The 72,089-nt window shown below is 40.3% G+C and overlaps 1 protein-coding gene across 1 annotated transcript; it reads right to left on the bottom strand.

Annotated features, from left to right (window-relative positions):
* Nucleotides 1-20,867: 20,867 nt before the first annotated feature.
* On the bottom strand, nucleotides 20,868-52,411 carry drd2a (dopamine receptor D2a; the record flags this gene model as incomplete). The annotated part of the gene is made up of 7 exons (XM_080510266.1): nucleotides 52,118-52,411; nucleotides 42,493-42,602; nucleotides 26,567-26,703; nucleotides 24,658-24,866; nucleotides 23,613-23,699; nucleotides 21,883-22,267; nucleotides 20,868-21,064 (listed from the first exon to the last, which is right to left on the bottom strand). The coding sequence occupies exons 1-7, from the start codon at nucleotides 52,394-52,396 to the stop codon at nucleotides 20,868-20,870; spliced, it is 1,404 nt and encodes a 467-aa protein (XP_080366392.1). The 5' UTR covers nucleotides 52,397-52,411.
* Between the last annotated feature and the right edge of the window lie 19,678 nt (nucleotides 52,412-72,089).

The raw sequence follows: 72,089 nt of genomic DNA, 5'->3' as shown, positions 1-72,089 counted from the left end.
AAAAAATAGGATCAACGTTTGTTTTATAATTATTTCCGCATATTTACACACCATAGCTCACATATAGAAGAATGCGGGAGTTATATAATAAGTTGAGTGAATTTTGATCTAATCTGATTTGATTTTACACATTATGCCAATATTCTTTTGCAAATTCTGACTTCAGGATATTTATATGCAGCTTCCAGCTTCCGTTAAGAGAATGGTAAACAAAGTGAAACAAAGCCATACAATACTAAACAAAATATGTGGACATATTCTACATATATTAAAAAAAATCTCTATAAAATATCAATTACAAATAATATGTAAAAGTACACTGTACAGGATTTATTTTCTCAAAAAAAGTCTGAAATCTCCTCCATGTACGAGTTGTCCACTCTTGAATGGAAATGTCAGGCAGTGCCATGACTGAGGAAGAAACTAATTTCATTGCCAAAAGGTGAAGCCAAAGAACTTAAATCCAAAAGTTCACAACTTCAAGGGAGTATAAAGGTGTTGTCCAAAGGAACACAGATGCAGAGACAGAAACACTGAAGCACTGACATACAGGAGAACAACCACAGAAACACAGATGGGCCAACAAACAGAACAGACAAGAGAAGCCTATTAAATACCAAAGCCACAAGGTGACAACAATCAGGCAGGCACAGGTGAAAGACATCAGCAATCAAACAGACAGAGGGGAAGTTAAGGAGCCAGAGGTCATGTTTACATGTACCTGGGTTTTCACAAAAACTGATATTTCCCCCTCTTCATTAAAAAAAAAAAACAGAAAACAAAAACCTTTACATGGACCTCATAGCTGGTTCAGAGCTGCTATGAAGATGCCAAACCTGTAGGAGGAAGTGTAGTGAGAAGCATGAAGCCATGATAGCCAATGAGAATCGTGGAAAAAAAAGACCATGGGTAAATGCGAAAAGTCCCTCCTAGCTCTTTATCAATGAACTTTTCCTTAACCCTGGAAGTGTTTTGTGAAGCGGCCATGATAAGGTATGTTCGAATTCTGAATAAGCAAAGGAAAGGAGGCTCCTTTAGTTGCTTCCTTTAGAGCGTCCTTTAGCACATGAACCACTGATGCATCCTTTCGCAATGGAGGCACCTCATGCTCCCCCACAATTCCTTGCGGTGACAAAATTTAAAGGGACCCGAGTGTTCCGGGAAACTCATGATGGCGGGAAAGGGATGCAGATCATGTAAGTAACCAAAGCAATAATCTGCATTGAACAACTTTAAATCATCTAAAACCCAAATGCAATTTTTGTCGTCCATTTTCGGAAACTTGTAGTTCTTTCCCCCAACCACGGCAGCCGTCACTAATTTACGCCGCCGTCCACTTATTATGACGTCACCAAGTGAAACTGCCACACTAATATGATCGCCTTTCACTAACTACTTTAGGCAGCTTTCTAACACCTTTCCTTAACCCCATGACGTCATCCATTGGGTTAAGGAAAACTCCATAGATAAGGAGAAAGGAAGTACTTTTCGAACGTACCATAAGTCACGAAATGTGACATAAATATCCACCTCCCCCGCTTTAGATGCAACCAGAGACACAGAGTTTATCTAGAGCTCCACTGTGCGCGAAGGTTTCAGGAATCATCTTTTGTGGTGAGTTGTAGCTGCATTTATGTGTAAATACGCGCCACAAACATAGAGAAATATGACAGCATTTTCAAATACCGGGGTACATGTAAACAGAGTTAGAATCTCTCAACAAACACAAGACAGAACATGAAACTTGACACTTGTTTACTTTCTTCCTTTCAACATCTGCTGTAGTTATTCAACAGAATCAAACATGAACAACTGTGAAAAACACACAGAAATATTATCAAATGGAAATAAACAGCACCATGAGTTTTACACTCTTTTTCAAATGACGTTCAGCTTTGTTCTTTATTTCCATTTTTAAAACTGAATAATTTTCAACTTTACACAATGATTGACATTACGGAGAACCAAAGACAGTTGGTTGATCACACAGGGGGGTGAATCTAATTACATGCCCCCATGAAACTTCAATCATTCTGGATCAGTTCTGCATCTCATGAAAATATCATTGGCAAACCAAACTTTTCTTTTCAGGTAAACATATTTATTATAATATTTACTATAAGGTAGAGCACTTATAGCAAAAACCAGTCTTATAACAAAAAAACAGTCACCATAGGATAAACAAAGTACCTTGTTCCAGCCATTTAGGTTCAAGCTTCACTACAATTCAGTAGGTTTTATAGCTCTGTGACAAAGACCTGATGGATGAACAAAAACAATGTTTATGTCACGTCCGTGCTTGAGAAGACTCACCTATATCATCATAAAGGATACAACAGGCAATCTGAGAGCAGAGTGATTGACCTTGCCTGAGGATTTAAGACTGAAGGGAGCAGCATTTCTACAAATTACATCTCCATAATCCGACACTGACAGGGAAACAGCTTCGCCAATGCAAACTCGACAGAAATAGGTAGGTTCTGTTCCTGTGAGAGAAGGCCAAATATTTTTGGTCAGTTTAAAATACGTTGAGCTCAAATTCTCATTAATCACTCCTTCCAAATGCACATGTATCATTTCTATAGCAGGTTTGGAGCCAGCCTGTCAGTTGGTTGTGTGGCCAGTACCAACTATTGGATGGGTTGCTATAAAGTCTTATTTACACAAACAAGATCCCAGGAGGATTAATTACAATAACTCAGGCTTTTATTTTTTTTCAGCATCTAGCATAGCAGCTATATTCATCTAAAAAAGTCCTTGAAATAGAAGGAGAACTGATTTAAATTATAGGCTGTAAAACGTCGAGCTCCTCCTACTATTAGCAATGCATTCAGCAGGATTTTTAGCAGTTTGGAATTGTGAAGAACTCCTCTGGGTTTAAACATTGCTACTGGCCTGGTGAGGGGGATTTGGCCAAAATTAGCAAACAAACCAAATTAAAAACGTACATATTTGTTCTGTTAAAATGGATTTCTGTTTTCATGGGTCATGTGCAGCACTTTTATGTTCCTTGCGGGAACCGTTGTGGGAGCTGGCGGTGTGTAAAAAGCAGAAAGTGGAACACATTAAACGGGGCTTGAATTGGAGCCGCGGAAAAAGAGAAGGAAGGACTCCTCTCATCAGGATTGTGATTATGACTCGCTGCTCTGCTCCAGGAGAGCTCTCGAATCTCTCACTTTCACTCCCCGCACAATTAACAACACATCCCACTTATCCAATGCCTACCTCAAGCCTCTGATTTGATAGATTGTGTTAAAATTTAGATTGATACTCTGCCTAAGGGGATAAATGATTACAAATGGCACAGGCCTCTACTTTGCAGACCTCCACTAAAGCAGAAAAAAACCAAAAACACAAGTGGAATCAAATGGTTCTGAAGAGCAGACGAGGGGGAAGGAGTGAAGTTTAAAATCTCACTTGACAAAGCTTCACTTTAATAATTTGCCCTTAACATATGACTGCTGTGAATGTCAAGTGAAGTTTGCAGAATTAGTGGGAAGAAGAGACAAGCTGGCATTGGCCAGTCTTACTGTATATATTTTAATTTGAAATATCACAGCCCACCACTAAAGTGACACGTCAAATCACAAATCTAATGTTTCAAGAGAAGACAGCTTCATTGGCCTGAAGTGACGTGCCTTTTATGCATAAATTACAACACATATGAACATGAACGAGGGGGGTTTCCATAAAAAAAAACAACAATGCACAGCTTACAGATTAGAGAAAATATTAACAGGTTACTTAATTAATTTTTTACATGAACATGATTAACAATGATATATAAACAAAAACATGATAACTGTAATTTTGCGTATTGTCTTCTTTTACTATTGTTTCATAGTTGTGTTTGTGGACATAGATCTGTTGATAATCGTATCTTTGTATTCCATTCTAGACCTTTTCCCCACCCCTTCAATGAGCCATGCCTTTTGGCAGGTAATGACTGTAAATAACAATTAGTTCTGAATTACTTACTTCTTTAAATAAAAGGTAATTGGATAATAAACATACTCGCTAAGGCATTATAAAGCTGCAGCGATGGTCAGGAAATTAGCTGGACTGTGTCTGCTCAATACACCGATTAACAAGTAAATCCTCTAAGTATTGCATGTCTAATGTGTCCAAGCTCTCCTCCCAATAATAAACAAATCACAGATAATAAAAATGGGAAATTTTGAGTTAAATTTTTAGTCACACAATAATTGTGGTAGAAGTGATGGATCATGTAAAAAGTGTTGAAGAAGTGTGATGGAGCCAGTGTTTGAGGTTGTTTCTTCATTCACTGTACATAATACAAATACTGGAGTAATTGCAACAACAACAGAAGTTAAAAACAAGAAGTTCTAAAATAGGCCTACATTTTTGCTGCACATGAGTCCATCAGGAAGAGTTGAGCATGAATGTATTATTCTTCTGTTCTCAATAAGTCATTTAACCTGTAAAATTTGTATTTGTAGTGTTATTAAAGGATGGTGACCACATGTGGATTTCCAGAAAAGAGGATACTTGGCTTGATCTTATATTTTCATAATATGCAAAGTATGCATCCTCTTTATGGATAGAAAATTCTGTGATATAACAAAATATTAACTTTCTGTAAAGACAAGATTTAAGAGAGGCCTCTTAGAAATTACTCACACCAAAAGTCATCTCTCTTTGACAATTATTCGTACAAAAATAACTTAATGATGGTGAGCACATCAATGATCTATCTTCGATAGACACAATCTGTCAGGATGTAGGCTGAGGTCCCCTTTAAGAGTGGGCGGGCCATAGGTCTGGGCTGTCCAGCACCACACCTGTGGCCACTTTCTGTGATCACCCTGCCCTGTATATGTCCTGTCTGTGTGTTGGTTTGTTTGTCATTAATGTCTCGTCCGTCCGGTCCAGTATGTCGGAGTTCAAGTCGGCTATGCTCTTCAGGTCGAGGAGCAACCTGCGATTCATCAGTCTGTACAGTCGTCGTTAATAAAAGACTTGTTTTGAACTCAGCCTGCCTCCAGAGTCCTGCACTTGGGTCCTGTCCGTGATCCGTGACACAATCAAATTACAACAATATAATGGCTCTCTTGTCAATTACATATAAGCAGTTCACGCCATCTCCTGTCCTGGGAGTTAATTGTTTTTTTTTTTGTTTTTTTTTTCAGTTCCTATGAAAAGCAGATTTTTGTGGGTAGATCCAAAATATAGATGCTCTCACATCTGCTTCCTGTCTTTGTGAGCGTAATAGAAACGCCACAAGAAAGCCTCCTGGGTATTGCGTCATATGGAACAAAATACTCTAGTATTCTGTGTAAAGTGCCAGTTAGCTTCAATACATGCTCACAATAGCACCAGTGGGAAAAAAGCTGGGCAGAATACTGCATGTTGGGAATAACCTTTGTGAAAATAAGAGAAAAAACAAAAAGTGTGTCAATCAGTTAAAGATCCATTGAAATGTTGTCCTCTTCTTACAGTTTTGTTATTTATTTTTACCAGGGGCACACTTTGACATTAAAGCACCAACATGCTCTGAAAATTCATCGCATTGCTGCTTGTGTGTTGCACTCTTCTCATGCACTTCATTAACTGGTGTCAAGTTGAAGGGAAAGAAAAAAGATTGTCTCCCTCCCGGTGGTATGATGACTGACAGCACTCAGCTCTTCTAAAAATACAAAACATACCAAATGAATATAGATGTACTGGTACATGACAATTCTTCACCTTGATGAACAGCTCGGAGCGTCATGCAATACGTCTTACACCAAGCTGGTAACAGATTGATGACAAACAGTTTTAATTAAAGTGTTTATATTTCGATTAAGATAATTGAGAGCTAATTGTTTGGTTCACTTTACTTTAGTATATCATGTTAATTTATATTTCCTCTCAACAGAGCCTTCTTAACTCTCATAATAAGGACTCTCATAATTTGTATTCATCTTCCCATGCAGAATGAGTAATCTCATGGTGCAACCATTATTGTGGGGGTATGAAGCTGCTTCATTTGGGTTGATTACTCAAAGAGCTAGTAAATCAAACACTCTCATAAGCTGCTGTCAAATCTAAATAAGACAGACTTCAGTTTTGGTCACAGATGGTGAATTGTGGCTACGCAGTATTGAATCCACTGTACTCGGACTCTCATGATGTATTGGTAACACATCTGTCATATCTCATAAAAGCTTGTTGGACTCCAAAACGGTGCAGAATAACAAGGCTTTTTATGGCTTAGTAGTACCAGTAATGATTTCTTGAAGCAGCTAAATCTATAGTGTTGCAGATCTGATAGAAGGGCTGAGAGTTCACACACTAATGAAAGGTGCAAAGGATCGTTTGTTGAATTAATCATACAAGCATTCAGCATACAAGCATGGACATTAGTGTTAGTATTTATGGCGACCCGGCATTCCATTATTCCAAACAACAACAAAGAAAAAAACACAAGATGTGACACAATAAAACAATAAAATGACAATAATAAAAACAAGAGCAGAGTCTCAAGCGAGGTCAAAGGTTGAGGATTAAAAATGGGTTTTAAGATCAGTTTTTAAAGTGGACAGTGAAAGTCACTCTGGCACTCTGATGTAGTGGCTGATTGTTAAGAAGAAGCGACAGAAGACAATTTCAATAGGTAAGATCTGTGCAAACATTTCTTCTTCTCAAGTTTCTTTATTGCTTTCATGCACCCAGTTACCTCAAGCTTTCTTGATTTTCTACTGTATATTGATGTCACACTTTTTGTCTAATTATCTTTCCGTGCACATTTTCCAGAGTCAATCATTTTCCACCCTATGCCCTTTAAAAATCATTATTAAAACATCATTCTCCCTTTCAGAACCTTCCTCCTCTTTACCACACTGGCTCCTTTAGCCCCGTCATTAATAACAGTAGTCTTACAATCATTTTATCTGATCAGCCACATAGAGGCAATTTTAATTTGTGACCATTGAAATAACTCAGCAATAGCAACTCCAAATGTTTGCCCTGACAGAGTCTCATCTAAAACCATTTAAAATCCATATACAGTATATATAACTTTTAAAAATTAATTGCTGTTGTATCACTATGACAATTTGTTTTTTACTGTCCTTCCTGATGTAAAATATAATGAAGAATCAATGGCACTATTTTTTTTAAGTCAAATGTTTTCAGCCCCACAACAAATAATTTGTCATTTATTTGGCCAAATCTGCAAAAAAAGATCTACAAACCCTGTCCAGAACCTGATTCCTGCAGCATTTCGCATTCATATTTACAAAACCCTCACTTTCCAATGCTACCTGTCTAGCAATATGGAAGCAATCTTTCACGACTGTTTTTCTAGTTAGTTCTGGTTTAAGTGTTGCATTCGATCCCTAATATTGCTTAAAGTGCACATGCCAAAGCTGATTATATTAAATATATATCAGATAGTTAAATGCAATATTGTTTTTCAAATGTGTATGCCCTATTTGTGAGATTTAAGTGAAAAAAAGAAAATCTGAATTGCGATATTTGTACTGGGTCCCAGGACAGGACCGGCTGTAACATCAGCGCCGGAACACTCGTATCCGGAGGTCTTGTGTGTTTACACTTACAATCTTTTTTTAATCTTAAAAAGAGATGAGTGGCTAAATCTTGTTCAAACACACGCAAGGATAAAGTTAGTTTGTTCAACTTCCCAAAATAAATCACTATTATGTGCACAATACATGCGACAGTGTTCCCTCTATGCTGTGTTTGCACAATCGCAATGCTCCCGCCTTCTCTGTGCACAGCAAATTTATGCAGGGAATCTATGCAGCAAGAAGCTCTATCAAAATAGATTTTTTACATTTGAAAATCACTTTTAAGAGCTGCTTCGTTTCCTTATTTCTCATCCGCCTGCCACTCTCCACACTCCTCACTGCTGTCTCTCCAACTCTGCGGTCCCGCCCCTACCTGTATAAGTCTCAAGTATGCAGCCACAAGCAACGTAGAGACGTACAAAGACAAAGTAGATGTTTATCTGTTAAGACTATGCCACACAAACGCACACACACACAGCTGGATACATGGCTCAATATATCAATAAATATGGCTCAGAAATGTAAGGAGGGACACCAAAGGCATTTTCTTCTCCGGGATCAACTATATCTGCCTCAAAAATGGCCTCAGCGTCTGGAGAACAAGAATAATGTGTGATTGTTTCTATCTCGGCTGCACTTTCTCAGCAGGATCGTTCCGGCACCAATGCTACATGCTAATGTCAGGGCGAGCTGTGTGGGCACCCAGAAAACATTCAATTATTGCTGCTTCCTCCGCAAAATAAATGGGTTAGTTCGCCGAATTTTGTTAGAGGTGCTAAAAAATATTTTTGTTGTTCATAATAATACTTTAGTTACTTTTTCTGGTGTCAACGGCATTTCTGAACTTCCAGTGTATAAAAAGAAGAAAAAGAAAAAAAAGCAGCTGTAACTCATTTCAGGTCATTTAAGTTTTGATTAAGAATTGTGTCGTGTTTACTGGCATAATATTTGTACCTGCTATAAAATTAATGAAAATGTTGGTTGTTGAGGCGTATGATGAAATATATTCCAAGCCAGGACTGTTGAATCTCTCCTGGTTTATGTCTATATGAATATTCAATGAGCAACAGCAGTGATATGCGATAAAGTAACGTCTATGTTAATCATCAAATGCATTAATACAATAATCACGTATTGACTTGCCCATTTGTTTCACTTTACAAGGTCAGGCTGTAAAAGACCCATGCTTATTCTTGAAGTGATTGTCTGTTCTAATGTTTTAGCTTTCCTTTGAAGGATTTTAATTTACATGTAAACTTTCCAGTATTTTATCATGCACACAGACAAAGATAGATTTTTTTTATTCCATTTTCAGAAATTCCTTTTTTCGAGCAGGAGAATACAAAAAACTCTAAATATGGAGTCTCTGCCTGCACAATATGTACAGCAGTGGAATTTCACAAACTGGGTCCCAAAATAAGAAATAATCAATTGTGCAAACAATGAGGAAATATGTGTAAGACACTGTAATAATTGTCAGATACTCTCAAACACCACTATTAGCCACAATGTTCACCTGAAAGCACAATGAGTAATTGTGTATCTATAATACGCATATGTGCAGTAATTTCTCTCTGAAGTCTCTTCAATATTCCTGTCAGGCTGCTTCAGTACCAGCCTCTATAGTTCAGGGCATCCTGTCTTCTTCAACCTTCACGCGGGTCATTGCTCTGCGAGGTTACTTCTCATTTCAAGAGTGTAACTGCCAAAACATTTATATCGGGCCACCAATAAACATTGCTCTTCCTTTCTTCAAAATGAACATTCTCCCACTGAACCTGAGTGAAACCTTTGTGTGAAATATCCTGGCTGCTCAGACAGAGGAAGAAAACAGTCACTGTAGGGCGCCCTCTCACTTCCTCGGACCCTCCTCAGGTGCAGCCAGCTAAACTTTTCTCACTGAAGGGCTTGCAAGAAACTTACCTGCAAGCAATTAAAGAGGTACGGTAGTTAAGAGACAGACACGTGAGGGAGGAAATAAAGATAGAAAGAGGCACGTCACAGTATCACAGTCGCCACAGCCTCCTCAGCTTCAGCCGCTGCAGACAGTTTGAGCAGCTGCACTCAGCCTGTGGCTGTATACTGTCAGAGTTTGACCTTTTGAAAGAAGTAATGAAAGCCTTATTCCAAAGTGTCGCATCATCTCTCCCTTGAGTATCAAAGTGTTTCCTGAAACTGACAGCTTATTATATAACTGGACTGAGCCATTACAGCAGCTCTCCAAATGAAGCAGCATGAATATGAACTTAAATACAGGGAACCGTTTGGGTTAACTTGTTCATTTACCCTGTGAAATTCAATAACATTGTTACTGAAAATTAGTGCCTGATTTTGGTTACAAGTTACTTCTCCAACAAGTAGTTCACGAAAATGATGTGCACATGGGAGAATCGTTGACAAAGGAACGATCATTAATTGATATGTCATAGCGAGTTTCAGTTTTTAGAACAGCAGAGGGACGTCAGAGATAAAAAGGACATGTATTTTATTAGGGACTTTCACTATATATTTATGCTTTCGGAGCAATATTTTGGCCTGCCAAGAGGAAATCCTGCTTTGAAACGTGCAGCATCTGACGAAAGATTCTCCTGCTCGCTCAACAGTATTTCTTTCTTTTTGGCAATAAATGGGTAGAGGCAGTCGTCATTGTATCCTGTATGTGCATAAGTGGTTACAGAGGATTTGCATTTTTAATTCTTCATGTCTGTATTATATTTTTTATTGAGGTAATACAATAAATGTCTTCATGAAAAATGTATACCATGTGGTCCGTGGTTGAGGGACATGCTCACTAAAATACTTCTGAAGATTGAGATTCTTCATTACTTGTGTTAATGTATTTCTTTCATTTATTTTAAAGCTATAATGTATTTAGTTTATTAATATATTTCTCTTAATTCTTTGTAAAGCACTGTGAACTGCCCTGTGTTTGAATAGCGGTCTATAAATAATTTTGCCCTTCCTTGGCTTGCCATGTAAGCGTAATAAAATAAACCTAGGGAGCTATTTATAAGCATACAAACAGAATCAAATACACGAGTTCATACTCATTAATTGCTGTTAGTCAACAGCAAAGAGCTTCACAAAAAATCTCTTAAGCTCCCCATCACTCATAGTTGTTTGATTTTAATCACCGTTATTATACAGTCATAATACCTGTCATGAATAAGGTGCAATAAATGACTCAGCTCATTGCAACATCTGAAAGGGTAATTATCTCGATCACAAGTTTTAACAACCAGGAGACGACACAGAGGGAACTTCATTTGACACTGAAATGAATGCAATGAATTAATAATTGCGGATGCTCTTGAGGGGAGCTTGAGCTGTTCAGAAGTACAACCAACAAATAATTTAGAAAGTGCTTCTCATTGTCATGGGGGTGTCTTGTTGAAACCTCAATGATAAGAGCAGAGAGGGCTTGTTAAAAACAATTACACATCGGCTCTTTGGCAGTGTGAGGGGACCAGCTCAGCACCTCAGTTTTTTTTATTGTGTTTGCAATTTAACCTTCATTTCATCACTATACAGAGCAGGGACGTCAAACTCAGATCCTAGAGGGCCGCAGCCCTGTATGTTTTCCATGTCTCCCTGTTTCAACACGGCTAATTACAATGAGTGGCTCGTTATTTAGCTTTGTGTTGAATGTGGTGGTGAACCATCAGGACATTCAGGTGTGTTAAAGAAGGGAGACATGGGAAACATGTAGGGCTGCGGCCCTCCAGGATATGAGTTTAACGCCCCTGATACAGAGCCTTTAAAAGGATAAAAAAAATATTGTAGCATCACAAAGAGGCAGACTGTGTTCCGGAACCACAAGAGAGCCAGAACAGAATCAGTAGTGAGTCTGTGAATGGAACACATTTTGTCTTGTGAGCAGAGGTCTGATTATTGAATGGGAAACATTGATTCTTTTGATAACACTAAAATATTGATAATTACAATGTAATTTGTAGAAAACACACACACGCACACACGTACGCACGCACACACACGCACACACACACACACAGACACACACACACACACACACACACACACACGCACACACACACACGCACCCACACACACACACACACACTAAATGTTAATATTATCATGTCAAAGGTTGAGGTGCTTTGAGCTGATGTTTGAACGCAACCTTGGTCATGTTGGGGGCATTTTTCAGCTCAGAAAGCAGCCATAACACAGTGGTGTGCGACGTACATGTGGTTGGGCTGTGGCATTTACTTAGCATTTAAGGTCAGATCACCATAAAGTATGTCAGGAGGTGTGTGACTTGTGAGGTGCAGAAGTGGGGAGAAGAGGTGCCCCTGGGATAAAATAGATGCACTTTCATGAGCCATTTGGTGGTGACAGGCAGCATTCAGGTGTATGGAAAGTATAATGTAACATCAATGATGTTTCTCCATGAATGTGATACTAAACAACTGAAACTGAAATGCTGAGCTATTTTTATTCAAGTTGATTTATAGAGGTGGAATGCACAATACTGGAGAAGAAACTATGAGTCAATTTGTATTTGTGTCAATCTGCAATAAGTGATGGAAAAATCCACGGTGTTACAAACACATAGAAGCATTTCATTAATATGAAAATCTTAATAATCGTGGAATCTTAACTTCTAGAGAATCTAGAGAAAATACCTTGATTTCATTAAAGGTATTTTTGCTACATAAGCTTTAAGTTACCATCCAACATTAGGCTTTTATAGAATTATTAATGCTGTATCTGTGATACCATGATGACGGTGCAGACCAGAACATGAGGATTGTTTTTCCTCTGGACCTCCATAAATCAAAACTGGCTCAACCTGTTGTAGGGTTTCACATTACATCTTTAAATGGCATGCAGTTACATGGGCTGTTCTTGTTCCTACTTGATATCTTGCCATGCACCCTGATTTGTAAGATATAGAGAAATGCTAACGGACTTGCAGCGTGTATCTTCCTTGATGAACGGGACGGGAGATCAGACAAAGCTTTGCATGCTCTGTGGTTGAAAAAACAAGATTTGCACATGTTTAATAGAGAATTAAAAAAAACTCCAAACCCATTAGAGTAAGTAGACTTGCAAAACTACCCATTGTGTTTGTTTAAAAAGCTCTTGCTTTTGTAAATTGAGCACGTTTTGACAAATCAGAGGCCAGAAGGCAGGTCCACAAACTGGATTCTCCAAGAATGAGGGCTTGTTGTTCACCATCTCCCATTGCTATTTTAAGTCAGCAGTGTCCAATCTTGTTAATTCAAGATGTCTCCCAGCGTCAGTACACCTGATTCTGATAGATGAAGCTTCCCAGAAAGCCTGATGAGGAGCTACTCTTTGTAATTTAATATGTTGAATTTGGGAGACATCTAAAACTTAAGGACAGTGGCTCTTCATGTTGTCTTAACACTGTTTTAACTCTTGCTTAAACTCTGAGGCCCCATTACTAAGGGTGAGGTATGACTATCAATGTAGCGTTAGTTTTTATTCATGCATTCTTATTTTTTCCGTTGAAGTGTGATAGTTATTTTATGACTGTAGAATTGTCAGAAAATGAGCCGTTAATGCATCTGCCCCCTTTTTCCAGGATAACAACTCATTTGTAATTTGATGTTATGAATGTGTTACAGGATGGTGATTCCTGTCTGTGACTGGAAAGTAATACTGTTGAGGTCTTTGGGGGCACCTTGATGGAGGTTTGTCCATTTTCTAGAAATTATCAACCACGTATATGTTATGAGAAGTATGTGTGCAAAATCCTGTGATCACTGACAGAAATGTTTCTGTTTTATAACTGTTCAATAATGAACATGAATCACATTCCTGCGATAGTATTTTGAATGACACCTGCTTCAAGTTCACATCATTTATAAACTCAAAGCTTCCCAATTTGAAGATTCAATCGTATAAAAATAATTGCAGCAAGCCTGATGCTGAACAAAAGGACACACACAGCAACACTGTGACTTCTTCACTTTTTCTCACAGCTTCACAGGAGTATTCAGGTGTAAATTTGTAGAACTGGTGGCGGCCACTCTCCCAGCCCAGAGAAAGCGGAGCAGGTCAGGTCCATTACCAAGACAATGCCTCTCATTTTGTTTGCCATTCATGGGGTTGTGCACCATGAATTTGTCCCTCAGGGTCCAACTGTCAATGCAAAGAACTACTATAATGTCCTGAGCCATCTGAGAAACATCATTAGGTGCAAACAACCTGAACAGTGGTGCAATAGAAATGAGGTGCTCCATCATTACGATGTGCCTGAGCACAGTATGCTGGTAAAGGACAAGTTTCTGTGAGTGTACCAACACACTGTTTGCTTCTTCGTAATTTCACTCTCAAGTTGTGGTGTCGTGAGATCCAAGATGCAATTGAAGTTGAAGCATTGCTGTTTCCACACGTTGGACTAGATCCACTTCACATTGTGCAGCATTTTTGACACAGTTAAAAAACAAAACAGAAAAAAAACAAAAAAAACACTTCATTTCAGTCAGTGTTTTAAGTGTGGCAGGTGTGTTTGGAGTGGTGTATTACCTGGAAATGTTGGGGATGATGTGGGATGATGGGGGATGATGGGACTGTCTGAAAAGGGTGTGAGATTTTGCTTCTTTCTGCTGCTGTCACATTCCATCACATCTTGCTGGATCAAAGAAACATTAATAGCTGCTGTAAATGAAGTGAACACATGGAGAAATCCCAGCCGACTTCACATGATGCAGACTTCTCAGACCGAAGGCAATGAATTTGCCTTATTTTATATTTTGTCTTGTGCTTTGTTGCGGAGGAGATGTGAATGAGTTGTCATTTTTGTAAAAGATGTAACATTTTTCTTGCACAAAACATTTTTGTAGACAATAGAAACTTGCCTGTTGATAGTACAGCAGTGATTTCAATTAAAGAACCTTTTAATAGGTTGGCGAATACTTTTATTGATGGAGGGTCACAATCATGATTCATTTAGTTAAGATTCTCCTTTTTGCTTGAACAGACGGTATAATTCTTCTTTCACCTCCGGGAGTTTTTTTGGACTTGCTTGTTGCTAATCTCTGCAGTGGATGGGAATAAAACCTCTCCACAGAGACCCCATGTTTCACGCTGCAGCCATCGCTCTTCATGCTCAGCTGACTGTACGAATTTCTTGGTTTGTTATTGATACGGTCTTTGATAGTCCTTACAGAGGACTCAGTGATATGATGTGTAACATCATAAATCACAGGTGAATGCTACTACTTGGTCAAATGTTATTGCACATGTGGTATTAAGAACAGTGCTTGATTGACGGGGACCAGAGAGAGGATGTGTAGATGTTGTTGTCCAGCCACATGTGTTTATGTTGCTGGAAGCATAAAGCAAAGTGGAGCTTCACTATATCAGTAATCCTTGAACTGGCACCCAAGGGGGCTAAAGTATAACATTTGGAAGGGCAGTATTTCTCCTGATATAATCGCAAATTTAATCAGAAGCATGGTGTTTCCTTCCAGCAACAAGAAAAAAGATGGAATCAAAACACTAGATGTTCACGGGCTGACAAATATGAAAAGATTTTGTTACAGTTTAATGTGTTTTGTGAGGTACTGCATTGCGAGGAATAACCACTGAGGATGCTTATAAATGTAAGTGTATGTGTCTGCAGGTGTGCATGAGTATGAGTACGTACTACTGGCATGCTCCGACTTTAAAAGCACTTCACACATTCAGAGGGGACTCTGGCATTACATATTAAGGTTGTTTAATTATTATTATTATTATTATTATTATTGGGTTTGAATTCAGAGATATACCAGTAAGCAATATGTGTTTATGCCCAAACGGACCACAAAGAACACCAGAGGTTTAGGATCATATAAAAGATATAGGAGACAAAAAGCATAAAAGAGGTGCTTTAAAGTCAAGTAAACATAAGAGCTGGGTAAAGTATCTTCAAAATTTAGAGCCTTGGTCTCTGCAGTATAAATGAATGAATGAGTCGGGCCTCACAGGCAACACTCCTGAGAAACATCCCTCGCAGCACACTTTGTAATGCATTTTCCATTAGCCAGTGTTTCACACCATAGGTGCTGCCAACAAGAATAAAACGGAAATCTCTAGGAGTACAACTTTGACCCCAGAATATTGGTCTATGCCTGTACTGTGTGATTGATTAAGGCTCACTGGCAAGCAAGAGCATTAACAGAATTCATAAATAATCATGGTTAACCACCACATCTGTTAATTAAAAATGATTCAGTGGCTTTTATGAAGACAGAAGCAGTGTCAACACACAGCATGTATCAGACATGATTGGTGCTGGTCCAGTAATTTGGTGTGGGACATTTTCCCAAGAGAATTGTTTTTTTCTTCTTTTTTTTATGGGAATATCATATACATGTGTCAAACACATCTACACAAGATCCATATATAGCTTAGGAAGTATACATAGATCATATATGGATCTGTGCTATTTCCTACAAAAATATATTTTACACATCTTGAGGTTACAGTGAGAGACATTGCGAAAAATGAGACTTAAAAATTTGCATTGAAGGAAATAATTGTACTTTTTTTTGTTAAGAATCAAAATGCAGCCTCTTCTGTAACAGCTTTGTTCCCACAGTATTTGCCTTGGGGCAAATGCAATCCATAAGTCCTCAGAGATGGTACAAATCCAATAAAGCGTATCACCGTGTACATCACATAAGTCAAGACGCAGCCTGAAGGAACTCAGTGAATCTGACAAAGCATGCTTTACCAATTCTGTTGTTGATGAAGAAACACACAAATTAAATGAGATGAGGAGCTTTGAACTGCTGTCTAAAATTTACGAATTAGTTTTTTTCTGACTGGGAATCAGCTTAGAATGTACAGTTCAGGTTGACACAACATATCTTTACATTTATTGGTCTTTTTTCACCAAAGCAGTAAAATGTTGCTCTCTCACTGCATGAGTGCCTGTGCTAAGAAAGCGAATGTTAAATGTTTTGTAGTGCTCTTATTTGGGCAAAAGAATTGCAATTATTTCACTTATTCACCGGTTTTTAAGAGGTGTACCGATCTAGATTTCAATGAATTCTGAACAGGACTCGGGGACAATAAAGCTTATCTCCGTGACAATCTTATTTGACCTTGATTGCATAGTTTCAGTGGTATTTACACAAAGGCAGGTATTTCTGGTGATTCACACCCAGTAAACAGGTTGAGACATTTTCCAATGATTTTCAATGGATTTGGTTCAATGGCTAATAAGATGCCTGACTCACTCTCAGGTGAGTTTATTGAAGACAACCTTGATTGGTTGGTTATGTCTTGGTCTTTGATTGTTGGTGTTTCTGGCAGTTAAACGCCCCTCTATCCTTACTGACTGTGATTCTGATTGCAGGCGGGTGTTTCAGGTTTAACTCTAAATTAAGTCTTTGTGCGTGTGTCCCTCACTCAGACAAATAGCTAATGATAAACACAAACACCTCGCCTCCAGCTTTTGTTGAGAGGCATTCAGCTGCAGCTTGTCTAAGGTTGACCCTTACCCTCTTCTCAACACAACTCATGGACGGAAAGACAATATCAACACCATTATCTTGTGCTTCCAAACATCAACACACACACATACACACTATTTTGTACAAAAGATAATCTAGGCATTCAACTTGCGGTCTCCAACAGTATTATTCCACAGCATATCAAAACAGAAAACCAATTTAAATTGTTTTTTTTTAATCATTGTAATTTTTTTTTATTGACATTGCTCAAGCTCATTTTACTGTCTTGGTATTGTCTTTCCATCTTGATCTCCAAGTGAGGGAAGGGTGCACAACACAATGATCACTGATGCTTCTCTTGTGCATGAATTGTATTACTAAAGAGTAGAGTTTGTTGTTGCCTCCAATAGTTTGTCAAAGTGTTGTTTTTGTTCAAATATCTTATGCAAGACAATTTCTTTCTTCATTCAGGATTGATAATTATGGAAGAGTATTGGACACTGAAGGAAAAAAAAATAAGTAAAGAAAAACTCAGCACTTTAAATCACATTAAATTATATAATTCTGACCATATAGGGTTGCTTAATGCTTCTGAACATTTGACTTTACACTGGATTTCCTTGTTAAATAATAATAATAATGTGTAGAAATAACCTACGAACACTCCAGAATCAGTGCCCATCATGTCCCTCGTACTCCATCAGAGAGTGGCGCTGCACCGTCTCTTATGTCGTTCCACCAGTTCATTAAACTTGCTGCATTGCATTTCGTTGAAGCAGTGAAGTCGCTGGCTACTTAGATTTTCTTTCAAAGTGCATGATGAGAAAAGAAATCTCAAAGTCAAAGTCAAAGTCAAAGTCAGCTTTATTTGTCAACATTGAGTTTTGACTTTTTTATCAATCTGCATGAGAATTTATTTATTTAATCTCAGAATAAATTTTTATTCAGTGGCCCCAATACTCTTCCGTAAATAACCAATCATCACCATGAGAAATGGTATTTGCAGTTTTATTCATTTCACACATGTGAGCCTTTGTTGCTTAACCCTAATCAAAAAACTGAAGTTTTGACATACAGTATTATATGTTGAAAAATACCCATTATTTCCCACCTCAGCAAACACGAATGATGAATAAGAGACAGAAGGGGGGAAAAACCCCCCACTGAATACTGGTTTATTTAAAGACGTGTGAGATGTGAAATGTTTTGGGTCAGCATTGAACTGGAAGCACATTTATGTATGATCAAGAGAATAAGTGAAACTCTTTAGAACAAGGCCCCAGAGCTTTAGAGATTATCTGTCAATAAGATTGCAAACTATATTTTCTCCTACTGAAACGCAGTCGTGCCTGAAATTTTAAAATTAGTTTTCAAGCCATAGCAATGGCGCTCATAGTAACATCCTGTGACTCCATAACGCGTCACTTTGCAGTTTGGATTTTGTATCAAATGAATGAAGAAGACCGATTATTGGCTAAATTCACTGGTACTTACATTGTTTTCTGCGCAGCAGCTAATTAATTGCATGTCAGAAAAATGTTCGCTTCTCTGACACATCTTGACAACAAAAACAGGTTGAGGCTGCATCTCCTGAATGTTCGCAGGGCTGCCAGCACTTACCACAGATCATAAATTGCAGTTAAAAAATAAGAGCTTCCCATTTTTCACCAGTTGGGAATTGCCAACGTCAGTAAAACAACACTGAAATTGCTTGTTGCAGACTCGCTCTTTGTGTTGGCGAGCTGTCCTGACTGTCCTCCTGAAAATGATGCAATGTCCATCTGATGATTTTTTTTTGTCAGAATAACAATCGATGCTAAGCTCAAATGAAAAGTTTCAGCGAGTCATTAGTCAGACACTCAGGAGAATACAGTAAATATTGCATCACAGCAACAATGACTGTTCTTTCCCCATCCCGCTGCTGTCCAAGAGACTGTTATACCTCATCACTGACAGTGTATGCTAGCTCTATAAGTATGCATACAGACACCAGATAGAAAGTTTTATTTTAGAACTTTATTTTTGTTAGTCAGTTTCCCACACACATGCATACTGTACCTCTGGTTGGTGGTGAACTGTTTTCCACCAATATTCTCTTTCCCAATAATTTGCAACAGCACAAGTTGCCCTTTAAAGAAATTTAAATTGAATGACAAAACACTTTCCAGGCCAACATTTTCTCTTTATTAGGTGCAGAGATATCAGATTGACTTAGGTACGCTTTGCTGAAAAAAACAACATAAATAAATAGACATCACTAAGAAGTTATATATTTGCTGAAATATCAGAGATCATAAGCTGGCATGGTGTAACACAACCATCTAGATTTCATTTGATCACATTGTCAGATGTGTATCCTGTTTTCCCACTTTACTGCAGGTACTATCATTGCCAGCACACTTCTCCTGGGAGAGACTGAGGCTATTTATTCAGCGATTTGTATCAGAGTCAGTGTGATGCTTCTGGATCTGATAGAGATCCAGTTTCGGCTGGAGACATTTATCTAAATGTAACTATACATCTTGTTGAAGTGACCCCTCTACAGTGTTGCAGAGGTTCGGGAGGCAGAAAGCTGTGCGTGTGTTATTTACAAAGAAAATTCAGCTTTATACTCTTTCTTAGATTTCAATATAGTTCTATCATTTCACTAAAACTACAGCACTCTGTGGCTGATATTTCTCAAAATATGATCACATCTTCTTTGATCACAATGGTCTTAATGCTGAATTTCTCAAAATATTATGACATCTTCTTCGATCACAATGGTCTTAATGCTGAAAACTGAACAAAACACCAAGATCTGTTATTTGAAACAATGCCTCACCAAAGCACCCCTATTTTCCTCAGTTTTGTCAAGTTCACCTCGTTCCAACTCAGCACAACCCCTGGGGAGCAGCTTCAGGCTCTGCACAAAAAATCCACATGACTATACCTGGAAATCGCAAAGTCCATGCACAGGTTATTAGCTTGCTGTGGAATAACACCACTGCAACAATGCCAGGAGTTTCTTCCAGTAAAAAAATATTACTCAAACTGCAGACAAATCATGGGCGTAACAGAGAAGCTGCTGAATAGTCACAGGTCATTTTTGGGTGTATCTGTTGAGACGTGGGGAACACTGATATTTGTGTGGCACTTAAAGTATCTTAACTTAATTTATTGGCGATACTTTGCAATTTTTGGGTTTTTTTTGTGAAACATACATTTCATGTAAAATAAAGTAGAGGAGCAGTATAGCATGCATCACTTTTCCATTGCAGGCATATAATCACAGTTAGTGTGTTAAGAAAAAGGATACAAACTACAGTACAGCAAATAATAATAATAATCTTATAAAATTGCAAATATTGGCATTGCCACGTTGTACAACCCATGTAATCACATCATTGTCTTTAACACACATTCCAATTAGAGAGCGATCTCAAGAGTAAGAGCTGACGTATCTGCTTCAACACTGTGATGAACACTGACTTGTTTTTTTTAAGAATTGCAGAAAATATTTCCATGATCCAAACAAAATGTACAGACACAATAAATAGCAGTTTGCAACTTGCATGTGTGTAGTATACACAGATGGCTCCTCACATGACAAGCACAATGATTTTAGAGAACAACGTTACTTTTTTCTCCATGAAACAGGGCATTGTTACAGACATTTCTTCTTTTACATTCAGTGATTCGGACAACAGGACTCTACCAACAATTCACATATAGAGCCAACATGCCTTTCAGTAAGACATTGTCAGTTTTTCAGTCACTTCGAATCCATAACTTCAAAAAGCTGGTTGGCATTTCCTCGCGTCTTGCGTTTCCCTTAACAGGATGAGGTATTTACTCGAAGAGATGCTTTTATTCATCACTTCTCCCCTCAGTCTGATCAGATACGTGATGTTGCAACTTAGCAGTGCAAAATCTTGATGAATGCCTTTCTGAACTCAACATTAAAGGTGGTGTATATGATAGGATTTACAGCACTATTCACGTAGCCCAGCCATGTAAAAGCATTATACATCTCCGCAGGAACCTTGCATTTGGTGCAGTGTGTGTTCAAGATATGGGTGATGAAAAACGGCAGCCAGCATATGATGAATACACCTGAGGAGAGATGAGAAAAAAAGGGAGAAAGTGAGGAAAATTAAGTGTAATAAGGCTCGTGTCAGATGTTGGTATAAGTGGCTGATGGAGGAGTTGAAAACAAACATTTCAGGACAAATTCTGTTTGTTGCATCACTGTGTAACTTGTTTTTCAAGCCGTGTTTAAGGCCATGGCAAAAATACTGACATAGAGACACATGAGACGGCGGCTAAGCAACTGTTATGCAAGGTTGTGGAGAAAAAGTAAACGTCACGAGTGCACTACTGCGACAACGAAGCCCCAATCCTGAACTCCCTTAATGTATTTTACCGAGAATATATTTAGTAGCAATTGTGGCGATACTTGGGTGAATTTGCAGGATCAGAATGAGAATGAGAATCAGTAATGTTATTGCCAGGTAACATAAAAAAACAACAACAAAAAAACACCTTTTAAAGAACTATGAATGTTTTTGTGAATTGTTGCATATTGAAACTCAAGACAGATGATATCTTAACATTTCATACCTAAATGACTAAAACGAACTACATCAAGGGCTAGAAGAATACATATAAGCCTAATTAGCAGAGACTACCTGGTCTGAGCCTCTGGTCATCCTGGGTAAGAGGGCAGCTAGTCCACAAGCCCCCTTTGAAGCTTCACCATTTATGTTGAATATGTGGTGAATTACAACAAACAGTCAAATTTATTCTTTAATAGTTTGATCTGGTTAATGGAGAATGGTCTTTATGGAAGTGTCACACAATATTTTTGTAAGCTTATAAAGTAAATATATTAGAAATGAAGACAATCTTTTACAAAGGGTGACCAGCATTACCAAGGACAATGGCTAACATCTGGGTGGCCTTCTTCTCCTTCTGCTGCGAGATCTTCCTCTTGCTCATGGTCTTCACAGATGTCTGTGTCTTCCCATTAGGCAAGGCCTGTGTCTGGAAGGCTTTGGTCACAATGGGTGCTGGGTCTCCCAAAGTCTCCTTCGCGGGATCTCCGTTCTTCTCCGCTTTCTGTCCCTCCTCAGGTGGCGTGGGCGGCGAGGAAGTGGGACTAGCATTGGCTTTGTTGGGCATCAGCTGCTGGTGGCTGGTGGCCGGCGTGTCTCCAAGATCACACTGCGTCTGCTGCTTCTGTTTCTGGCTGCTGCCACTGTTCAGCTCATCCAGCTCCAGATCTTCGCCCTCATTAACGGCATCTTTGATGAATATCTGAACGTATTCAGGATCAGCAGAAAAACAGAAGGAGATAGTACATTTTTCTTTAAGCGCAACGTTTCCCAACCCTGGTTCTGAGGATCTGGCCCCATCACATCTTCTAATTCAGTCAATCCCTACATGGGGTCTATATGGCCCTTGGCAGGTTGCCAGAGATCACAGAGTGGCTGTGAGAGTTTTTCTCCTATCTAGTTGTCAAATTTAGATTAGCACATGTTCAGGAAACCCTATAATTATACACTCTCTGGAAACCAGAGGCTTGGAAGCAGACCCATTTCTTTTATTTGAAAGAAGGGCTCCGCCTGTACGTGTTACTACCCGTAAGGATGCTGCAAGCATTTATGCTTCAACGTAATGTTTTAGGGAATTACAGGCTTGAGTAAGCAGCTATCCCTCAAACCTGCCAGCTCAGTGTAAGAATGTAAGAATAATTGCTGCAGATGGTAGAGTATTTGATAGTTTTTGTTTAAAATGCCATTGAAGTGTTTACTCAAGACAAAGAAAAGGTCAACAGAAACCAGACCAACTGAAGACTGGAACCTTGAATTTGGACATTCAGCTGCAAAAGTGCAAGGGTAAATGCTACAACATATTTATCTTTAGCTCTGGAAAAATGTTGAGGTGTCTGCAACACTTACTCAGAAGTTAAAACAAGCTTGTGGCAATTAAATGACAAAGTGAGACAGAAACGAAGGCTGCATAGATAGTTTGTGATATAGCCAATAAAAACTGTCAGCTAATTCAGACAACGCTCTTCCAAAAAGACCAATAGTACTTATTACTTTGACTACAGCCAATTTAGTCTTTGAAAATAGTGTGTCACATTTTTAAATCATATGTTTGATCTACTATAAACAGTACAATGAGAACATGGTATCAGGTCCAATGGATTTGACATTTGTTAATAAGTATTGGGTTTGTATATTTCTTTGAGATTAATAGCATCCACGGTTTAAATTAAGCCTCACTACCACCGTGCAGTGCATGTTAGTACACAAAAAGCAAAAACACTCTTTGGGACACAGAAGCTTGCTGCTTGATAGTGGGTCAATTCTTTTGTTTTTCCGAATCTGTCGTGTTGAAGGACAAAGACTTCTAAAACCTGGGGACCAGGATTGTGAAATACTGTAAAGTGTGATACACTAAAAAAAAAGTTATCGCACATTTACCCATAATTTTAAAGTTAAAAAAGTACACTTTAAAGTCAATATCCTCTAAAGAATCTAACAGTTTCAAGGTGACAACTTTTTCTTTTGGCAGAAAAGCAAAGATATATCCATCGGTTCAAGTGTTATTAAAAATAAAGATGTTATCAAGGGAAAGTAAAGAAAATACACACCACTTTCTTCTTGTTGACAGGAAAACTCCCATTAGATTTCACAATCATGGTGCACAACCTGACATCCTCTGGATGAGTACATTTATCCTGAAAGGAAAACAGCTGTGTCAGCCAAGGAGTGGGTACAGTGTCCGGGCAAGTGACAAAAGGGCTGTCTAAGCACAGTTGCTCAGGTCTCACCGCCTTCTAGGACGAATGAGGCTACACTGAGCACTGGCTGTTTCACAACAATCTGATCTGCAGCCTCAGATTTATTGAAAGCGAAATCTATTAAGCTGACAGCGCAAGGAATTGTTATCTCAGATTATTAGCAACTGTTTAATTAAACCATTAAGACTATATGTGGGATCTGTCAGTATACTGAAGTATAATCATTAAAACTACAGCATAAAACATGTGTATGTCAAAGCAACGTAGTATGATGAGTTACATAAGCATAACTCGACTTCTGCACTGAAGTCCACTGAGTTCTACTTTTCAGGAAAATGAATGACCAGAAGACGCAAAAGGTCAATCATGTGGAATTATTATTAATGGTATGTGGTGGGTTTTGTCCAATAAATGTGCCAGTTCATATAAAATTAACAATAAAATTGGTTTCTCAGATGGAATCAGCTATTGTTCCATTTCCATGTAGGAGGAGGGAAACAGTCAAACTGCCCGAGTGTTGCTGACCCTTGCTGTTTCAGTCCCTTGTCTTGAAATTATCCATTGTTCATTCAAGAAAATGAATCCTCCTCTTGTATGGAGTTTTCTTTTGATGCCCTGTGTAATGCAATCCTTGCACATAAAACCATTAAAAAAAATTAGGTTGAGTAAATTGAATGCAGTTTCATAGATACACAAATAAAATGGAAAGACAAGGGATTTTCTTTGTTCTGATGTTTCTTTCTCAAAGTTGTTGAAGAGGCATATTCTGAAATGTTAAAAGCAAAGAGAGATAAAGAGAACTGGTATAATAAAACATGTAAATCAATTCCGCTTTCATACGGAGGCCATAAAAATGCTGCCTCTAAACGGGGGCCGCATTGTTACAGCCACTCACCTTCAGTGAAGTGGCCACATCGGGGTCAACAGCCTGACAGACACGCTGCTTCGGCTTCGTGTTTACACGTTTCCGCCGCTTCCTCAGGACCACATAAATTTGCACATAAACCAGCAGAGTGATGATGAAGGGAACATAGAAGGAGACGATGGAAGAGTACACCACAAAGGCTGGATTGGCGATCACACAGAGAGACTCATCACGAGTAGCTGAGGAGAAAAAAAGCACTCGATGAATAAAGACTTCAGTGTACAAGTATAGGTGTAGCATAACTTAAAGCTATGTTTGGCTTGATCTGAGAGCTGCTCTTCGATTTTAATCCCTCAAAAATAATGCAAGCAAACATGTAATGTTTTCTGCGCTCATCTCACTCGGCGGTCATTCACATACGTCCCTCTCCCACATCCAGTGCAATCCCATCCCTCTCAAGACTGCCTTGCATCTTCCACCCAAGGCTGCCTCATAATTTCTTTCGTGTGGCATTTGGAGATATCTTGTCACCCCATTTTTAGACTTTCTTGCACATGTTGCCTTTTAATTTTAGACTTGACTTTTGAATTCCTTGCACAGTACAGCAAACACGCAAAGGTTTTTGGACAGTGTCATCTTGTAAGTCAACCTTAAGGCATCAAGACCAATTAACCAGATGAATACAAAGACCCTAAAGATAGCTTTAAGTTTGACAGTAGTCATCATAAAAATGTTACTGGTCGTGGATATGCTGTGGATGTCAAAGATACTATTCAATTTATGTGAAAAACTTTCACAATTCAACTTCTTGAGCCACAGCCAGTCCAACATGTGATCATTCAGCATGTGTTCATTCACTGGGGAGGTTAATAATGTGGAGGTGGACTATTTCGTGTCCTTGTTGCTGACTATTTTTATCTATTATATACACCTTTTACACACATATAAAAGTTTAAAACATCAAAATACAATGTACTGCATTTTAATACTAAACTCTTATCTTATTTCAAGCAATTAATCAAAGACACTCAAAAGCACAGTGACTGTGAAATGAGGGAAAACCAAAAACCAAAAAAAAACTACAGCACCTATTCTTAAAGTGCTGCACAACTTTTCCCCATTATATAACATTGTGGGAATTGGAGGGTCAATGCTAGTCCCTGTGTCATGTGCCTTCTTGGTCACTGCAGTGACATACTGTGTAATAATGCAGGTGTTAGGTCTCATTCATACAATGACCAATTTACAACTATGTATTTTTTTTCACATTTACTGTACAAGCATGCATTATGAAATAGCAGTCAGCAAATATAATCATGATATACTTATATCATTCTGTAACATTTTTACTCATTCAGGAAACATCAAAATAAAAGGAGAGCAATTACGCCTTTTGCTTTTCCACCACTACTGTGCTTAAAGAGCTTATGACACCATATTCTATGTTAATTAAATTATTTTCACCGTAGGAAAATAACAGTGAAAGGCATAATTCCTTTCTTTGAATGTGCACTGGAATGTTGACCCATTTCACCCTTTATAGAATTTTGCACGGTTGAAAAATAAACTCTCTCCGTTCAGTGGTTCATGCGTTCATGCTTCCTGTATAAACTGGCAGTCAGTAGATTATTTGAACGGCCTGAGTCCCGGCTAAATCGACATTACATCAAGGAACTCAAAGGGATGAGTGAAGCTTCAAAGTGACTGGATGAAGCCACAGGAACCGGTCAGCAACATGTACAGCAGATGCGTCCAACGAAGCCTTGAGGTACTTCAACGGTAAAGCTGAAGCTCTTCTGTGTAGTAATCAACTGAAATTATTAAGTATTTGAAATCTAGTTTACTGACATGCATTAGTAATTATAAAAATATACCTTACGCGAGTGTTGAAGAACATTTCTGTTTCAAAGGGTATAGTGCAGGCATGTGATTCTCTTACCTGTGTTATTCAGGCCAAACAGCAGGGGACATGATATGGCGAATGACAGCACCCACACCACAGAGATCATTACTGTGACCCGTCTCCTGGAGCTGTAGCGGGTGTTGTACAGCATTGGCATTGCAACCGCTGTGTAACTGGAATTGGAGGATAAACAAACAATAGTAAGAATGTATGAAACCACAAAAAAAAAAGCACGTGTGATGACATTATTTGGATGCAGACGGTCTTGTTTTGAGTTATTTATTTTTGTTTGGTATTTTCTTCTGGAGAATTCCTTTCTCTTTCTGCCTTCAGTTCTCCTCCATCATCAATAAAACTTTCAAGGAAGCCAAACAAGGATTTCTGATCACATTATGTTTGGTGTGAATTCCATTTGTATTTTCAGCCTAATTTGTCATGAAAATAAGAAATTAAATTCTCTGAAACTGGCTGGTGTTTTTTCTTAGTCTCACACAGGAAGGGCCTTATCATTTAACCCTGCTGATGTGGTTCACCTTATTAGTGATCTTCCTGTAAAGCGAATCTGAAGCTTGATATCTCATTCATTGATTCCTGTGTTATCTGGGAAGAAACACTTAAGACATAAAGTCAGGAAGCTAGATCTTTTAAGAGCGTACTCTGAACGGGTGTCTCTTTGAAAACATGTTCAAGAAATCATGAGAAATTTCAAGTAATTGCATTACGACATGCTATCAGTGCAGCAAGCTCCATGGAAACACTGCGACAAAGTCTCGGGTCGAACAAGCTGTGTGACAATATACAGAAGTAAAAGGTCTTTCCAGGAATGGTCTGACAGTGTGGTGACCTCAGAATGTAATTTTCCAATATCTCTCTGGTAGTTTGGTGGCAAGACCAGAGGAGCACATGCGGTGACTTGCAACGTTGCACACAGAAAAACACACATTTGACTAGTTGACCGGTGTAAAGAAGGAAAAGGCTAAGAAAACAGTCAACATTTTAAATGACTTATCGATAAGGATCTTAAACATTGTCCCCAGACATATTGTGCGCATTAACAGCCCTTTGAAGCCTTGAATTTCCAGGGACTCTACTGGAGTTGAAATAGTTAAATAAACACTGGAGTTGAGTGTGGTTAGATAGCAGCATCAGCAGCTGTGCAGGTGAATATCAAAATTCTTGAGTTGAGTGTTGTTGTGCATTGTAGTCAAATGATTATACAATTTTTGTTTTCTGACATAGCCTATGTTTATTTTACTTTTATTTGTCTTATTTATTCAGAACAGTGCAAATTAATGAAGATAAAATCTCATAACTTTACACAAGGTTGCAGTAAATAAGTCATCCATTGTCCCAAACATAGATGAAAAAGATAACGGGTTACAGATGTAAATAAAAATAACAACTGTATAATATACAGTATTACTATAAGCAGTACATTATATACAAAGAGAATGATGACAAATTAATTTTGTCTGGATTAAACCTACCCTAAAGTGCTATTATTTAGTGAAATGCTTTCTACGCAGAGGATGTTATACATGGCATATAGTTAAAGTACCTGATTTTCTCAAAGTTCACAAGTTTGATTGTTAATCAGACATGGTTTATCCTATGTCTTAAAACTGACCAAGGTGGAGCTTTCTCTGATAGCCACAGATAAAGTATTGAAGTTTGTGCAACCTTTAATAGATAAGGAATTCTGTGCAAAGAAGGTTTTTTTTAAATTTTATGTCATCTTAGTTTTTTCATTTGCACACCCAAACCTGGTTTTGAGAGAACTGATCTCTTCGACTTCCCATTGCTGCTCTAAAACTACTGTCTGATGTCTGATGATGCTTTAGCGCCTACTCGTGGCAGTTGACTGCATGACAGTTAAGTGGCCTTGTACGTGAGTAAAATACAAATTGTTTAAACAACTAATATTTCACTTGCCAAGTTGTGACTGAGGCTTAAACAAGGCAGGTTAATTAAAATCAGACATTGTAATGAGAGTTATTGTGTTTGGTGGGAAATGTGACCCAGGCATTTCACTACAAACCAAAATACATCTGTTTTTGGCACAGCGACAATGCTGTTAGCTGCAATTTGAGTAATTTTATCAACTTGAAGAAACTTGCAGAAAATTGGAAGCAACGAGCTGATGTTGCTTAAAATATTAATAATTCATTCTCATCTATCACTCATCAACATGTAAATGCATTTAAATTGGGAGTAAATAGAACATTTATTTTTGTTGCAGGAGTGACTCAGTCCCTATCTATGTTTACTTTAAGACCTTATCTCTTTTCCACAGCTGTTTCATACTTATGTGAAGTTTCTTCGCCAGTTTGTTTAATTCTTGTAGTTATCTGAAAGCTTGCAGGACAGATCTGTAGAAAAATCTGTGGGCTTCAAAGGTATGTAGAAATGTAGAAATGCTGCAAAAGCACAGCCATTACAGCATAGCCGTCATCTGTGTTTACCTCCCCGAATTCCCTTGAAAATAACCCACAAACACATCTGCACACATTAGACGGGCCTCTGTGTTTTGGCTCAGTGTTCAGCTGATTATGCGAGACACCGGATGACATATTGCTGTTTCATATTTCATTCTTCAAATGGTGCATATGCTGCAAGATCACATTTGATATTATAATGTGTCCATTTTGGAGGCAGGATTTAGGCAAATTTGAAGACTGAACAAGAATGTGATTTCAGGGAGAAATAACACAATGGGACAAGCAAGTTTTAATTACAGAACACCTCAATTTATTTTTCACTTCATCAAAACCAGGCTGGGAGCTGCTGCATCAATAAATCCGTGAGCAGGTTTGGAAACACCCACTGGGTGAGCATAACTTTACCGGAATAGAAAACTAGCCAGCACATTAATTTAATCAAAAAATAATAGATATAGTATCTCTAATTTTTTGATTGAATCAATGTGCTGGACAACAGCCAGTCTGAATAAGAAGAGTTTAAGAACTAAAGACTGTATTTGGAAATTCATAATAAAAAGGAGGGTGAACTTTCAGCTCTATTTTCACCAATCTGACTGTAAATGCTTCAGAAGTAAAAGAAAGATAGAAAAAGTAAAAGGCAGGGTCTCCTTTGTGATAAAACCACATTTTATGATTAAATGCTGAATATGACTTCTTATCACACGTAAAGGTCAATCTGGGTTTGTTTTTTCTAGAAATACCATGTGATGTCTGGAGGTCATGTATATTTGTATTCACTCATATTTAGATAACTAGAATTGGTACTTTTAATGAGTACATTTCCTCAATAATCCATTCCTTTTTGCCATGGAGTGAATTGGGGTGGATGCTGTGCTCCCAGAATACTTCCCCGTAGTGTCCTAAGTTTTAATTTAATTCAGAGTTCAATATTGGCTGAAACTTTGTGATGCGCTTGTAACATCTGAGCCCAACCGTCCGTGCTTTTCTGCACACCGACTTTCAAAAGTCCTTCTGCTCAGATTCTGACATTAAACAGCTCAAATAATTGGAGGCATGGGAGAAACCCCCAGGACACATTTTCCTATAGATGACTTCAAGCAGTTTTATTTTAAAATGTGGTGGGGATGGTTTGTGCTCAGCTTTAGGAGTGAGATGAGTGGGAGTGCACAGTTGAGAGGAGCCATGCCAAGGTGACTCTAATCGGCATAGCTGTCGAGTGTTGGCTAACGATTCTCTCTCCGTTTAAAGCAGCGGTATGTGGAATTCTGGATGACGCCTGCACACCATACTGGAGTATAATGGTGCTTGATTGTACTGTTAGTACTCTGCACATGGTGAAAACTCAGGGCAATGATTATCAGCAAATCTGTAAAAGATTGAGCAGAGAACGAAGACACAACAGTTACCCAGACAGCAATAGCTCCCCTGTTACATAAATTAACATAATGTTGTTATGAATCAAATTGATGGGTCTTTAACTGCAAGCTACAATGTTATTTTATAATGTAAACCTTAGAAGCGTTAATTTGCATCCTAGTGTTTGGAGTAATTTACTGTATATGAACACATTTTATTGCAATATATATTAATATATTATTCATTATTGCAAAAAACAAGTTTACTTCATGTATCTAAAGTCTAAACCAAAACATCCTGGCAATAGTCTGGTGAAAATATTACATTGCAAGTGTTGTCTGAATCAACCTAACAACATGATTCTGGCAACCACAATTGGAGTTTGTGTAAATCAGAGTTGGCATGTGTAGATTGTAGATCACCTCCTTCGCAAATGTAGGCTCATTAGTTCTTCTGCTTCCAAGATGAAATGAGGAGCTGATTCAATTGGCTATTGTTGGAGGACAGCTCAACTATAACAGCAAATAATACAGATTTTCTTCTAACGAGAGAATATGCTCATATTATAAGAGGAAATGCATCTCAATCACCCATCATAATTACCTCCACATTTGGTCTGCAGAGTTCTTTTGAATCAGACCAGCAGAAGTTTAAAATAAAGCAACTGTGAAATGGAACAGCATACAATCTTGAGCAGCTGAAGCTGGCTTAAGAATATATAAAAAGTAAGTCTCAAATTAAAGAGCTGTTATTATTACTTATTTTACAAGTGGCATGTAGGGGGGGACATATTTGAGTGTGTGGAGAAGGCGAAACTTAACAGCTTAGGGGTTGAAGTGTTTTTTTAACTACATATTTTGTCATGTTTGTTTCCTTTGAGAGAGCAGCAGGGAGAAGAGATGATGTCCAGGGTGAGGGAGGTTCTTTAATATTCAGCTGTCCTTCTGTCATCAGTCAGTGTGAATACCTCAGAGGGGAAGTAATGACTTTTTCATGAATTGCTTTGCCACCCTTACCACCATCTGCCACTCCTTCCACACTGTGCAGAATGGGGTCAGGAGGCTGATCAATAAAATAATTCAGCAGATGAGGGAGGTGAACTTATATCAGCTCTCAAGGCTCTACAGTCCCGACAGAACCTTCTTCACAGGATGGGGGATTTCTGTGGTCTTGATGAAGTCGCTTGAGATGTGGACATCTAGCAATTTCAAGTTCTCCACCTTTTCGACCTTCTGTGCGTCGATCTTCTGAAGCTTGATATGAATTCTTTGGTCCTTCTCAAGTGGTCCTTCTCCTTCTAAAGGTAAAGTTCTGGGTGTCCTACTCATACATCCTGAGTCATTATTAGTATTCCCAAGTAAGCAGGGGGCTGGCTCCCTTTCAAAGCAATACTGTATCTAAATGTAAATTGGGATCGTGTTCGTCTCATGCATGTTTCCAATAATCATTTCCACTACACACAAAAATTATCTACCATGAGATTATGCTATTTTATTATGTCTGTATTGTGATTAATTTTAGAGTGAGGAGAAATTGTGTCCATGGATGACCGTGGTGGATGTTTATTCCCCATTTGTAGGTTTCAAATGAAGATTCTGCAAGCAGAAAATCACAGTATGTCAAACACAGTGGAGATATGTGGACTTGAAGCATGTCTTCAGATCAATTTATTCAAACACTTTGGATTCCTACTGAGAAAACAAAGTTTGTACACCCTGTGGTTTGAACACTAATAACTTCACATCAGATGAACAGCTTCTCTGAGTAATTCTGCAATGTGCAAACTACTTTTATTGATGCTTCTTCAGAGTTGGCATAGCTTCCATGCCAATTAAACAACTTAATAACCATTTTTATCTTTTGGCTATACTAAATGCAATTTATAGGGCAAGATGTGCATAATTAATCTGGCATAATTTTTTCACTTTCCCTTGAATTTAAAGCTGCTGCAATCAACGCAATGTGGTAACTGTATGCACAAGGGGTTGCTCCTAGGAACAAGCCCAGAGAGGCATACCTCTGTAGTTTTCTTCACTCTGCAAAGCATCACAGAATTTTTTTCTTTCTGCCCCACATTATTGTATAGATTCATTTTCTTGACCCGCATGGTGCAGTTTGAGCATTTCTCAGCAAATGAGATATAAAAACCGACCGTATACGTCCACTTGGGCACCTTGCGGTAGACAGAGGCCAAGAAAACAGTATGTACATTTTATTTTACTTAATTGCACCTGTCTGACTGTTATTGCATTACAATAAAAAAAAAAAAAAGTGTCGCAACCCCTAAGGTTTGTGTAAACTCATGCATTTTCAATACCAGTGTATCCAGGTAATGTTTTTGTGGCAATGGAGTTGATCTCTGCAAACCATTTACGCAGATCGCTAGTCCATACCAGGGCAAACACACACACATATTGACACCCACAGAACATTTCAGGCAGGGGTCTCAAACGCAGATCATGGAGCCCTGCATGTTTTCCATGTCTCCCTGCTTCAACACTGCTGATTGAAATTAGCGGCTCATTATCTGGCTTTGTGCTGAATGTGATGATGAACCATCAGGACATTCAAGTGTGTTGAAGAAGCGAGACATGGAAAACATGCGGGGCTGCCACGCTCCAGGATCTGAGTTTGAGACCTCTGAGCTAAAAGGAGTCAAATACCCAGAAAAAGCTCATGCATTCATGGGGGGAACATGCAAACTCCAAAGATTTGAACCCACAGCCTACTATGAGGCAAGAGCACTAATCTCTATGTCATCATGGAGACCACAGAGTGAAAATATTTTCTCTAATAATACACACATTTGAGAATTTTTTTGGACCATTTCATATTGATCTTTTCATTGATTAGATAAGTTCCAGGGCAAAACCATTGTGAATTCACAGTTGTGAATGTTATTACTTATATTACTGAGACTTGGAAAAAAACAAAGTATGTGCTGAGTGATTGTTATGGCGGTGTGGTTCATTGTGTTTGTAGCTAAAACTCCTGGTTTATGTAAGTTGATGTTTCACCATTCTGAATAAATAAAATACACCTGATATCTCGAACAGTAGTACCTGATTCTTCTGCTCATTAAGTCTTTTTTTTTTAAATTTTCGCTCACTTCACACGGAAGTGATTCACTGCTGCTATTTAGATCCCTAAAGATGAGTGAAAACATGTTTTATAGGCTGCTGTTTGTTTATACCTTATAAAAAGTGTGTAATTGCAATAATTTCCATATTTTTCTAATCACATTATATTCTTGTTACACACAGATGAGATTCTTCAACTGAATAAATTTGAGTGTTCTGCTGTTATTTTGTGATAATTAAATATACCACTGGTGCACAGCATTTTCTTTTTCTACAAGTTTTTGGTTCAGGAAATTGCTTATAATTTGCATTCCTAAGTTGGACAATAATAGACAGCTGCTGGGATTCAGTGGATACAATGTGATTATGTGCATTTTAAGTTAATGGTGCAATTTCTATGATCCGCTTCAGCAGGTTTGCAGAGAATTTTATTCTTTGTCAGTATTTTTCGAGGTTGTCTTTGACATGAATGAAGACTTTAAACAGTGACAGTATGACTGAAACTAGATTTAGCTCACAGTCGACTGACTTGGAGATTCTCACATCGAGATGAAATTACATAAATTCTCAAAAGCCCCGGTCCCACCGCACACAAGTGCCGGGACGGAGCGGAGCGGTACGGAATAGAGACCCCGACCGAAATTTTGGGTCGCGTCCCCACTGCAGAGAGGAGCGTTAAAAGTGGGCGGTGTTATGAGCTCCGCAGAAATGTGACATTATAACAGAAAAGAAAGTCGTCAGATGTAGATCTTATGAATCCTCTGTTGTTGTTTAAATTCTCCACTTTGCACTGTTATTTTTTGCTGCGGAAAAAAAAAAAGTTACTTTTTGCAGCAGTCATTTTTTGCAGCGGAGAGCTGCAGCGCAACTTCCGTGTTTGTTGTGAGAGAGCGAGCGCTCCGGCCACTTGCCCCGCACTCGAGCGCTCGGGTGTGGGGCAAGTGGCCGGAGCGCTCCCCCCAGTTGACTGAGGCACAGACACGGGAGTCTGAGCTTTCTGCTCAAACGCAGGAGGCACTCCACTCCGGCGCTGATCGCGGTCCAGCAGCACAGCGCCGGAACACGGAGGCGCCGAGCTCCGAGCTCCTTTTCATCGCTTCCGCGGTCCGTCCCCGCGGTAAAGCGCCACTGACCGCGGCTGAACAGAACGCTGACCGCCTCTGGAAAGCGGAGCTGCCGGAGCAGGGTCAGCGCCGGAGACGAAAGCTCCAGACTCCGGTGTCCCGGACGCGCATCCACGCCACGGCGAGCGCTATGCTGCAAACAGAAAACTCCAACGCGATGCAAAGTCCCGAGCCCCGGTCTCCCCCTGCCTCAAGTCGCTCTTTCACAACAAACACTAAAGTTGAGCAGCAAAGAAAAGAAAATGAAAATAAAAACAACCAGTGCACAGCTGACCACACTGACAGCAGAGGATTCAGCCGGCACATTAAAATATTGAGGGCGTGTAGTAAATCACTGACCAATCAGCAGACAGCAGCTCAAACTCAGACCTGTTCCATGGTCCCCGGCACCCCAACGGAAGGGTAGCGGAAAAGCGGTCGCCTTTGGAGCGGTTTAGACCGCATTCCTGTCGTGACACGCGAACCGGAGCGGTTTAGACCGGTCTAGGCCGGTACTTTTTGTGCGGTGGAAACGGGGCTATAGATGCAGGTTCTATGAGGACTTTTAAAGCTCCACTTAGACTGATTTAGCAGAGAGGTACTGTGAGAAAGTGACAGCCCTTTCTCACGTTGAACACAGCTCACCTCACGCACTTCCGGGTCCTCGGCGGAGCACGCGCCGCTGAAGGAGCTGTATTTCAGTGGGCAGACGGCAGGTGGAACAGTCCACTGGGTGTAGGGGTGCACTGTTTGTATTTTTGGATGTAAATATGTATAGTGGGGACTGGGTGATGTATCACATTAATATAATGTATATATTTTGTAGATAAGTATGCTTGTTTAATGTATGTGTACTTTATTCATGTATTTCTTTGGTTGGGTTAGTTTAGGATCAGTTAAACACCCCTTCGCCGGTTGTGTCAGTCCAGCATGTTCTGATTGGCTAAACGCAGGGTGGGGCTGGGCCTATTTAAAGAGGCCCGCTGTCAGTGACTGGGGAACTGAGAGACTGACAGTACGTGAGTCTGTGTCGGCTGGCCTGTAGTGAGGCAGCAAGTAAAAGAGTTTTGTGAACATTTGTAAAAAGAAAAGACAAAATAAATGTAAGTTTATTTTTGTAAACACCGTTGACCCTCTCCTTTTTGCCGCATCCTCTCTCCCAACACCCGCCGACCACATCCCAAGTCGGGGGTCCGCCTTGGAACCTCACATTTGGTGGCCTTCCCCAACCCTACCGGCTCCAGCAGCGGCGGCTCCAGCAGCGGCGGTTCCAGCGGCGGCGGCGGTTCCCACGGCGGCGGCGGCTTCAGCGGCGGCAGCGGCTTCAGTGGCGGTTCCTGCAACGGCGGCTCCAGCGGCATCGGCTCCAGCGGCATCGGCTCCAGCGGCATCGGCTCCAGCGGCATCGGCTCCAGCGGCGGCAGGTGCATCTATGGCGTGGCACCGAGGCAACATCCCCAGGCTTGAGGAAGGGGATGATGTTGAACAGTACCTCACCACGTTTGAGCGGCTGGCAACAGCCTACCGCTGGCCCAGAGAAGAGTGGGCGGTGCTTTTGGTGCCCTATCTGACCGGGAAGGCCCGCGGCGCTTATGTTGCGATGGACATGGTGGCAGCAATGGACTATGACCGGGTGAGGGAAGCGATCCTTCATAAATATGAAATTAATGAGGAGGTGTACCGCAGGAGGTTCCGGGAGCCTGATGTCCAGCCTGGTGAAACTCCCCGTGAGCTGTACACGCGCCTCAAGGACTTGTTCTACAAGTGGATCAGGCCGGCAGGGAAGTCAGTCGAAGACATCTGCGAGGTGCTGATCGCCGAACAGTTTCTTCGGACCCTCGCCCCAGACGTCCGAGTTTGGGTCAAAGAACACGGACCTGCGGATGGCCAGAGGGCGGCAGAGCTGGTAGAGGCCTTCATGTCGGCGCGGCAGCACAGAAACTTCCGGTGGGAGCCAAGACTGACAACCAGAGGTAGGTCTGAGGGGTTTGGTCCTGGGAGTGGTTCCACATCTACTGAGCCCACTAAGATACCTGCTAGGAATTTAGTTACCCCAGTCAACCCAAAGGATAGCTCCAAGCAGAAAGTGACAGGGAATGTAGTGTGCTATCATTGCCAAGAGGAAGGTCATATTAAGCCTAATTGCCCTCAGATCAAGGCAAAACACTCAATGAATAGTTGTATTCCCAAACCAGAAGAAGGTAGCAGTTTACTTGGCCGACTGCAAACGATCCCAGTACTAATTAATGGAAAGCCTGCTTCTGCCCTGTTAGATTCAGGAAGTACAAAGACTTTGGTGCAGCCACACTTAGTGGAGGAAAGGGATTTTATACATGGTAGGAAGGTGAAAGTGCTTTGTGTGAATGGGGATGAGCATGAGTACAGCACAGCAAAGGTCTACCTAAAGGTTAAAAATCAGACATATCAGATGATTGTGGGGGTGGTGGAGCAGCTGAGTCATCCAGTGGTCATGGGACGAGACATTGGGGTGCTACCAGACTTGCTCCGGTCTGGTCAGCCAGTTAATGTGGTGGTCACGCGGTCTCAGAGCCAGTTCCAGACCCCTGAGGAGGAAAAGAATGAGCACAGTAAACCCAATAGCTTACAGGAGTTGGCCTTCACTGAAGTGAAAATGGCTGCCCCTGACAGATTAAAAACCAGGAAGACCCGCATGCAGCGCAGGCAGGCCAAGCTAGTGGGTGCGGTGGAGGAAGAACAGGGTAATCACACAGATGATGTTTGGGGTGATGTGCCAGATGACATTGAGCCGTTGCAGAGGGGAGATGCTACATTGAAGGGAGCATATGAAAGGGTCACCCATATTGAGGATGTCCCAACTGGGGTCAATAATACCTTGTCGGGAGAAAGCTTTTTTGTGAGGGAGGGTCTGCTTTACCATCAGCCAGCCGAGGGCAGGGCAGAGCAGCTGGTTGTTCCACGGCAGCTCAGGGAAAAGGTGCTAGTATTAGGCCATGAGATCCCGTGGTCAGGGCATCTGAGCAATTCCAAGACCTATGAGAGGATAGCAGCCAGGTTTTTTTGGCCAGGTCTCTATAGGGAGGTGCAGGAGTTTTGCAAGAGTTGCCCCAAGTGCCAGCTGACCAGCAGGAAGACTAGCCCTTATCCCCTGCAGCCACTGCCCATTATTGAGACCCCCTTCTCTCGCATAGCTATGGACTTGGTAGGACCCCTGGAGAGATCCCAACATGGTTATAAATATATTTTCGTGATATGCGACTATGCCACGCGCTACCCAGAAGCTTTTCCCCTGCGTAAGATCTCTGCTCGTCCCATAGCCCAAGCCCTGTTGCAGTTGTTTTCCAGGGTAGGGATTCCAGAAGAAATCTTGACTGGTCAGGGTACTGCTTTCCTGTCCAAAACCCTGAGAGAGGTATATAGATGGTTAGGCATCAAGGGCATCCGAACCACTCCTTACCACCCCCAGACCGACGGCCTGGTTGAACGATACAACCAAACATTAAAGAACATGTTAAGGAAGTTTGTGGCAGCTAACGGAAAGGATTGGGACTGCTGGCTACCTTACCTGCTCTTTGCTTACCGAGAGGTTCCTCAGGCTTCCACTGGCTTCTCACCATTTGAACTGCTTTATGGAAGACAGGTGAGGGGTCCTCTGGATGTGCTGAGAGAGTCCTGGGAGGGACCAAAGACACCCAAGACCCGGAGTATCCTGGCCCATGTCCTCCAGATGCGGGACAAAATGGAGGAAATGACTGAACTGGTGCAGTCAAACCTGGAGCATGCCCAGTTACGCCAAAAGAGCTGGTATGACAAGACCGCCAGGCAGCGCAACATCCAACCCGGGCAGAGAGTTCTACTTTTGCTGCCCACCTCTGAAAACAAGCTCCTGGTCAGGTGGCAGGGATCATACGAGGTGGTGCGGAAGATGGGTCCAGCTACCTATGAGGTGCACATGCCAGGGAAAAGGAAACCACGACAGACCTTCCACGTGAACCTCATGAAGGAGTGGCACGACAGGCAACCAGGTCTACAGCTCCGTGTGCAGGCGGCACTTGACTGCCCAAGGCCCCAAACCCAGAAGGATGTTCGGTCTTTCCTGGGCCTGGTGGGTGGGTATCGTCGATTTGTGCCAAACTTTGCTCGGAGAGCAGCCCCCTTGTCTGACCTGACTCGGAAGTCAGGTACCTCCCGGATCCAGTGGGGAGAGGAGCAGGAATTGGCGTTCCAAGACCTGAAGGAGGCTCTTTGCAAAGACCCGGTGCTGCAGAGGCCTAACTTCGAACAGCCCTTCACTGTCCAGACTGACGCCTCTGGGGTTGGTCTTGGGGCAGTGCTCCTCCGGGGAAAGGGGGAGGACCAGAAACCGGTGGCATACAGCAGCCGGAAATGATTTCCGAGAGAGACTCGGTATGCTGCGGTACCACTGTACAGTGCGGTACAGAGCTGGCAAACGGAACACTGTTGCCGACTTTTTGTCTCGCCACCCTGGTTGCGAGACTGCAGAAGGGGTGGGAAATGTGAGAAAGTGACAGCCCTTTCTCACGTTGAACACAGCTCACCTCACGCACTTCCGGGTCCTCGGCGGAGCACGCGCCGCTGAAGGAGCTGTATTTCAGTGGGCAGACGGCAGGTGGAACAGTCCACTGGGTGTAGGGGTGCACTGTTTGTATTTTTGGATGTAAATATGTATAGTGGGGACTGGGTGATGTATCACATTAATATAATGTATATATTTTGTAGATAAGTATGCTTGTTTAATGTATGTGTACTTTATTCATGTATTTCTTTGGTTGGGTTAGTTTAGGATCAGTTAAACACCCCTTCGCCGGTTGTGTCAGTCCAGCATGTTCTGATTGGCTAAATGCAGGGTGGGGCTGGGCCTATTTAAAGAGGCCCGCTGTCAGTGACTGGGGAACTGAGAGACTGACAGTACGTGAGTCTGTGTCGGCTGGCCTGTAGTGAGGCAGCAAGTAAAAGAGTTTTGTGAACATTTGTAAAAAGAAAAGACAAAATAAATGTAAGTTTATTTTTGTAAACACCGTCGACCCTCTCCTTTTTGCCGTATCCTCTCTCCCAACACCCGCCGACCACATCCCAAGTCGGGGGTCCGCCTTGGAACCTCACAGGTACATACCCACTATTCCGCAGTGCCTGTGAGAGTATTTGAACATATTCCAAAAAACTAAATAAAAAACATGAAGGTTGGATTTCTTTACAAGACAGAATCAACATACAAGTTTCTGCATGTAGTTCATCCAAGTATAAGTACAAGACTTAAAAAAAAAAATTCAGTTCATTCAACTAACAGTATTTCCGAGATCCACTTTCTCCAGACAATTAGCTTTCTCCACGTTTTATTTTATGCCAAGAGTCATCCTTTATGGTTGCTGTCAATAGGACTATTCATGTCTTTTAAAACCATTTTTGCCAGACTTGTGTCATTTTCAATAGATGCTTCATTCACACAAGCGACATCTACAAGACAAGTGTTCTGCAAATCATAGCTGTGGAGCTACATGAGGCTCTCTACCTCATCTGTCTGCAGCTTTCTCAAAGCCACGATGTTCAGGCAACATTTTCTTTAGATTTTAGTTAAGTTCCACATAGAACACCATTAAAACATTAAAGTTATTCCATGTAAGAAAATGGTTTTAAATGGATGGAAAGAATGAATCTGTTCAAATACTTAAAACACATAAAAAGCCTCATATGCAGTAGTTTAGGAAACTATAGCATATTCTACAATGTTTTATAAGCTGTGTTATCATTTTTTGAAGGTTACATGTTTTGCTGCTTTTGCAGACAAACTTTCTTTGGTGCAAAGTAAGAAAAAACTGCTCATTTAAACAAAAAGGTTACAGACCTCTGTCCTGACCCACTTTCTCCAGACTAATGTCATCTTGTAGGCCCACTTTCTCCTGAATAGCAGCATATTTATACCTGCTTATTCCATTGCCCAGACCAGGGGTCGGCAACCTTCAACACTCAAAAGCCACGTTTCCACTGCACAAAAAGTGAAGGGAAGGAACGGAATGGTATTGAGCAGTAAGATATAACGTAACCAGAGTGAAATCTGGTCCGCGTTTCCTATGGACAAAGTATGGGTAAAATGTAGACAGGGTTTAGAGCTCCACAGATATGTGACGTTGCAATAGTAATCTCAGCCGGGGCGGCAGACCTGGATCTTATGAATCCTCTGGTGTTGTTTACATCCTTCGCTTTGCACTAGTTTTATTTTCTCTCCCATCGGTCCAGAGGCTCGTCAGCTCTAGTGCCACGCCGCCACTTGTGTGTTGGTTCCGAGAAAGCAAACGCCGGCCAGCATTGCATCACGTCGCACCACATCTCAAAATCAGACCCTTTCCATGGTCCTGAGTACCCCAACAGAAGGGTGGCAGAAAAGCACAGCCTTTGGAGTGGTTGTTTCCGGAAAATCCAAAATTCTTGCGGTGGAAACCGGACCCTTAAAGGACTATACCAGTTCATTCCCACACTTTTTGTGCAGTGGAAACGAGGCTAAAGAGCCATTTGGATCCTTTTCTCACTGAACAGAACATACTGGGAGCAGCACCCCCCGTCATCGCTATAATATTATTAAATTGACGCATATATGCCGGGGATCTGGGTTTTTAGAACCATGAGTGTGAGTGGTTTGGCTTTCAATGTCATTCAGTTGTTGTGTAATACCGGATTATTTAGCATTAAGTGAATAATTGTGGCTCTCTGTGGCTGTGAGCATGAAGCATCGTTCCTCCACACGTCTGTTGATTGGTAGTGAGGATCGTCGCTTAACAAGTCTGCAATATTAAAATATTGCATCTGTCGTAAACCCTCCCATTATTGTTCACATAGACCACTTTGCACACACTGGTTGTTTTGTTGACTAGGTTTATTGAAATGTCGGCGCTCCACAGCACCGCGGTCTTCCGGAGAGGTTCAAACGCTCCCCTCAGTAATAGGAGAGGAGGAGATCCAGCGGGTGATGGACACTGATGTTCAGATTGAGAAAGTTTTCTGCTGGATCACAGATAAAGGAAGCGCATAGCTTCGGGCGACCGCAGAGCTGCTCCGGCACTCTTCGCGCCACGTGTAATGACATTGCATGCCCGCGTTGTTGCACATCGTTCACAACCAGCCTACATTTTACAGCACTCTCAGGACTGGGACCGCGCAACACAACACATCTGGGTGCGCTTTGCCTTACTGTACTGTTGCTGCCCGCCACGCTCCAGGATGTACTGCAGTGGGACCGAGGCGATGCAGCAGAGGGACAAAAGAGCCACGGGTTGCCGACCCCTGGACTAGACCCACTTTCATGTTACTATTACCTTGCATACCAGCTTAATCTGTACTAGCATTTCGAGCACAGTGTGAGGTCAAGCACACCTCAACCAGCTGCCAGAGACTTATAGATTTTCATATTGTGAATGTTCTTCTCCAGGGTATTTTATACTTCCACCTTCTTCTGAGGATTACAGTAGACAGTTTGATTTCCTTCCATTCCTGTGAGTTTAATGTATTTCTTTGAGTGTCAAACTAAATATAACATACCTAAATCCTCCACTTTTAAATGTTTTGGTTGCTTAAAGAATGTAATGAGTGTGTGAGTGTTCCTATTATCATTGTTGTGATTTGTTGTCAAAGTATGTAGCTTAAGATATTTTTTTTATATGTTTAAAGTACAGAATGTGTCTATAAATAAGCTGTTTTCTAAATTAATTCCAATTTCACTGTAAGTTACACTCTATTGCACTTGTTTCACAAGAGTTGAGTATATAATGCACATTGAGGTGTTCACAGGTCATGGCAAGAAATTTACAGGGATTATGTGTTTGAAAAAATAATTTGGCCTGTGAAAAGACATGTAGACTTTGACGCTGATGCAATGAAATGGTAATAATTGCCATCTGTTGTTCAGAAAGGGAAAAGATTTTCTGTAGAAATTCATGCTAGAAACCATGGCAGGCAGGACTAAAAAGAAATATGTGCTGTGGCAAACTCACCGATCGATGCTGATGGCACAGAGATTGAGGATGCTGGCTGTACACATCATCACATCTAGAGTGACAAAGATGTCACAGTGGATCTTGCTAAAGCGCCACTCTCCCACTACCTGGATGAGAAGAACAACAACACATGGCAGCTTACAGAGACAGTCAACAGAACAAAGCCATTACACACGACTGGGGAAGTCAGCTCTTTGCCAGAGACATCCTGTTTCCCTCTGCAATAAAGAGCAATAGAAATAAATAACATAAAAACAGCCAAACCTTGTATAATTTTCTCATTATGTCCAAATTGGAAGAAACACAAGCCCCATTAGAGTAAAGGATGGTAAAATGGATGCAAAAAGCATAAAAAAGGTGAGCAGTGTCAGACGAATAAATCAAGATTCAAGATTTTTTGTTTGTCATTTAAATTGTACAGAGTACAAGAAAAACGAAATAGTGTACTCCTTGGTTAAAAGCAGTGTAAAAACGTAATAAATATAAAAAAGAGAACACGCGGATAATAAAATTTGAAGTAAAAATAGTGTACTCGTCAGTAAAGAGTACCGGTAGTATAAAATCAGGTCATAAAACAAAGAAAAATAGTGCAGGCAGTCAGAATAAAATTTAACAGAGCACGTGCAGTCATGGTGCAGACAGTTCTTATCAGTCATTTTTCATCGTTCATTCAGTGCTCTCATTGCCTGGGGGAAGAAACTCTGTATGAACCTGGTGGTCCTGCACCAGATGCCCTGGTATCTTTTTCCGGAGGGAAGCAGGGAAAACATTCTATGGGAAGGGTCGTGAGTGTCCCTGCTGATGCAGCGTCTCCTATAAAGGTCCAGCAGTGTTGGGAGTGGGGTACCTCAGGTGTATGGTAGGGAGACCAACCTTCCTCAGTCTCCTGAGCACATGCAGTCTCGCAGGGACCACTGACTGGCTGAGAGAGGTGTTAAAGATGTCGGTTAAGACGTCCTTCAGTTGCACAGTGCAGTGTTTCAGGACCTTTCCAGGGATGTTATCAGGCCCTGCAGCTTTGCGTGGGTTGACACTGGCAAGGACCTTTTTTACTCCAAATGTGGACAGTTGTAATGTCTGTTCACAACAAAGAGGGGAGAGTCTCTGTGGCTGGGTGACGTTGTCTGCCTCAAATCGTGCAAAGAAGCAGTTGAGAACATCCAGCAGGATTGGTCTTCCATAGCCTCTTTCACGTTCGCCCTCGGTGATATATACACAGCCACAATGATGACCGCCGACAGTTCCCGTGGCAAGTAGAAGGGGCGACATCTCAACGTCAGTGCCTCGATGTCAGGTGTGCAGACCATGGAGACAACTTTGGAGTCCTGGCACCACGAGTTGTTGGTGTAAACTGCAAGACTGTCACCTCTGCACTTGCCGGTACATACATCCATACATACCAACACTGATGCCAGCAAGCCTTGTTTCCTGTAATTTCTTATGGAATACCATGAGAAAGAAGGCCAAAGTGCAATTGTATGCAGTGTAACTGTCATGATTGCAGCATATAAATGCAAAACGATCTACAGTAAACAATACTTTCAACAAGTATGCCAGCTGAAGGCATACCTACCTGTACAAATCTGTTACAAGGCTTTCTACTGCCAGTGGATCTCAGAATGTATAGGAAAAATTATCTGATGTTGACTTCTAAAGGGAATCAGAGATCAAACAAAAGAGATATTACGTGTGGCATGTGATGTTTAGCGTTAAGAGTGACTTTTACTCTTGATGTCTAAGACTTGGTAGCTCTAAACTTGATATGTTGCCTCCTGTGAAGTAGCTCCAGTCACTGAGAAGAAGAGATTTTTATCCTCCCCTGTGATAAAAAATAATTCAAGAAAAGAGCGTATGCTTTGGTCAGAGAAGGGGAATGTCCCTCTTACCCCCTGAAGCAAGTAACAGCCAGCCTACATTGTGATGGGAAGATGACTCACGGCACCTCATAAAGTGCAGCTCCAGAGGAGTCTTCCCAGTCCGCAGTGGTCAGTATCTATCAAAAGTGGTCTGCAGAAGGAGAAGCAGTGAACCAGTGACAGGGTCATGCACGGCCACGGGTTACCGATGAACTGGGATATGAAGGTTGATAGACATTTGTGTTGATGCCAGTGTTCATGTTTTTATTGGAAGAATTAAGTCTAACTGCAGACTTTACTGAACTATAGACATCCTCATTGTTAGTTAGATAATTACCTTTTAACAAGAACCCAGGTTTATAGCTCCAGGTCATTTTTGATCAAAGGCATGATTGAAACCTATTTGTATTCATAAGTTGCCCTCTGTTGTGTGGTCGAATCCCATGATGGAACTAACGTCATCAGTGTAGCTCTGACAGGTCTGCGGCCACCCACCTTGACTGACAATACGGCCTATCTGCTTGCTCCCACAGCTTTCTAAAGGGTACGAGAAATAATTGAGCACGTCGTGGGCCAAGTGTCGCCTCTCTGTAGTTGATGAATCTTTGTCCCTGGGTTGTGTCTTCATAAAATTAGACACTGTCATTAAAGAGCCGTATGTTGTTGGGAGTGTCTGTGGCGCTCAGAGTGATTGCTGAATGATTTGACCAGCTAATAACTGCCTGTCTCCTTGTCGCAACCTCTACTCTTCTTCTGTTCTGTAATTTTCCATCCTTGACAAATGTCTTGGCTGCATCTTGAGGCTAAGCACTGTTCTCTGCATTTAGTCTATCAGTTCTTCTCCTTCAGTACTATCGCTCTATTCCTTCTTACTCTTTTATGTCAGTGTAAAGCTTGTTCTTATGAAAGCCCCTCCAACACAACCGCCAACAGTTTTTCAACCACATCAGTGATGCAGCCACGAACAAATTCAAGTCGTTTCAACAACATAAAACATCTCATGACTTCAGAGCTACAATATAGGTCTTATTCATATCAATGTGGGGGTGTGTCGCCTGGATATTAAACTGAGTTTCACAGCACAATATCACAAAAAACATAAAATTCAAAATGTATCAACATTCTGAGGGGATTTACAGATGTATGGTGGATGCATATTGAAAATGCAGTAAGGGGGCCTGGTGAAATGAAAAATCAGTGGGGGAATTAAACTAACTTTGTTTGTCCAGAGGGATACTTCTGTTACTAAAAACCTACAGGTATTAGTGATGCTACAAGCATAACAAAAGGATAAAAAGGAGAAGAAAATAAAATGGAAGAAGAACCACACGGAAAGTTAACTAAGTTTTCATTCTCGTCCAAAGCACATTCATTTTTAAACATGACATGCGCTGGAACACGCATTCACAGCACACGGTAGTGCCGATGTTTCGGCAGTGCGGCATCGACATACTTCGGCCAGGATAGTTGGCACAGCCGAACCAAATTTCTTTGGACAGAGGGAGCTGGCCCGAAGAAAATGACGTAATTTTGTTCGGCAGGACCCTGGAGTGCTGAACTTTCTTCTTGTTCTTGTGGAGTATGAATTGGCCTTTAGTCCACATAAGTCTGGTCTTGATGCATCCTTGATAATGTGTGCCGAGCGAATACACATTTGGGTATTTAACGTGTACTCTGTGAGATCCATACTTTGAATTGGATCAGTACTTGGTCTCCGACTGATGGCGTTTCACAAGTATGCAAGAATGGACAAGTATGCACATTGAGAAACTGCCAAAGAGTTGAAAAAGATGCTGAACTGAAGAGCCCAGTACAGTAGAATTTAGGGGAAATAAACAACACTAACTGAAGGAGCTGTAGTGGCAGATATAAATTACCTCAAATTTTTCTATCACAATGTTGGATTGGTTTTATCATTAGCAATCTACAAACCCTCATATTACTTACATGGGGATGCACACCCATGGCTTATATGAGCGGGTATTTTATCTTCAGCCTCTTTTGATCGTATTGAAAATGTGGAATCTTGATTACAATAATCACTAATGAGATCTCTTCATGGTACTCAAGCAACATGATTTCCCATGTTGTCTCACTTGGTTTGTGTTTGTAAGGTGGCAACAGCAGAGCTATTGTAGAGAAACTGCCTCAAACTGTGCCTCTTTTGTTGTGCGGCAGGCTGGCTGGCTATTTGTCAACGTGTCTGTTTTCCTGTGTTTGAATAGCGCCGTAACAGCCTTGTTCAAATGTGGTTTCAAATGAGGGGATTGCTTCCCCTGTGTGGGTGTGTCCTCTCACGCTGAACAGGTCAGGAAAGCAGCCTTGGGACTCAACATGAAGGATCACACTTTCTGTGTTGAAGGAAATGTGATCCATTGACATACAAAGCAGAAGAGCTTCTGGGTTTTCGTCCATATTGCTTGAGCACAATCACGCTGGTGTTTCCCCAGGTTCACACAAAACCCATAAACCTCCCCACTGTAATGACACTGTGTAAACTCATATTTCTAAGCTCTTTGGGTGTTTTCATGATAACTTGAAGTCTTCATGAAAGGCTTCAAGTTTTCATTGTTGGCTCTTGACTTGACTTTAAAGAATTATTACATTACCCGCAGATAAAATATAAAATACATTATGCATGAAATGTGTCACAGTGTACAATAAAAGAATTAAAGACGCATTCATATGAAAATGACAAACTGATTCAATCAAAACAGATTTATAAACTTAACCACAATGAATCATTAAAATAAAAAAACCTCTCTTCTTCTCTGAATTATAAATGTACCAAAAACAATTATGTTTTAAATCGAGGCCACTGTGAAAGTGTGAAATGATTTTAAAGTAGGAATAATTGTTCAGAGTTTCATCCAAGTCAATCACAGGAGCCCTGATCATGACCAGATCCGCAATTATCAGATCTGAGATAATTGGCACGTTATTATGTGGAATACTTACCATATTCTGCTTGTTATATTTTTGATCAGTGCGGTTTTAAACTCACAAAAAATGTTTCACGTTGGTCTTGTCACATATTTACACACATATGTCCAAGCCAGGCAACTAATGCTCTCTCATGATGCAAATAGATGATAAAAATAAGATATTTTTTTTTTAAATAAAAGACTAAACATGAGTTCTGCAGATCATGCAGGTGCAGCAACAAATGAAGAGTACCTAATCAATTTGGTTTCTATTGTCAAAGAGAAAAAAAAAGAACCAAGAAGTTATCCTTTTGAATGTATTCAGCATAATTTCAAGCAATGTCTTAACCTTAAGTCCTGCATAATATTCCCCCCATATGCTCTACAAATCAGTCACACTTGGCAGAAAGCTAAAACTGTGGTAATTAATGCAAATTTAGCATTTAATAATAAAGGGCAAGTTAAAGGCCCTGCCCACACTCTGTGACGAAGCTTGCAATGTTTCTCACGCAGATACATTATTAACATGAAGAACTCAGTCACCATCATAGCCAGTGACACAAGTCTTTAAAAAAAAAAAGAGATGATAAACTGTCTGCACAATAACTAATGAAAAAAACAAGAAGGGCATGTGGCGAGTGAAAAGTCATGTCCAAGGTCCAGTGAATGTCCAGCAGTCATGCTACCAAACACCACTCAATTGGAAGCATGTTTGTTGTAGTTATCAGAATTCATCATTTCAAATGCTATCCCTGATGGGAAAAGCATGTTTTTTGTAAATGTAAAGTGAATTAATAAATAATCTTCCTGCCAAGGCTGTGTGCTAGTGAGCTCCGCATAACATAGCCTATGAAAGCATCTTCCTTCAACACATCCATCTGGAGATTATTATAAAACTGATATTTCTCTCTGAATGATGGAAAATGTGTAGCACTCAGAGACATTATCACTACTTTGCATGTGATTTTTAAAAAATGTATGTATGTTATATAAGTCATATGAGTTATACAAGTTAGCATTGATTTATGTTCCAGGAAGTGTCTCAGTTTGGATGTATACTCGGGTTAGTGTTAGATTATAGTGGAGGTAGCTCATGGTTTGGTTTGAACCTCAGTTTATTATCCACAGTTTCATTTTGATTTCGAGAACATGTTTTTTTTAAGTGGCAAGATAGATCTGCAGCAAAGCATTCTCAACAGAAAGTTGTTTTTCTGCTGGGTTTTTTTCCGCATTCTGGAGTCCTCCATTGTCAGAAAGCATTGCATCAAGGTGCATATGCTCGATATGCGTCATGCCTGCCTCAACTAATACCAATGACATACCATTTGCTGTACTGTTTTAGTAAAAAAAAACTAAGTTTGTGACCAAGCCGCCATATTGGTTTGTTTTGAACAGTAGGAGCTCTCACTGACACAGTGACACAGTTGTAGACACAATTGCGATTTTTCACCCAAGAAAAAAAAAAGACGACCCCGTTTCACTATTTGATGTCATTTCATGGTCTAAAAGTGCCAAAATTAGATAAATAAATACACCATTAAATAATTAATTGAATCAAAATGTGGATGAAATATATGAATGTGTCATTAAATGCCATTAATTAATTGAAATGTGAATTAATTTTATGTCAATAACATATTGAATTATTTCACAGTTTTATTAACTATTTCATGGTCTGGTGCTTCATGAATTAATTTCATCTGGCAAACTCGCCCGTCAAAGTCAGTGGGCGGGGCTAACGCTGACTGAGTCAAACCCATTGCTTTGGTCTGAAGAGTTTCTAAGCATGATCGTTCTGTTACCGGAGGATCGGTATTAACTTTAAAAGTATTTTCCTGCGATGAGCTACCACAACACCAGCCTGTGACCAAGACTCTAAAGTCACCAAGTGGGCCACTCGAATGGATTCTACAGTTTCAAACCACGGCGGTTACATTACTGGACGATCTGCAGGAACTTTCAAGGGAGTTGGTGAGAGATGTATTTGAGAGTAAAATATCTGTCACCACTGAGGTGTTTAACTAGCAGGACCCAGTCCTCACCTTGGTTTTTGTGGGTTAGACTTGTTAAAAAAAAGTATCTGAACCAACGAAGAGATGTATAGTGTAGCTATAGGAACCATTGTTAATGATGTGTTTCTGCAGGGACATGTTAGTGTGCGACACCCGGGATACCCGACCACGCTGAATGTAACCTCACATGCAGAAATTAAGAAATGAAAGTTCTACACCTGTCGGGTGGAAACAAGAGGAGTCTGGAGTTTTACTGTGAGGAAGGACCAGACTTTAACATCTAGCGCCACCCAGTGTATCAGAGAATATTCACTAACTCTCTATTATCTGAGATCGATCTGTTCTGATTTGATGTGCAAGTGAACAAATCAGGTGTAAGGATCTGCTCACTGACTTTGATGGGCGGGTTTGACAGATACACTTAATTCATGAAGCAGTGCAACACCAGACCATGAAAAAATTGATTAAATAGTGATATTTTTTTCCCTCCATAAAATCAATAATAATATGGACCATTTTGGACATAAAAAGTAATTTGCATTAGTTTGCAAGGATTAATATTTTTGCAAGGATTATATCAGTTAGCATGGATGTAGAATTTCAAGCATTTCTATCACTGTGCATCTATTTCTATAAATCTGTATATACCAGTGTGCATTGACTTTAGATTAACATTTACCAGTCAACATTGATTACTACCGACAGACACACTTCGGCTTTAGTTTTGTGGTATTTGTTACAATGACAATAAATAAAACAGTTTATATGTGTTTACTTGGATTTAAACCTGTTTAACTTGCTTTTTCCTACTTCACATTAACAGGAGATCAAACAGTTTAAGAAGCTAAAATCAAATGGTCTCCCTCTACAGACATATGCACATTGACTGGAACAAGTATTACCTATTATTCGAAAGAAGACTTCCCCTCCTGCCATAATTGCTGCAATTATTTAGTGTGTTTGGATAAAGTGGCCTCAAGTCAGATAACAATTGAAGGAGGCTGAAAAAGTCCTTTCTTAAAATCAATTAGGTGAGAAGAATATAGATATTGTAGTTGGTATGGGTTGACCTGCATCCGCTCTAAAACATATCTTGAGAAAAAACAGGAAAGAATGTGTCATCAAGTCTGAGGCTACATGAAATAACAATTCTATCACAGCCTTTGATCGAGATGAGAATCCCTATAGCTGACACACACAAAAAAAAGAACAGCAATTGAATTTGCCTTCCTGCATAAACAGAGTGAAAGCCTGGGTGCCAGCACAAACACAAGCTGCCAACTTCTGAATGAATGTTGTAATCCAATGTTATGCTTCAATGTGATACACAGTTACAGGAAACAACTGTCAAGTGTTTGTCCACAAGCGTGGAGCGACTTGTGATCGATGTAAGCCTGAGAGTGGCTTCACCGCCCACCGTCCTCTGAACACTTTGCATCCATGAAAACCTTGTTGGCAACACGCATATATGCAGTTATACCTCGTTGCATATGCAGGCATTTCTCAGCTATATTAAGGTCTCATTGAAAAGTTGTATAATACAGTTTGGGGCTTTGATACGTGGCTGATTAGAATTCAACTCCCACTTTTCTGATGTGCTTTGATGTAGGAACCCCCGCGCATACCTAGTTCCCCACATCAACAGAGGGACTAAGTAAATCATTCTGATAAAAACAAACAGGAGGCATCATGCATACATTGTAAAGAAGCACACTCCATTCTTACTCATCAGTGCCAATTATTAAATTTCTCTTCAGGGTTGATTGGGAATTGTAAATTTGAATACTTACCACAGACGTACAATTGATTGTCATTTTTTATGATCTCGGCATCGATCAGCATGTATCACAAACATACAAGCAGAACAAGACAGAGGATGTTGTGTAACCTGATCACAGTGATAATCATCATGAGCCTCACTGAGAGAGGCACATCGGGGTCACAGTTCCTGCACTCTTTTCATCTCACAGTGTTGTCTGAAGCCTAATGGTTACAGATACCTTCTGGATGTATGAAAAGGATGAGCTGAAGCAGAGAGTTGGAGAGATGTTTTTGATGAAGATAGCAAAGACTAAGCTATTGATTTGGAAGATTATATAGGATTTATTACAACCCAAGCCTGTGTTGTCTTTCACCACTTTCAGTTAAGTTTTGTGTCAAAGCGGCTTCCAAAAATAATAGTCTGCATTAATCCATACCAAATGGAGGCAAACAGTCAAATCCCGGAATTCAGAAGAATTATTCATAAATGTCTGACCTCTGATTAAATCGACTTGTTCGACATTTTGGCAGTGTCACACAGTGCTGCAGCATTACAGGCCTTTAACCACAGTAGGACTGATGTGAACATGTGAGTCTTCACCCTTGTCTCACCTTGAGCCCCAGACTGCAGGCAGCTTGGAAACCATTTTCATCAGTAGTTTAATGCCAACAGATTTAACATAAATGCCCCGCATAGAAATAATAAATACATTATTCCTTCCCTTATTTTGGAGCCCCTTTGTGTCAAAGTGAGCACTGCCTTGTCAGGTGATCATCTTCACGGAAATAGTTGAGTAGTAATTTTTCTTGCACATCTACTCCCTGATGATGTGATAAATGTATATAGTTTATAATACTGGGAAGAATGATAAAACTGAAAGCCTGAAAGTCATCTTATAATAAAAACTATTCTCACTGATGCCATTGGTTTTGTAATACACAAAAAGAAAAAGAGTTTATGGGATCCAGGAGTATCTCAGCATCTTAGGGAACGTTATTCAATTCAGGTCTTTTTAAATCTGTACACAGAGTCCAAACGTAAGCAAATGCTTTGTTTCTGTTTCCCTACCTCTAAGTAGACGACCCATGGCATCACTAGCGTGGCCACGAGAAGGTCGGCGACAGCCAGGCTGACGATCAGGTAGTTGGTGGTCGTCTGTAGAGCCTTTTCTCTGGACACCGCAATGCACACCAGCACGTTGCCAAAGACGATGACGAATATGAGCAGAGTAAGCAGCATGGCATAGTAGTTGTATGGGTGTTTCTGCTCCTGGCCCGTCCCGTTGAAGCTCCATGTTCCATTTTCAAAGAAACTGTCGTTGTAGGCATACTGGGTAAAGACATCCATTAGCTGTGAGTGATGAAGGCCAAGAGCGGGCCCTGCAAAGCATGCAGACAGAATACAGCATTTTAAATGTTTGTCTTTTATGGAAATGTTTGCAAGCAGAAGAAAAACATTGCAAGACTGCTTTGGGATAATCTGTATTCCTCCAGTAATTGCTTTACAGAAGCTATTTGTCTATTGATCTCTTAAACCCAGCTGCTCTCACTAATGGCTCAATCTTTATCTTAAATTGTTGGACAATCTGATAGTGGAGTGGTTAGAGAGCAAACCAAATGAGCAGGAATGTCATCAGCAGAGTCTCCAGCTGGATTACCAGCCTGCTGGATCTTAACTGCATGTCATTCAACTCACTTCACACACATGCCTGTCTGTCTGTACTGGACAGATCTACCAAATGGATGGGGAAAAACAAGCAAGGCCTGAATTACATTTCCATCTAATTATTGCAATAAAAACCACATCCAGGGAATCTAAACAAGGCTCATTTAACAAAATGGTGTGGATTTTAATGACTTTTGTAGCAACTCACAAATCCCTTTGTGTAAAACTCAATGCTTGTGTTCAATTCAGTGTTTTGACTCCTTTTCTACTATGATTTGGATATAAGTCTGTGCATAGAAATACTGCTCAATGTAAACAACTGGGGGCTTTGGAATGTATTTATTGCAAAATACATTATATTTCAAATTATAAGTATTTTTTTTTTATAATTATTAAACAGACTTTCATACATCTACATTCAAATATGTTGGATTTGTTTTTTTGTTTTGTTTTGTAATAGTTCTGTATTGTTTAAATATAAGACTGAAAATAACCTGAATGATCCTAAATTGCAGGGTGTGTGTGTGGATTTCAGGTTAATTTTGCCCCTGCTCACAGTAAACTGGGATCCAGTGCCCCTTTACCCTGCAGGATAAAGCAGTACAAAAGATGGATGGATAACCTTCAAGCCAGCTCAGACAACAGTGTTGGCTGCTCAATGTTTTCTGTTGCATATTTTGCAGTCATCCTTCCATCCATCTGTTTTTTAATGGAAATGTTAAATCCACCATGCCAACAAACATACTTTGGTATAGTCTCATGTGCTCTGTGAATCACATTCAAGAGCTACTGTTTTATCCCCTTTCCACACAGTTATTTTGTTATTTGTCTGGTGCACTATTCTGATTTGTATTCCAGATGCATTCAACAATGCAAACATACAATTGTATCACTTTTTTCTGTAATTATCAAATTGTAAAAAAAAAAAAAAAAAAAAAGCATGTTTTTATTGAAGGAGGGATAATATAGAGAAAATGAATAATATTATCCCTCTCTTAATAGTGATGAAAGGTTCATCAACAATAGATCTTACAAAGCACATCAAACAAATATTTGTTCAGTCAAAGCAGAGCTGCCACTTCTCACTCATCGAGTGACAGTCAGGTGATTTAGTTTTGCTGGACATCCAGCCTTCCTGTCTATTCAGAACAAAATATATTGTTGCCATTGCCAATAAAGCATTAAGCTTTATTTATTTTAAGTCTGTGCAGCCAGCGCACCTACAACAGCTGTCTGCATCACATCAGAACATTATTAAAAGTTTCATCCTATTGAGCAATCATAAAAACAATATTGTTTTTACAGTGTTCTTCTGTTTTCATAGTTCCTCTCATTAATACTTTCAACATTAAACAACTTTGATAAAAATGATTGTGATGATATTTTTTGAAAAAAAGAATACCAGCATGTTTTGGGAGAAAGGAAATACCCATGCTTCATAAGAAAACCCAATTGTCAAAATGAGTATTTTTCAGAAAACATGGATATGTGTTTTTCTCTGCCTCTGTAGCCATACGGCTAAATCTGGTAGCACATAATCACTCAACCTGAAGTGAGTGGGTATTCAGTGGAACAGTGTGATTTGCAAGAACTACACATTTGCCTCACCAGCTTGTGCTGCTGGCAGATATCACATCCCTGTCACTCAAAGTGAAGATAGTTATTCAACTCATAATATACAGCACAGCATGGGACACAAACAGCAACCCACTCCTTTGAATCCTGTTCCTGAGAATGATAAGTAAACTGAAATAACTAAGGTGAGGATTTTACATTTTGAGGTTATGTTACCATGAACAATTTTATTGACAGCAGAAAATAAACACATTTGTTGAGCAGGGCTTTTAAGATGTGGGAGGATGACCCCCCATTAGCTGATATTAGAGTTACATATATGGTTTTGCACTCAAGCCTTTTTTTATCATTCCCATTGTGTATCTTGGCCCCAAGTTGACCTTAGCTGTTAATTTGAATGTATGTTATTGTATGCTTATTTTTGTTTGTGGGTGTGTCCTTCCACAAAGCAACCCAACTGAATACAGTGGTATAAATAATTGTATACATTAATTAATCTCTATTACAATTTCAATATTCAAATTTAAAATAAAAATGTGTTTTAATTAGTGCTGTCAAACAATTGAAATCTTAATCAGATTAATCAAAGGGTTGCTGTGGACTATTTTTGATGAATTACGATTAAATGTACATTTTTAATCATGACAACAGATTCATCTGTGCTAACGCATTAATTTTGACAGCCCTAGTTTTACATACTATAAGGCAAAGCTTACAGTGCAGGTCTCGATTTTTAGCTGGGTGGAGATTTTTTTGTGTGATTCACATTCCATTATAAACTCAACCTCTGTCAGACTGCCGTGTGAACATGATCGGACCCATCACTTTCGGGCCCCAGAGCACATGCGCAGAAGACGGCGTGAAAAGACATTTCAAGGCTTTCACAGCTATGCTCATAATATGCAGCTTTACATTGCCATGTCTCCTGATGACACAGGGCCATTAGATGCCCTTTTTAATTGTATTTTAGATTTAAAATCATGGATGGCAGATAATTTCCTCCAGCTCAACAAGGACAAAACTGAGGTTTTAGTTATTGGTCCTGAAGGCCAGAGAGAGACGCTTTTACCATCACTGCAGGACTGGAAAACCTCGCAGTGTCTTAAAAACCTGGGCGTTCTTTTTAACTCTGAGCTCGATTATATTCCTCATATTAAGAATAAAGCAAAAACTGGCTATGTTTTTCAAGTGATAAAATCCTGAGTCCTCCCATTTCTCTCTCTCTGGCCAGCATCGAGGTGCAGATGCATGCTTTTATTTCCAGTAGCTTAGACTATTGTAATGCTCTGCTTTCTGGTCTTCCAGAATTCAGCAGCACAAATGATGAAGACCAGAAGAAGGGAGCACATTACACCTGTTATAAAGTCACTTTGCACCGCCCACAATTTTAACTACACTTAGTCACGCAGGGTCTTGAGGGGATAAGCTGACTTTACGCCCGGGCCCCCACTACCCCTCAATTTTAAACCACACCCTAGACACACACATTGCACCCACCTCTTCAAAACACAAATACACACCTCCACATGCATCCAACACCCCACAGGGTGGAGGGGGGGGGGCGAGTACGGGGTACGGGGGCACGCTAGCTCGGGCGTGGCACCTCCGGGGGGGCTGGGTAGTGGTTCTCCCTCCCTATTCATAGTTGGATTGGTGGAGAATGAGATCCCGTAGTGGCCTGGTGGGGGCCTGGCCGGCGGCCTGGGGAGTGGGGGGCACCCCCCCTCCCAACCAAATAAATGCATGTACGTATGTCTGTATATATGTATGTGTGTGTGTGTGTGTGTGTGTGTGTGTGTGTGTGTGTGTGTGTGTGTCTGTGTCTGTGTGTGTGTATGCGTATGCTTGGGTGTGGGTGTGTGGGTAGGCTGGGATTAGGTGATGGGGTGGGGTGGGGGATTGGGGCTCCTGGGGGTTGGAGGGAGGCTGTCCTCCGGCCGGGCCTGGCTGGGCCTTCGCACTTCCTGGTCTGGGGGGGCTGATCTGGAGCTCGGCGGCTGGGGTCTTCTCTGTCCCGCCGGGGTTGGGGGGGTGGTGGGGGGATGGCCCCCGGGGGTGCGGAGGGCTCCGCTGTCGGGGTCGGGGGGGGGCTCCCTGCCCGCGTGGCCTGGGAGCGCTGCGCTGGCCGGTCCTGGCTTGGCAGCTCGGGTCGGGGCCTGGGGCTCTGCGCCCTTTATCCTTCTCTTGTGGGCTCCTCTGGCCTGGGGGGGGGTCCTCTCTGCGCGCTCCGTCTTGTGCCTTCCGGGTTGGGGCGTGGCTCTCCGGGGGGGTTTGTCGGGGCCTCCCTGGATCCAGTGGGTCGCTGGGTACCGGAGTGGCGGCGTCTGGCCCTGGTGGCCTCGGGCCCCGGGGTGGTGCTGCGGGCCCCCCCACAACAGTTCCATTCACATCCAGAGGACAAACCACACACACACACACACACTTCCACTCACCTCATTGACGAGATTGTTGTGTTAATTATCAAAATTAAGTTGTTGTTTGCTTTTTGTTGTTGTTGTTGTTTTCCTTCCTGTTTTTGTTTTTATTTTGTTTGTTTGTTTTGTGTCCTTTTGTTTTTGCTTTTGTTATAATTGTTGTGATTACTTTGGTTTTTGCTCTGTTGTTGCTCAGGCTGGTTTGATCTCATGGCAGTTGGAAAATATTTAGATCACTGTGATTACTGTATTATATAAAAGAATATATTTTTTTTAATGTAGTACTAACAAGGATATTGTATGCATCTCCCTACTAAGTCTTTCTCTGTCTTTCCTTTCCTTTCACCCCAACCGATCCGCAGAATTCCTCCACCTCTGAGTCTGGTTTCTGCAAAGGTTTCTCCCTGTTGGGGGGAGTTTTTCCTTTCCAGTCGCAAACACACCTGCTTGCTCATGTGGATATGTTTAGCTTTTCTATTTTCTCTATAAAAGCAAATTGGAATGACTGTAATTTATTTAAAAATGTCTTTCTTTCAATAAAAAAAAAAATAGTATCAAAAAAATAAAAAATAAAAAGTCACTGCAGTGCCTCCCCGTGCGTTTCAGGATTGACTTCAAGTCAAGTTACGTTTTAAATGTCTTAATGATATTGGACCTTCTTATATTTCTGAAATGCTTTTTAAGATATGAGCCATTGCGGCCCCTGAGGTCCTCTGGTACTGGCCTGTTATGGGTTCCTAGTGTCAGAACCAGGACCTATGGTGAGGCCTCATTCTGTCTCTGTGGCTCATGTATGTGGAACAGTCTGCCGGAGGGCCTCAGAGACTGTTGGTGTTTTTAATAGCAGGCTCAAAACCAACTTTTTTAATTTAGCTTTTAATTAGTTGACTATCTCACCTACTTATTATTCTTTTTTCAAATGTAGTCAATGTTTTAACTTAATCCTTTATTTCATTTATGAATTCATTTTAAAAGCTCATATTAATTTCTTTTTATTGGTTGATTATTCTTACTTCTTATGTCCTTATCTTTTACTTTCATTTATTGATTAACTTTATTAGTTCCTATTTATTTTATCCCAGTGTCTCCTCACAGGGGCTCTCTGCATCGGGAGTTGATTCTGGTCGAGCCTGTGTGGGGCGTCGTCCTGGGGACCGTTCTGGCCTCGGCGGTGGAGCTCAGCACTGTGGTTCACTGACTGTGGTGCGGGCTCCTGACTGGCTGGGGCGGGGCAGTCCCTGTGGCGGGGCCCCCCATCGTTGTAGGCTGTAGCTTCTCTCAGTGTAGACGGCCCCCGAGGGCGGTGTGTTCCCTCCTGGATCATCAGTGCCTGGCCATTCTTACATCATTCTTAATATCAGTGTTTATATTTTGTTACGGGCAGTTGGAGTTGGTGCTGTGTGTGTGTGTGTGCGTGTGTGTGTGTGTGTGTGTGTGTGTGTGTGTGTGTGTGTGTGTGTGTGCACGCACGCGTTTCTATTTAATTTTATTCTATGTGTTCTATTTTATATGAAGCACTTTGAGTTACAATTTGTCTTTGTGTGAAATTGCACTACAAATAAAGTTTGATTGATTGATTTATAAGTGGTTATTAAATACGAACTGGGTCACATTTCCCTGCAGTGTGAATTCTTAGATTTACCCTGCACCATTACCTTTTCATACTGAATTGGAAAAGGCATTACTGTGACCCTCAGAATAGTTTTTATCCATCATTCAATATACATAAGCTTCTGAAGCAAGACACTTACAGGGAATTCATGTTTGAGCTGACTGCCATGTGTCTTTAAAACGTCACCACTTCTCTTAGGATTGCATTGTATTTTGAGGTATCAGGCAGGTAGGTTGTTCCCAGAATATCCTAGTTCTTCAGAGGATGCAGGTGATCTCAGCTCTGTCTGTTCATTTAATCCCAGACTCAGAGGATGATGCAGATGCATGATGAGATCAAGGCTCAGTATGAGCCATCTGTCCCTTGTTGCACTTCAGATACTTACTTTATGACTCTTCAGTATTCCTGTCATGCTGCTGAGTAAATTTGTGACCCAGATGTTTTATTGTTTTGGGGTTTTTTTCCAATAATGTTACATGCAGTGTTTGAGCATCAACATTTATTCATTTAGTTTATGAAAATAGAAGCTCAATATGGATAAAGACAGGACAGTGGTACATGCATATCTCTGAGTGCATTTCTCTTTAAGGCAGAATGATTCTTCAAAAATAAATATAATGCTTTATTTTGCTTGACATAATCAACTTTTTATTAAGCTATACATTCACTTTCAAGATCAATGTTTGCAGACGCGTTCAGCTGTATTATATCAAGATGTAATAATAGAACATGCCGTTAGCCATATTATTATCACAAAAGGGGACCCATATAATGAGTGTTACAAATGAGAATGTTTAAGCAGGTGTTATGGAGTAAGTGTTGTAGAGGATGAAATCAGATTACATAAGTGTATCTCATGAAGTGGGCCACGGCTATATACAAACTCACTGTGGGTTTCGTGTACCACCTGCATATAAGAGAGGCAGCAACTAATCAGTAAATTTGTCAAACATGGAATGAATCTTCAAGCACCATAAATCAGCACGCGATTGTTGCTGAGCTTTGTTGGCTTTTCCCCTTATATAAAATAGAAACATCAATCACAGTAGAGCGTGGCATAAGTTAGAGCAGCATCAGTCCTACCAATAACCACCAAAAATTAACTTTGCAAATAGACAAAATAAATTGTTAATGCTAAGTTGTCTTCATACAAGTAACAGATCACACAATGAAACAAAAGGTGGAATTTTGTCGGCGAAAACAATTAATTTGACTGATGCTTCTTGTCCTAACAAAATGCAGGCAGAGCCATACATAAAAAACAACAACAACAACAACAACAAATACAAGTTTAATTAAAAAAAAATATTTTATGAAATCAATTACAAATGATTGTGGGCTCAATTTATTCATGTATGAAACACATTTATTGAGCAATTGATTACAAAACCACTGTGCTCTGTCTATGTTATCCATATGGGTGATGACGACACTCCAGATGCAAAAATGTCTGCTTACTTTGATGTGAAATTTGAATTGTGTTATCTTGTCTGATTAAAATGTAACTTCTTCTGAGTGGACCAGATGCCATCCTGTTCCAACGGTGTCATCCCAGATAGACGATTTTCAGTTAGACGACTTATTATAATAAGTGTATTATTTGTAACATTTACAAATTTTGAGCAACTTTTTCAAAGGAACTATGTGTATTTTAAAATGTATGCTGTCAATCGATTAAAAAAATAAACTAATTAATTTTCTGGAAGACTACTGAAGACTGAAGCTTGTAATGGATATTTATTGAGGGAAACCACGGAATTAATGTCGACTCAACGGGCTTTGTTAGAGTGCAGGTCCACCACTTTGAGAATTTGAATATTTCTAGAAACAAAGTTGTAAGAGAGAGAGAGAGAGAGAGAGAGAGAGAGACAGCATGTACACACACACACACACACACACACACACACACACACACACACACACACACACACACACACACACACACACACACACACACACACACACACACACACACTTGTGCTGATGACATATTGAAGATGGAACAGTATTACAAAAATATTAATATAATAAACTAATTGAGTACCAGGCCCCTGGTTGTAGGCTAAATGGGAATAATGAGTTAAGGAAACTTACTTTAATGACATGAAAGATTAAGTTTGTCATAATTATCTATTTTTCACTCACCCAAAATCAGAATCAGAATCAGAAAATATAATTGGGAATCACTGTTCACAATTGAATTATAGAAATGAACCTCCTTTGGGAAGTGTTTGATTATGATTAATGCCCTGTGTATAAATACCAGGCAAACACACCATCTCGTCCGAGGGTGGCTAACCAGTCAGAAACCAAGAGCCACAAAAATGACAGTGGTAATTCAAAGAGCCACATCATACAAATTGGTCTTACAAACATCTTCTCTCACAGAGACACAAAATGCCAAAGTGAAAATACGCACATACTGTGTGATATATTTCCAAATGGAAATACAAAAGTTAGACAACAGTCGGTAAGTTGTAATTTACAGCATTTAAAGGGATAATTTCATCCTCTCAGCTCTCAGAAATAGGCAGGGACTGTCTGCAATTTGTAAATCCACTACAACAGCAAAGACCAATACTACAAACCATATATCACTATAGAATGTTGTAGCGTGATCAAGTGATGGTTACAGTGATTGTTGTGCTACTGCAGTATTTTTGATGTATCTGTCTTCACGTTTGCAGCAGTTTGTAATTTGCAGACGGTCCCTGCACTCTGGTCACACAGCCGCCTGCACATAGAGAACAATCTTATGTCTAGCAGAAAAGTCTACTACTTTTGAGAAAAATAAAAATATAAATAAAAAATAAACAAATAAAAAATTTATGACGTTGCATTAAAGGGTTATTGTTGCTGGAACTTTACCAAGCTACGTACTCTCAGCAGGTGTATCTGTCTGCTTGTAAACCACCAATCAACTACAACTCCTTCACATACCTGCTCCGTGTGGCCCAACTCAAGTGTCTCTGTACCTGAGCCTTTGTTTACTTGCCATTGAACACTAACTAGCCCGACCTGCCAAATACAGTGTATCAAATGTAAGTGGAGTGTGTTGGAGGAAAGAGCAGACTTCCAGGGACTTTAATTCTACTTTAGCAGAGTTATAACTAATAGCTCTGTATTCCTACAGTTCTGAGTTTCACATCAGAACTATTTATAGCTAGAGGAGCCGCACACAATGATTTCAGTTAATGGATCAAGGAGCTGCATGTGGCTCGCGAGCCACGGGTTGGCCACCCCTGATCTAGTCAATCAGATAATACCCAGCTTGTCATCAACTTACTCTCATTGATTAGTGTCAGTTCGATGGCCACTGTGAGTTTGCCAGCTCACTGGCTCAGGAACGAATGAAAAGCGATGGTAATTTATAAGATGTACATACAGTATGTGGAAAGGGAGAAACAATCTATGACCACGTAGGTGGTAACTTTTATGACAGCAAATGAATGTACGCCAAGAACTGTCCTTGGTCTGGTGGGTAAAAAATGTACTCCATGCAACAGTCTTCAAGGAAATAGCTCTCAAGCCCCACCTGCATTTAACTCACTTTATCTCTGCAACTAATGTCATCTTTACAGCCGACCAGTTATTTTCTCACCAATGCAATTGTTTTGGCCTTGTTGTTCTGCCTGTGATATTTAATTGTTACCCTCAGCTACTCACTAAAGGCAGAAACATGTCTTCAGGACACTTTCAAAAGTTAGGATGAGGAAAGTCTGGTGGTAATATTATAGGTAATATATTAGGTTAACAAGAAAATAAATTTGACTTACTTAACTAACTTAATACGAATTTAAAGGAGCAACGGTTCATTTGAGTAAGAGTATGTTGTAAGTCTGCATTTTAAGAGGAAATAATGCAGTTTTTACTCCACTTGACAGCTACATTAACCAGCCGCTCCTGAAATAAACTTTATCAGTGTATGTTTGAGCATCAAAGTATTGACTTGAGATGCAAAAACTGTGTGAGGTGTGTTGCTATGCAATGTGTTTTCAGTCTTAGAAAAATACAAAGCCAAAGGCGATGTGCAGCACATATCAAAGTTACTTTTAGCGATCCTGACATGTTAACCCATGAGGCTTTATTTATGGTATCACTGCTGAACACCATCTCTTCATTAGGGCTTTTGTCATAGAACGTCAGAAAACCCTGGAGTCTTCTGATACCTACAAATGTGCAACAAAAAGGGACTGTGGCTGTTTTTCTGTCGGTTTTTCTGTTTCCTTTCCTTTATTTCTTCCATTAACTGAAGTGTTGGATGGTGAAAACAACATAATAGTTCCTTTATATGATGCAATTGTGTATTAGTCTGGGGTCCTTAAGAGCCTATGTTGAATGGGACATTGTAAAGGACAGTCTGACACCATATTGTGGATGTTTAATAAGGCCTAGTACATCTAAACTATAGTACATCTGAATGTCACTGCACTGATCAGATTACTTATAGTTTTAAGAGGTTCACACACTTGTCCTGGCCTTGAATTCACTGTATAAATGATGAGCAGAGTGAGCGATGTGCTGTCCATATTGTGCCTTTAATACTGCCAATACAGTAAAGTACAAAACAACGAGAAAGAGAAAGCAACTGTGCTTTCCTTGGCTTTTCTTCAAAGCCCAGTTAGTCAGCTAAATTAATAAGACAAGTTACTAAGGAATGCAGAGGAAAGCCTCAGAGCACGGAGAGGGATAGGAAGGATTAAGTGAAGAAAGAAAAGAGAGAATAAGCCACTGTGAAGGAAGCGTGCTCCTGTTGGGATGTGTAAGCGTTGCTCTGGGGCACCAGTCTGTGTGTGTACCCTGCAGATGCCCTGTGCCGTCTTATCTTATTTATTTGCCCACTCTACTTCCTTAGTTACAGCATGTGAGACTGTTTTCACTGCTGGAATCATCGCTGAGCTCCCTTAGAACCCCCCCCCCCCAAAAAAAAAAAACAACAACAAAACAAAACAAAGAAGTAAATACAAATCGTCGGCTTTCTTCCTGCTGCCTGGAATAGCGCATGTATCTAAATGCTGTCCTTGGTGACCTGCACCTGATAGAGGTTGACTATATTCTTTTGACAAGCAGATCAGAGGTCCGGGTGAATGACCATAAACAAAAGTAGGGTCTTTGCATAGCTTGAATCCTAAACAGGAAGCATGCGTGGTGAATGTTGACACATTTTAAAAGCTGTCCCCTTTATAAATGCATTTTGTCTCTGGAAATCTCGTTAACCATTTCTATTCTAACTACTTTGTTGTTGTTTTTTTAATTAACACTTTTGTGAATAAGTAAAAGTGTCAAGTGCATGAAGTTTCTGTTTTTTCCAAGCCAACAAAATATTTGAAGTTGGAAGTGCAAACAATAGGTATCACAACAGATCTACTTTAAATGGGGAATGACCTATGCCTGTCATTGCCCTAAACAAAGGAAGAACCACAGGTGTATGATACACATTGATATTTTTTCAAACACAACATAGCAATATTTCACCAAATCCTAGAATTTCAGAGTATAAGTCTTTGCTCATTAGTATCAATTAGAAGCTTTTAGCATGTAAAATGCTATGAGTTTATACAGTATATATTAGATATGTTAGGGGTGGCTGTGGCTCGGTTGGTAAAGCAGAGCCTTGAGCAAGACAGTGAACCCCAGACTGTGGATATATTGAGCACCTTGCATGGCAGCTGCCTCCATTGATGTATGAATGTGTATGTGTGTGTGTGAATAGGTCAATGTGATTAACAATGTAAAGTGCTTTGGGGTCTGCTCAAGCAGTGGAAAAGTAAAATCCAATTACTATACGTATTCGTAACTGTGATAATTTTGCACTGCAGGTCAATATATATATATATATATGTGTGTGTGTTTCTTTCATCTAGTTATGGTTGGCAATGTTCTGTAACTACTTCCTCAAGTACAGACAGTTACAGAATGTTCATGGTAATGTGTTGAGTCCCTCACTATTTTTGTTTAACGCAAACAGCATACAAATCAATTCCTCTAATTCCTTGCATTTGGATAATTGTTCCTACATGATCAGGCCTTTACAGCACCGCACAAGAACACATAAGAAAAGAAATGATTGCTAAGGAGACTGCAGGGTTTTGCTCACCTGGCTCAGCAATTACTTCCAGCTAAACTGTTTCAAGTTGGGCTCATCAGTGTTTTGCTTTCGTGTGGTAGCAGCCAATCAGCTTATCTGGACTTAAGTGTTGTGAAATCAGCCAACAGTCTCAAAGCCAGAACAGAAATATTGTGACACAGCTGTTGTGAATTGACTGACATAAATGACCACCTTTAAACTTGTACTCTGGGTGACAGTAGACTAAAACACAGGACATGAACACCTCAAGCGACATCTATAACAAGAGAAATGATTTTGCTGTGTCCCGAAAGGTTTGATTAATCAGATACCTTCTGTGTGACTTGGGGGAAATGGTCTGTAAGTTTTTCTGTGTTTGTAGTCATTGTTTCAAGTTTTCATTGTTTCAGTGAGTCTGAGTACAGGATTTTGTGACAAGAAGCTGGGGCTTAGATGAAAAGCCAGGTAGCCGACACTGCATGCTGAAAAGGGGAATATCAAGTTGTTAAATGTTTTTCCTCATTACAAAGTTATTACGAGTAACATGTTACCTCAATCTTTGTTCCAAATCCCTGGGCTGAGTGCTCTGAAACTGCTAATTTAGCTATGGTGAAAATTACATTAAGCTAATGCAAGCATCAGTCACCATGATTGGTTTGGGTAAATTCCTAAATTGACTTTTTAGTCCAGAAGATCAGGCTCCCAAAACGCTTGCTAAAATGAGGATGAGAGGGGATATCAAGATGGGAAGACAATCCGCTTTTCTACGAAACATTTCACAGCCGACCACAGACGTGTTTAGTCTTGAGCATTTTTGTACAAGAAAGAGCCTGAAATAGATACCTGGCCCAGAATTCCAAACCCTTGTACAGGGGATGCCAGAGGAACTGGCTTTCAGTCAAGTCTCGTGTCATGTTTTTTCCCCCTGCGTGATTAGTTGATGGCACAAAGCCAAGAACAAGAAGGCCGTTGCTCGGCTAATCCCCCGCCGGAGGGCTTTATATTTTCTCACAAAGCCAGCTCTAAGGCAGCACACTTGGTACACTAGAGGGTGTTCCATGGGTCCTAGTAGATAATTATGTAGAATCTGAAAGGTCTTCTTCATAAGCTATGTCAAAATACGTCTCCAGAGCCCAAAAGGTGTTTTTTATGCACTTAGTGACCCTGTGACCTGATATGCAAATTAGGTCATGGTCACCATGGTGCCCCTTCTCCCCAGGTGGAGTGTCCATGTGTGAAGTTTAGTGACTGTGGGCCCAGGAACTGCTGAGAAATGAGGAGAAATGTTTATATGAAAATACATGTATTGTGCAACCATGACGAGCAAACTTCAGACCCTACCAATCTTCAAGGTCAAGGTCAGGTCACTTGGTGTACTGGAGGTTATCCCTGGAGTGTGTATCATGTGTGTATAACATTTCAGAGCCCTAGCTCAAAAACCTAGGCCTCCAGAGCCCAAAATGTGATTTTAAGCACTTCGTGACCCTGTGACCTACTTAATATGCAAATTAGGTCAAGGTCACCATAGTATCCCTTCCCCCTCTGAGATGTATCCACATGTGAAGTTTGGTCACTGTGGGCCCAGGGGTTGCCGAGATATAGGTAGAAACGTTCGAACGGACGGACGGAGACTGTTTCAAGATCCCCCTTCGGGGCCTATCAGCCACGGCGGGGGATAATAAATTCCTTTAAACAGAAACTTCAAGTAGCTTGAAGCAAACTGATTAGATGTTAACTGCAGCTAACAGATTAAATGATGCACCTCTGAGGGAACATCATAGGCATTGGACTGTAGAGAAAATGGCAGATATTTACCACCACATAACACAGGTAGTGAAGCATCACTGCCCAAACATTTTTCACAGATCTAAGAGAAGTAATCTTATATGTCTACATGGATAAAAGCCTGTTGTTTCAGAGCTCGTGAGACAGTATTACTGGTAATTAGATTTATATAATGTTAACCAGAGTTAGATTTCATAAAGAGTCAATTTTGTTTGTTTTTCAGAGAAGTCACTGTCTTAGACTTTGATCCATGCTCATCACGTTATAGGTTGGTTGTTTTTTTTCCCACTCAGCCACCTTTTTGTGAATGTACCACTTTAACCCTATTATTTTTCCATTTCAAAAGCTGCTGTTTTGAATTGCCCGCAGTCAAAACAAGACTTGAAAACTCCAATCAGGTTATACAACTTTTTGTGTATAGTTATATAAGTTGCAATAATGGGATAGATTCCTCTCCCAAGGCACAAACTGGGCTCAACCTCCCCGCAGTCCTTCACCTCTTTTGCTGATCAGTGCCAGTTTATAATTATGATGATAGGTGACCTTCTATAAAAACAAAACCATTTGTTTGCATTTTCTGATTTCCAACCAATAAATTCACTCTGTGAAAGAATATCCTATTAATTAAAAAACAACATAATCTTCAAAACACATGTGGTGTATGTGGTTCATTGTGTTTAATCTATAGAGGGTTGCCTCTAAGTAGCTGTCCTTCTTTGCCGTTTTTGACTCTTTAAAATCTGGCTTTTGTTTTACTCATGTCTGTTTGAGGCCTAAGAAAACTGCAGTCGACGCCTGTCAATGGGGTTGTAGTCCTGTGTGTTATTATCCTCTCAGTATCTGCGCTGCTGTGTCTCCTGTGGAGTGTAAACAGGAGCCGCTGTCAAAAACCCTCCCATTAAAAAAACAAATCAAAAGCATTGCACGTGCAGTAAGTTACATAAAATGGCCAAAGTGCAACCAGGAGCTTTGACTTCACAAAAAGGTATCAAAATTACAGGTCAAAACTGAAATAGCCCAGTGGGTGTTTTCCATGGGCGATTAAACAAGCCTGGCAGCCAGAAAAGTAAACAAAGCACACCAGCTCACATAAAAGGAAATCAAGTGGACCAATTAAATTCAATTAAACAATTAAATTATGTGAAAATGGTTGCACCAGTTGCATCAGCTGGTTGGGTGTACGTGCATACATGCATGCTTGAGTGTGTATGTGTGTATCCCCCAGCTGGGATACTCATTGTATTTAGCTGCTGTATATCTGTGTTTGAGATGAGTCATGTAATTCAGATTATTTCACTTTGAAAATGAGTCAGGTAGGCAGACTCTTTTATATCAACATGCAACCATCTTACTTTTTACAATTCTGGTTTTACACTACTTTATAAATGTATTGGTCTTCATTACATTTACATTGCATTCAGTTGTATAAACTGTGCAAGTGCAATGTTCGCATACTGCAAACTCCACTCCCCGCCCCCTTTTCTCCACTTCCAGCCAATCACATGCCAACTCACTCCAATGATGCATTCAAGTAAAAAAGAATGGGAACCAACAGAACATCATTAAACCCTAACATTGCGACAAGATGAAGCAATTCAAATGACCATGACAAATGATGGAAGGAGTGGTGAGGAGGTTCAAATAAGCGCGTAATCCATTGGTTTCCATGGTGACAAATGTGGCCTTGGTGAAGGTATGCTCTCTACAGAGTGCCCATTCTAGTTTTGAAAAGTAGTTCTGTCCAGGCAGCTTGTAGTGGGCATCTGGCAGCACGCGGCTTGCCGTCTTGTATTTCCCACTTCTGAGCTGTCATGTGACGATGCCACATCCAACAGCTTTATTAACTACAATCTGCTGAAACAACCGTTAAGAGAAACATTTTAGCCAACCAATATTTTTGAATTGTAACAGTATAAAGTGAAAACGCATGCTTGATAGATCTCTAACTGAATATCAGGGGACCAGCACAATTCGGCGCTAGATGCTATCTTGATACCGCGGGATACCTTATTATCGCCCAACCCCATAGTCCACACGAATGTTTGTGTTGTGGCCATTGTTAGCTTATGGCATATTGTTCCCCGTGCATGTGTGTGAGGTTCCATTATAAAAACAACCAATGGTGCAAACTTGTGGCTTGTCCTTCTAACTTCACACAGAAATGGCAGAAACGCTGAAAACGATGAACGAATATCATTTTCAAAATGATGTGAACACAAATGTTTTCTGCAACAAAAATGCAAAAGTGACACATTTTCACTGGAAACTCTGTCATTTAAACAAGGCCTGAAGCAAAAAAAAAAGCTGTTTTCTTAACAATTACTATTTCACTATATTAATGTTGACTAGACTTCAAAGCTTGATTGAAATAACCTCGACCCATGCCAACAACTGCCTCTTGACAATAATACACAGAAATAATGACCTAACCTTGTGCTCTCAAACTTTCATTTAAAGCGCTATAGAAATGCATACATACATTTTTACACATCGATACAACTCATCTGGCTAAAAGCCATAATGTGTTTTCATAGTGCTTTTAAAAATCCAATTCAATTTCAAATGCCACTATTGGCATTGCCCGTTGTTGTTGCTTAATTAACAAACTGATGGAAGGGTCACAAATATGTGGCTGATTGATTTATTCAAAGGCATTGACTGAATAGAAGTGCCATGAATGCCCCACTGTCATGAATCACAATGGGAATATTTACATCGAAGAACCTGAAAATGTTATGGGGGTTCATAAGAGAGAGCAGCCTTTGCATCACACATCCTTCTCACTGTCAGGGGAAGCTATGGGAAATTAATGTGACACGGTTACAAAGTCTATTTGTCCCAAAAAAATCTCATTGTTGAGAAATAGGTGGCAATTTGGAAAGCACAATTTGGATGGATAATAGAAAATAAATATTCTTTGCAAAAAAAACCAAAACCTAAATGATTGTAATGGCATTGTTGGGACCATTGCACTCTTTAATACACTGACAGTTACCTATTTTTATGTCTTCAGGTTGTGCACTTAAGCACATTTCATGTGAAATATAATAATAGATCCAGAAAAAAAGTGTTGTGCTTCCACATCAATACACTAAAGAACAGTGTGTGAGAGGTATTCCCCCACATTCTGTCCAAATTGCAAGGGTTGAAAAGTAATTAAACACTTGGCTTGAAGGCAACTCTGTGCTCCATCAACAGGCTAACCTGAAGGCCAGTTAGCCAATGGACTGAGAAACAGTCAATATAAGGAGTGAAAACCTGACCAAGCAATGAATACAATTCAAAAAGGGGAAAATCTATCAAGAAATATCAGAGCTGTCTAAAATGGAGAAAAGAAAGGGCTTATCGGAAAACCAGGATGACCACAAAAAAATCATCCAAACACCTTCTTGACTCCACAGTGAGTGGACTGCTCCCTATCAGGTAAGCTTAAGTTGTTTCCATATCACCTGTCAAAAGTAGACTCTCAACGCCCAACCAACCCAGAACTGCATGCAACCTATTTTGTGAATGAATGAATGCTCAAAAAGTCCACAGCTGTCCGACACCATCTTTCAGTACAAGACATTTCAATACATTATATCCAAATTTGTAAACTTTAAACAATTTGAAGGTTTTAAAGCCAAAAATATGTTTACATTTGTCTTTCAGGCACATTGAGTGGCCTTGGTTGTCTGTGGAATGTGCACAAGTTATTCTTCCCTCATCTTGAGCCCAGTCTGCATTATTAAACTGTTGGATGGCAGAGCTTCAGCCAAAGTGTATTCAGCGGCCATCATTAAATTGGTTAAATGGTGCTGCACTGAACCAGGTGACCTCTGAATTGTGAGTATTTGACCTGCCCTGCATATAGTCCTGAAATAGCCTGACCTCAGTTTCTACCCACAATCCCTCCGTCTCACATCTAACCGCATCCTATCATTCCCAGAAGACCTCAGCTCTGATCTGTGGGAGCAGGAGACTGACTATCTGGCTAACCAGGATTTCAACAGTCGTGACAAAGCTTTTCTCCACAGACTGACCAGCTCCCTGCCGTGAATTATCCGACAAACCCCTGATAAGAAAAAATGAGTGCTTGTATTGAATCCAATAACGGCATATCCTCCTTGTCAAGTGTGACTGCTTTTGTATCATCAGATAAAGTGAACAATTTACTTTATAATTAGGAAATTGTCATTTGCCTCATCTATTGGAGATCTTGATAGGCGATAAAACAGGTGTGTACAAGAGATTCCATTGTGATCTCAAATGAGCACATCCTATCTGCTGCATGGGTTTCATTTGGTACATCTTCACTGGTATTGTTTGACATTTCAGACAGCAAGGTGTTATAATTATTTTGATAATAATGAGGCACTTACAAAATAATTACAAGCTGCCCTAATTTTATTACACAGTAGCAAATTAGTCATACCCACTAACTATATAAATCTCAAACTATTTGGACATGATTGTTTCATACGTTGGACAAAAAAATTTAACATTACTTGGAACTACAACATTTTAAAACATTTTTCATTGTTTTTTGTTAATACCTGTATTGCTGCCATTATTGGAATGAAAATAGGATTCAACTATTAACATTGTACAATGTTATAAGCTTTATATACTAATTAATATCCATCCCATCCAGGAGATATTAAATGGTCTATGTCCACACACCAGACAGAGATAAACTAATAACCAGGAAGGTTTGTTGTTGCTATAGAGCGTTAATCTCTTTTAATCATGCACGCATGATGCAATAATCAGTTTGTTAACCCATGTAATAGAACGCACTGTTAATCTCAGAAAAAGCCCATTTAATAATCAATTTGGTCATATTGAATCACTGGTTTCCACAGCCCCAAGACTTATTGTTAAATGACTTGAGTCACACACCAATGTGCATGAATCAGGACATTTTCTGAAAGGCTCCGACACATCACACAAGACATATCTTTTTATTGCTGCTGTGACTTCTTCACATAGTTTGGTCTTATGATGCTCAAAAATTACCATTAATCTTATAATGAAAGACCAGTGAAAAAAACCCCCACTTATTTTCTATTTATCTACTACAATAACCAACATAGCAAACAATAAACCCAACTTTATGTATATTGCACTTTTTAGACAATAAATGTGGCTTAAATTGCTTCACAAGTGTTTCAAAATGTCCCTGTCATAAACAGGGCACCTGTTTAGTTAGTTGGGTCTGACTGGTGCAAAACACATCCCCACGCCCACGCCCACGCACACACACACACACACACACACACACACACACACACACACACACACACACACACACACACACACACACACACACACACACACACACACACACACACACACACACACACACACACACACACACACACACACGGATCAATGTCTTAATAAAGCGTGATTGAATAGTTGAAAACAATTAGAGGGAGATTTTTCTCACCTCATCTGTATTTTAATCCAGAGTGTCAGCCCAATCAAATAGGAAGCAAAACCTCAGTCTGATACCACTCTGTCAATACTATCCAAGTGCTTCATGTTACCCAGGAGATAACGTGCATCCTAATGAGTTTTCTATCAGTCAGTCTTAGTTGCCTGGTCAAAATGACTGTTACTTGCAATGTCAATGACCATTTCGTGAATGTCCTCTTCCCTGGAAAATAGCTTTTGTTGCTGGATGGGTGAAAAAGCAAGTTGTAATTGTGAAGCCAATTTCTGCAGGCGACAGGCTGTGTACGTGGTCGCTGCTATGACTTTTACAGTGTTGAAAATAAACCTGCTCATTCAAAGATGCAATGACTGTCATTATCTTTCCTTTGCAATTATCTTCCCTTTCTCTCTGCTCTAACCATTATGTAGATTTTCCATGCGAGATGCATGGTGGTGCCTTTGGTTTGATTGGGCAAACTGCTGATTAAACCACAATAAACAACT

The sequence above is a fragment of the Blennius ocellaris genome (genome assembly GCF_963422515.1).
Source record: "Blennius ocellaris genome assembly, chromosome: 2".
In the NCBI taxonomy this organism is placed as follows: domain Eukaryota; kingdom Metazoa; phylum Chordata; class Actinopteri; order Blenniiformes; family Blenniidae; genus Blennius; species Blennius ocellaris.
Note: the sequence above shows the minus strand (reverse complement) of the source record. Positions and strands in the feature narration are given on the sequence as shown.